At 35.4% G+C, this 72,089-nt stretch overlaps 5 protein-coding genes, 1 long non-coding RNA gene, 1 other non-coding gene and 1 pseudogene across 14 annotated transcripts; 4 read left to right on the top strand and 4 right to left on the bottom strand.

The window, feature by feature from the left end:
* The first annotated feature begins 918 nt into the window (after positions 1-918).
* Positions 919-5,515, top strand: LOC132308915 (protein NUCLEAR FUSION DEFECTIVE 6, mitochondrial). 6 transcript variants are annotated; one of them, XM_059807212.1, is made up of 4 exons: positions 920-1,174; positions 1,287-1,408; positions 3,941-3,990; positions 5,269-5,515. In XM_059807212.1, exons 1-3 carry the CDS (start codon positions 1,023-1,025, stop codon positions 3,946-3,948), a joined length of 282 nt encoding a protein of 93 aa, XP_059663195.1. In that variant the 5' UTR covers positions 920-1,022; the 3' UTR covers positions 3,949-3,990; positions 5,269-5,515. The 6 variants fall into 6 exon arrangements, with proteins under 6 accessions (XP_059663191.1, XP_059663193.1, XP_059663195.1 ...); XM_059807213.1 differs by lacking the exon at positions 5,269-5,515 and adding an exon at positions 4,847-5,243; XM_059807211.1 differs by lacking the exon at positions 5,269-5,515 and adding an exon at positions 4,355-4,621.
* Positions 5,516-6,554: 1,039 nt separating this feature from the next.
* On the bottom strand, positions 6,555-18,289 carry LOC132308914 (probable aminotransferase TAT2). The gene is made up of 7 exons (XM_059807206.1): positions 17,748-18,289; positions 16,439-16,778; positions 16,144-16,362; positions 15,917-15,976; positions 12,800-12,955; positions 12,629-12,722; positions 6,555-7,294 (listed from the first exon to the last, which is right to left on the bottom strand). The coding sequence occupies exons 1-7, from the start codon at positions 18,014-18,016 to the stop codon at positions 7,176-7,178; spliced, it is 1,257 nt and encodes a 418-aa protein (XP_059663189.1). The 5' UTR covers positions 18,017-18,289; the 3' UTR covers positions 6,555-7,175.
* A 6,093-nt stretch (positions 18,290-24,382) lies between these two features.
* On the top strand, positions 24,383-25,740 carry LOC132310053 (histone-lysine N-methyltransferase, H3 lysine-9 specific SUVH5-like; annotated as a pseudogene).
* Positions 25,741-31,735: 5,995 nt separating this feature from the next.
* Positions 31,736-32,772, top strand: LOC132308912 (ethylene-responsive transcription factor 4-like). The gene has a single exon (XM_059807205.1). The coding sequence runs from the start codon at positions 31,949-31,951 to the stop codon at positions 32,591-32,593; it is 645 nt and encodes a 214-aa protein (XP_059663188.1). The 5' UTR covers positions 31,736-31,948; the 3' UTR covers positions 32,594-32,772.
* Positions 32,773-38,727: 5,955 nt separating this feature from the next.
* Positions 38,728-40,335, bottom strand: LOC132310514 (zinc finger CCCH domain-containing protein 2). The gene has a single exon (XM_059808682.1). The coding sequence runs from the start codon at positions 40,173-40,175 to the stop codon at positions 39,030-39,032; it is 1,146 nt and encodes a 381-aa protein (XP_059664665.1). The 5' UTR covers positions 40,176-40,335; the 3' UTR covers positions 38,728-39,029.
* An 889-nt stretch (positions 40,336-41,224) lies between these two features.
* LOC132310051 (uncharacterized) lies at positions 41,225-41,911 on the bottom strand. Its single transcript, XM_059808293.1, has one exon. It carries the CDS (start codon positions 41,909-41,911, stop codon positions 41,225-41,227), a length of 687 nt encoding a protein of 228 aa, XP_059664276.1.
* Positions 41,912-46,703: 4,792 nt separating this feature from the next.
* LOC132308911 (uncharacterized) lies at positions 46,704-50,498 on the bottom strand. 3 transcript variants are annotated; one of them, XR_009482499.1, is made up of 6 exons: positions 50,289-50,498; positions 49,749-49,936; positions 47,640-47,686; positions 47,253-47,537; positions 47,063-47,130; positions 46,704-46,961 (listed from the first exon to the last, which is right to left on the bottom strand). It is a non-coding gene; the product is annotated as an uncharacterized LOC132308911 (long non-coding RNA). The 3 variants fall into 3 exon arrangements; XR_009482500.1 differs by lacking the exon at positions 47,640-47,686 and having other exon boundaries at positions 50,263-50,496; XR_009482498.1 differs by lacking the exon at positions 47,640-47,686 and having other exon boundaries at positions 50,289-50,495.
* Positions 50,499-62,505: 12,007 nt separating this feature from the next.
* LOC132310819 (small nucleolar RNA R71) lies at positions 62,506-62,612 on the top strand. The gene has a single exon (XR_009482713.1). It is a non-coding gene; the product is annotated as a small nucleolar RNA R71 (small nucleolar RNA).
* Positions 62,613-72,089: the final 9,477 nt, after the last annotated feature.

Below are 72,089 nucleotides of genomic sequence, written 5' to 3'. Positions count from 1 at the left end.
GCTGAACAACCTCCATCGGATTGGAGCTTTCACCTATCATTATTCCTGAACGGAGTAAAGGCATTAATCTCAAGTTCGTGAGTAGTTCCGAGCTTCGTGAGTGGGAATTTTTCAGATCTGGTTTCGAATTCTCCGAATTATGCTCACGGTTGACGAGATCTGAATTGTCCGAATTCTAAATCCGTCAGATCCTGCCACAATCGAACAACTCGTTGTTGCGTAGATCTGAAGCCACTTCTGCCAAAGCAACAGGAACTAAAATTCCTCCAGAGTAGGTCACAATCGCTCAGATCTGGATCCAACTCCCAAAGATCGAGTCTCGATCCCCCGGATTGGTCTGAATCCACGCGATATTAATCATTGATCAACCAATCTTCCACGCTTCCCACAGACGGCGCCAATTGAAGATACAAGAAATCCCTCTTCTCTTTCTCTCTCTAGAATTCTTGCATTTCAACCCAAAAAAAATATCTCCTCTATTCTTTCCATTACTTCTCCTATTTATAGATATTTACAAATGTCGATGGACTGCTGGATCTAGGCTCGTTCCTCCATGAGTTTTGGTCATCTTTGATGGGCTTATTCGCGTTCGGCCCATATGGCAGTGTCTCTCTATGGGCCTGGCCCATCTGTACGGACCGGATGTCGCGTTTGCAAGTCATATCTGGCCCATGTCATCTCGGGCCTCCTCAGAAACAAAAGATGGAAAACGAATAAATCATATCTTCGTAGATTTAGAGGGTTATAAAGAAATAAATTAATTGAGATTAAAATATAAATTATTACATTTTTTTCTTTTTAGTTTGTTAATTACTAGGAAATTATAATTTCGTGAAAACATGGTTTGTAAACGTGGAATGTGACAATGTGTCATGCTTAGAAAAGTTTGTGATATTTACATACCTTCACCCAAATAGGGTTTAAGTCCACCTCATAGTCAGCCCACCTAAAAACCCTGCACTTCACTGAGAACAGTACCCCTCTCTCCAAAACAAAAATTCTCACCCCTTTTCTGATCAGAAATGGCCGTCACTGCCGCATCATCCGTCGCCAGATCCGTTCTCCGATCAAATTCCCTCCGAAACGTGGCGGCCAGACTCGCCTCCCAAGCCAAAGCCGCTCGCTCACCGTTTCCTATGTCAGGCAGAAAACCTCTATCCCATCGAATTTTCAGGTAACTAATTTACATCTCACACTTACCTATAGTTATGTTTATATATGTGTGTGTTAGACATATATTGTTATCAATACTTGAGAATGTGAATATGGTATTATTATCTTTGAAGGTGTCCAGTTGAGTTGAGCGTTTGTGTGGAATCGATGCAACCATTCCACACTGCCACTGCTTCGTCATTGATGACTTCAATGCTCTCCATTTCTAGCTGCGGTTATGGCTGGGTTCCAGAAGGTATTTTTCGTTGGACCATTCCTAAAAAAATGTTTCTTGTAGAGTACTGTTTGATAAATTGTGGTGATTTACAGTTTTAATACGAGTTGATTCAGTTGGACGAATTACTTGGTTAATAATCTGTTTTGTTAATCTTTGTTAGTATAATATATATGTATATATATAATTAAAAAAAAAAAACCAATATTATATGGGTTTTGGTCTAATTTTCATTGTGATTGATGGATATAAAGCAGTGTTAGTAATGCTTTGATGGTGAATTATGTTGTCCATGTGAAATGGAATACATGCTATTGCATTTTCAAATGAATGGATGTGTCAAACATGAAATGTTCCTGATGAAAACTACATGTAACACCTTAAAATAAGGTTAATCTTTTCCCCCCCTTTTTTATTAAGTTAAATTTCAGTAAAAGCACAAAATGTATACACTTGGAAACATACTTAAAGTAAATAGTGAATGGTCAGAGTAATAAAGTAAATGGGGAGCTAAACAATGTATACTTAAACTAACAATATTGATATTTCTACTCCATCAGAAAACCTCTTATTAACTTTCAAATAATCCACCAAAGACATAACGTTAGTGAGCAAGAAGCCTGCCACATGATCATCAGATCATGTCTGTCTTCACAACCCTATAACCTCTCCTACTGGCGAGCACACATACTACTACTCTAAGCATCACCAGTAACCTCTGTATAGAGTAAGCGAAATTTCCCTTATTTCTTGAAGGTAACTAACTTCATCCTGGTTGTACATGCAGCAACTATTGACTACAATATGACGTCCTTTTATGGTTGTCAATGTTGATAATTTTTCCGAATAAACATCCAGCCAACAGAACACCACCTTAGTAGGACCATGTGTGCCCACATTGCCTTCCAAGGATCCAGCATGGCCTCCATGTAGCACATCATTAAGAAAACTTACCTCAACTATCCCTCCCTCAATCTATCCACCACAATGTATCCTTCTTTCTCTTGGCACTGCATGAGCATATAACCTACTCAAGAAAGCATCGATCTCCTCCAATTCCCTGTCCTACAGCGGTCTATAGAGATGAGCATCATGAGCATCATATTCTCCTCCATTTTATGTGAAATTGAGGCAATCTACCACCATAGCCAGCTTATCTGCAAAATAAGGGAGTCATCACACCATGGCATCCAAATTCCAACTGTTCATTTAAGTGACTAATTGCTGCCATGCCATACATTTTATGTGAAATTGAGGCAATCTACCACCATAGCTTGCCTATCTGCAAAACAAGGCAATTCCAACTGTTCCTGTTAGTGACTAATTGCTGCCATGGCATCCAAATTTTACGGTACCCCAGCACTGTTGCAAGAATCCATTGAACCAGGCTCTTTGTCCAACTTTTCAAAGCTTCTACCCCTTTTCAATGAATTGTTTCTGAACCTACTCTGTTGTCCTTATGTATTATGCTAAAATCCATCCAATTTATTCTACACAGTTACTGAGGGTTTCTAAGTTTTTGTAGAATTCACCAACCACTGCTGATGTCCTCTTCTTTGCTCCTCCCCATTCACCACAACTTTCAATGTGATTGCCTCATCTGTGGCTGTTTGCAAGCTTTGAATTTTGTGTTTTGTCTTCTTCCTTCAGTCAATGACGGCTAGACTTCTTCCTCCAACTATCCTGCATAAGAGCAATCCTCCCAAGCTGTGCTTTAGAATTTTCCCTTCTGACTGCTTCTGCTGCAGTCAAACCTAGCATCTCTTGTTTGGTACATAAAGCTTTGATCTCATCTCAGTCACTTTGTATCTTTCCTGCTACAAATTTCCAAATACCTTATTCCACTTTTTGAAGTTTGTCTTTTACATCCTCAAAGTTCAAGCTGAACGTGGATGCAAAGTTCATACTGGTGTGTGGTGACATTACTTTATGTGACGGATACCATTCTTTGGCTTGCCCGTTAACATTCAGGATGGCCCAAATCCCGTTTCAGCTTAATATTTTAATTTTAATCCCATTTCTGTGAATGTTCTCACATTTTTAGAGGTCACTAGAAGCCCTTTAAACAAGATTTAATGCCTTATCCCACTAATAACCCTTTTGTAACTGAAGAGTCCAAATGAAGGAAGAAAGGATTCTGGTAATTTTTAGATTACGTTAATTCATGAATCAGTGTTTAAAGTGAAGGTTCTTTCTCTGTAGCCCTGAGAAGGATTTGGTAATTGGTGAGGGTTATCTCGCCTTGTGGTTGACATTTGACCAATTACTGGTAAGCTAGCCTCCTATGTTTACTAAACCGAAATTTAGTACCTAATAGCTTTTTCTGCAAACAATTTTGGTCAGATGTAACAAGATGTAAATACTTTATCGATTCCACATTGGAGTATATTATGATAATCTTGATTCATTCAATCTCATCATCTTCTTTTCTTTTTAAACCCGACAGTTATGGTGAAATTTGTATTTCCTTTATGGATGTATAGTTTCTTTGTATTCAACTGAGTAGTTACTGGATAGGTTGCCTAACCAATGGGTTTTTTATTCTTGATTTAGGTATCTAGCAGTAGGACCCTCCTTGATGTCCTTTTCCTCTTGAATTTTTGGTGAGTTGGTATATGCTGGATGTTGTCTTAAGAGTCATTTTCAGTCACTTGAGGGTTCCTTATGCTCAATGGTAGCTTTTGTAATATCAGGATATCAAGTTGTTAGGAGAAATTCAAAGTATACATCATTTCTTCAAATTTCGGTTCTTCGATTTTTATTTTATTTTTTATTTATTATTATTATTATTGTTTTCTCATTGATGGAGATGTTAGGTCCCTTATATAATTTTAATAGTATTAATTATGCTCCTACCTTTCACCATTGCTATTATTTTCCGTCTTAAAGATAAGTCAGTTTTCCATACTCCTATTTTATCATGTTTTTTTTATAAAGGAGTGCGTACTTCTTTTTCCCTTTTTGTAGGCCTTGACAAGACTAGATGAAGATGGAGAAGCAAAGAGAATGACTTGGATTTGTTTATGTTTTTAAGCTTTCAAAAAATAAGTAGGTACTGGTTGCTTCTCCAGTTTTAGCCGTGTTGATCACGAGTAAGCATGAGTTTATCAGATTTAAATTGACAGCTTTAAATGGAGGATGAATTTTTATTTTATTTTTCTTTTTTGTTGTTGTACAATTTGTTAAAGGGGTTTCTTGATTAATTTCATGCGGTACTTCATGTGATGTGTGCAACGCTTCTCTAAATTTTTTTTTTCTCGTGTAAATTGGTTTTATTTGTCTTTTATATTATTGTCATAATCCTGGAATAATCTATCACATTTGTTTGGCTAAAAGAAACCGGAGATGGATCATTTGGATGTGGTTGTGCACAAACTATTGTAAAAGTACAACTTCAATTTATAAATACATATTTTAAAATGGTCACTGGTAAACTTACTATTATCTGTATTCAATCAGTTTGCAATGATGATGTGTGATATGTATTCGGACGATGGCAAAGTTCTATGTACAAACTTTCTACATTCTAAGCTGTGACAACTGTCAAGAGGTTTGAATGAGCTGCCGAAGAATCAAGTTGGATTTCATGAGATTCCAAATCTCCTATATTTAGTTGTTTTAGCTCTGGACTTCTAGATATTCCTTTATTTATCTGATGTTTGACCAAAATATATTTCTGATATTTTAGTGAATTTATTTTATTTTGTTGTTGTAGCTCAAGAATTTTAAATATATCTTTACTTATCTGATGCTTTTGATTTGTAACCCCATAGACATTTTCACGAAAATGTATTTCTGATATTTTTATAGTCACTTAATCCATTATTCTTTATTAAGTAAGATCAGCACAGCATGGTACTAATTTCTCATATATCGACCAGCTTGCATTGGTGATGTATGATGATGTCCAAAAGGTTTCAAGCAAAGTTCTCTTCCAAAATTCCCTGTATCCCGAGACACTGTTGATGGTGTAAAGGTTGGAGCGTTGAACAAGATGCCAATAGATGGCTGCATATTGGCATGCATCTTTTACGTTTTCTTATTTCAGTGTTTCAATTTTGGCTTTAGTCAAAAAGCCATGTAAGATTTAATCAAATGCAGCAATTGAAATGATTCATTTTGCGTTTTCTTTAGAATTTTTTTGGTGGAGCTTGATCTTTTATTTTTTTCATCATAGTGCATGTGGCGGCGAGAATTATGTTGGTGCTGCCCCGTCGGTTTGGGGGCGGTTTTGGGGAACCGATTATGTAAATGGGGACGGTGATGGGGCTGCTTTGAAAACCCGGTGCGTTTTGAGGCGGTTTCGGAGAATAGTTGCCCCACCTTGTCCCGAATATACTATAAATTTATTAAATTATCCTTATATATTATAATATATTACTAAAATAAGGATGACAAAAATCTCAATCCCAATGGGACCCACTTCGTTTGGGGCGGTTTTGAGGAATCGATTTTGTAAATGGGACAGGGATGGGGCCGTTTTGAAAAATTTGGTGGGTTTAGTGAAAAAATTAAATGGGGATGGGAATGGGGAATGAGATCCCCGCCCCAAACCGTCCTATTGCCTTCCCTAACTTTGTCCGGCTGCATGGAATTGGAGTCTTGGAATTGGTATCGAAATTGGAGAAAAGTTTGATTCAATTTTTTAGAGTTATTTTTTTTCAATTTTACCAATTTCGATTTTATAGCTTCAATTCCATATAGTCGAGCACTACTTAAGAAGTTTAGACACTCTCAATTTATGGTGAGACTTGGAAAAAGAAACAAAAAATATTATGATTTGTTTGAAACAACTTGATATTGAAAAGAATTGTTTCATACGAAATTATTTAGTACAAAATATTATGATTTGTTTGAATCAACGCGATATTGAAAAGAATTGTTTCATAAGAAATTATTTTAGTACAAAGCAATCCAACATTATTTCTATTATTTGAGTGGGCTACACGACTTATTTTTTGCCATTACGATACGTTTTCTAGGTGGTCTGTCCATCGCCGCACATTTGGATTGAAGTTTAGAAATAAAAGAAAGGACATATTTTCCTTTCCCTTCCTTTCCCTCCTACTTGCCCGAAGACAATAAAAAGATTTGTGTCTGCTGTCACTTACCCAAAGCAATCCTCTTTATTCCGAAGCTTGTTACTGTGTAAAATAAGACATGGAAGTAATAAAGTGCAAAAACATAAATAAATTAAAAATCATGAATACAAGCTTGGTTGATTTTCATACATTTATTAAACATCCAACTTCATGTAAACTGGTACTGATTGGCTACGTGAAATACTAAAATCACGAATTTGGATGTTGGTGCACTAGCAACTGCTGGAATCTTTAGGGCTATAATCACATGTCCATTTTAAGAGTAATTGTATAACCAGATGCCCATTTTAAGTCTCTTAAAGAGCTTGAAAACAGCCATCATGCCCTGTTTATACAAACCTAACAACATGGATCTTTGTGGAGAAGGGGCAAATTGTGTACAAGAACCACTGTTAAGAGAGCCATGGCTAAAATAGACTCAATGTTGAACTTGACATGTCTCGATATTTAAGGGAGAACAAGTTTTGTGGCTTGTGTTACAAATAAATCTTACAGAGTATCCCCATGAGATATGAGGAATTATTGAGAAACACTTATTATTTCATCTGAAGGGAGAATGAGATCCAACGCGAAGTTGTTGATGAGATCTGAGATCCAACGCGAAGTTGTGGATCACAACTACATTACCCCCTTTGTTATCCTACATACCTTTAACTTTGACACATCATCAAAGCAGGTAGTGAAACTTAGTTTTTCTTGGCATGCCTTTCGTAGAAAGCTTTTATTCTACCAAGACCTTCTTTAAGAGATGATGGCTCAATGGCAAAAGTTATGCGAAGCCAATTCCTTAGACCTACAGCAACTCCTGCAAAAATGGAATTATCAGATGACAATGATTAGTATAGTTAGCAAAACACCAACAGTGACAATCCGAAGTTTAGTTGCACACAGTTCTCTTAGAGGATTCATAATCAAAATTACAGCCATACATTCCTTAATCATGATGACACCAAGCATTTAAATTTTACTGTTGATATCAATTTTGAACGGGTAGACCTTGCTAAGGCTGCGTTTAGTAATGAGAAACGTTTCTTGTTTTCTGTTGTCAACTTCTAAAAAGGCAAATCGAAAACAAAAATCGCGTTCAATAAAATGTTTTTGTTTTTGTATAACAGAAAACGTTTTCAATTTTTGTGAAGAAAAGAGAGAACATCCAAATGATATTTTTTACGTTTTCGACAATATAGCAAAGAAACGTTTTCACTAATGTTAGTGCACAGGCAGTATTCATTTCAAATAAAATTCATACTATATACTACTAAGTTGCATATTCAATGTTAATAAAAATATATATTTTTAATATAGAATAAATTAAATATTGTATATTATTTTTTATTTGATAAAAATATATTTTAATATATAATATATTAAATAATAATGTAAATGATTTTTTGTGACAAAATAATTTTTGATATAGAATATATTGTTATCAAATTATTAAGCAGTAGATATTTTATATTAATATATATCATATCTATATTGTATTATATGTAAATATTAAATTATAATTAATTTACAATATTATAACACAATATATATTTTTTTACATATAAGATATATTATTTAATATTTTTTATTCATAATAAATTATCATATGCTAAATATATTATATATCACAAAATAAATGTATACATCATGCATATACATGTATTTATATACATAATTGGTGGGAATGTTTTTGTCTTGGTATATCTAATTTTGTACTTATAATGTATTGGGTATTTTTAAGATTTATAATTTTAAATTAGATTTTCTAAATTTTGGTTTTTTGATATTAATGGAAGCAAGTGTCGTGCCTGAGTGGTTGGGTTGCTTTTTGTGTCCGAGAGTTCGTGTTTAAGTCATCTACCCTCCCCTCTAATCATTAACTCCTAAAATTCTTGCCATGAAAAAAAAAAAATAGAAATGAAAAAAATAAAAAATTTAAAGAATATTATGTACATTTTGTAACAAATATGTTGTATTACTAAACACAATTATTGTTTTATGTTTTCAAATTTGTAGCAACAAGTGTTAATAAACATCATTTCTATTTTCTATTTTCACTCAAGAAAACAAAATCATGTTTCTACTTTCTTAAGACTGCAAAAACAAGAAACGAAAACGTTACTAAACACACCCTAAATAACAACAAAGAAATGAATCTCGTGACAATTGTTCCTCTCGTGAAATTATCCATGCTATTCTGCTAGTCATATTTTTTTGAAACTGAACAAAGTCACTTTCAATTTTTTGGCAAACAAGTGTATCATGTTAATTCCACAGCTGTTTCTATATGTAACCACCATTTCTTCTGAAAAGTTGTTCCAAACCATGGTTTTTTTTTTTTTTGTGTGGAAAATATGTTTAAGTGGTTAAAACAAGGCATATCAGTTCCACCTTTATCCTAGTCCTTGTTAGTAAATTAAGCAAAACTAATGACTGAATCACACAAGAATCGAAATGCTCTGAAATTTATAATTGTTGGGATAATCTGGAAGAATAACACATTTGGGGCCATAAGCCATAAGAACCTGTGCCAAATGGATGATGAAAAAACATGGAAAACTTAAGTTTTCTAGAAATAGTAAATGAAAAAGGAAAAGAAAAAACAACCAGGTTCTATCCATTTCCACATTCCACTATTATTATCAAAGTTAAGAGTTTGTCTATTCAACTATTTTACTTTGAGTTACTAGTAAGCCTCTGCAATTTATGGACTAACTATCAATTGGAACATAGTAGTGCAACAAAATGTAAAGAAAAGTTATGGACCCACTAGTGGTACTTTCAATCTTCAAACTAAGAAGAATTGTACCCTCAAATTTAGTGCAAGTTCACTTGTTCTTTAAAAGGGGTTTTTGAATGTTTTCAAGAGTCTAAATATGTTTTGAAAACCTTGGAACATGAGTTAAGTGGGCCTTGAAACAATACCATCATGAGGTGTGGTGTTGAGTTAATTTATCATGCCTGTTAGTATTTTAGAATATCTCACTCCACACTTGGAGTTTCAGGATGACTTTTATATGGTCAAAACCTAGATTCAGATAAAATTTCCAATAATATATTATTTGCTTATTTTCGAGTTCGTTTGGCACCTCAACGAACTCTGGAAAGTTGGATTTTCGAAGTCCAACCGGTTGGGAAAAGTCCAACTGATGGGACTTGTCCCGCTGCCTCCAAATTTGCACATTTTTTAATAAGACTTCAGCTCCTTTTTCAACCAAACTTCTTGAGACGTCCAATAGGATCTTAAAATACTTTTTCCTACTTCTATTTGGACTGTCCTATTTATAAAACTCCTCTTTTCTCCAGCTCAATACATAAGAGACGCTTTTGAGAGAGTTTTTGACAGAAAATTCAACATTTATTTTTCTTACTGCTTTTCTTTATTTGTGAACACACACTATTACACGAGTGTCATTAGGGTAATGTTCTTCATCTGATTAACGGCATAGAGAGTTTTCTGCAATTCATGTTGGTTGATCAAAGTTGCAAGATTCTTCCTTCATTTTTGCATTTGTGAGTGAAAAGGAACGGGAGTTCAATCACTTGAAGAAGCCAATCATTTCAACTTGATTGCGTTGACATGGATTGGTGTTGCGGATGGTTCTGAAGGCACTGGGATCAGAGGACACTCAACGTCGGGGGCAAATCAACGGTAGGTGATTCCGAAGGCACTGGAATCATAGACTCGTGTAGAGTAGTTCCAAATAGGGGTGCACAAAAAATCGTTGAAACCGGTTCTTTTACGACTTGGTTCCGGTTCCGATTCTAAAATAAAGAATCATTAGTTTACGGTTCCAGTTCCAATTCTAAGTCAACTAAGACCGAACCGAACCGTAGACTATATATATAATAATAATAATAATAATAATAATATATCACATGTAGCAAATATAAGACCACTCACTAGTGCACAATTATATTTTAAAAAATGATGAAAATAATTATCAAAAGCGAACTGATTCCGAACCGAACCGGTCGGTTTGAATCGGTCTAGTTCCAAGCCTCAACGGTTCCGGTTCATTTTTTTTAGGAACCCTTGGGATCAGTTCGGTTCCAATTTAGCTTGGAACTATACTCAGTGTACTAAACCGGACCATGTGCACCCCTAGTTCCAAAGGCACTGGAATTCGTTGAAATCTTTCGTATCACACTGGATTGTTTTCCACTTAAAAAAAAATCCTGGTGCCATCATCTCTTGCTCTACTTTACTTATTTACTGCTTTTGTATGTTTATTCTAATTCGGTAAAATTAAAATAATCTGAAAATCAATCAAAAGAGCAAGCTAGACCTATTCATTCCCCTGTAGGTCTTTCATCTGAGATCAAACCATTCACACCACTTCAGCACCGCACAACTCACATATTGCTAGAGAAACAAAATGCGGATCTCAAATTTTGAAATAGATCTCAAGAAAAGGTGCAGTAACAGAGAATGTATTGGATTCTTTTAAAACTTCCTCGCAGAAAGAGAAACAAACAAAAGAAATCATTGATAATTATTACAGCTCACGAAGGTGAAAAGCTGACGAAGGTGTCACATGTACATTAGAAGAAATATAAAAAGAAGAAGGAGAGAATTGTATAAAGGCTTGAATGATATGTATAATATGTAAAGGCTTCAATGAGATAAATCACCCATTCACGGCTCTAGTATTTATAGATAAAAAGAGAGCACATGCTCATTTTTTTTTTTTTTCCTAGTTGGTATTCACACACACTCGTCTCTTCTAAGACTTGAACCCCTGATCTCCTTTTGAGAAGTAAGAAGCTGATACCGCTAGGCCACTATTACAATAAAGGAAACTAAATCAAATCTAAATCAAATCACAACATATTCTAAAGCATATTCTATAGTATAATCAAATCTCTGCTAATATGGTAAGTCATTCCATAAATCGTGACTATCATATCTGCTAACACCCCCCCTCAAGTTGGTGCGTGGATATCTGAAACGCCTAACTTGGACAATGCATTCTCAAACACAATCTTGCTTACACCCTTTGTAAGAATGTCTACAAGCTGTTGAGAGCTTGTGACAAATGGAGTGCAAATCTGACTAGCGATGATTTTCTCTCAAATGAATTGTCGATCAACAAATCAAAAATGTCTCCTTAGACGATAAACAATTAACAATGTCTCCTCAGACCATAAAAAACCAATCATGTCTCCTCAGACCATAAACAACCAACAATGTCTTCTCAGACCATTTCCCTTCATACACATGTTTAAAACATGCAGATGGAAGAATCAACAATGTCTCCTCAGATCATTCCCCTTCATACATATGTTTAAGCAATGTAGATGAAAGGGTCAACAATGTCTCCTCATACCATAAAAAATAATAAATAAAAATAATAAATAGATAAATAAAAACCTACTATGTCTCCTCAGACCAAAAAAAAGAAACAATTATGTCTCCTCAGACTGTTTCTGAATGGGTGGTGCCAAACACACAACGCCCTCATTGAGGTCGGACCACCCTGCCTACCCAACACCTCCCGGATGGGCATTAGACCATTTCTGAATGGGTGGTGCCGAACTCGCAATGTCCTCATTGCAGTCGGACCACTTTAACTCTGATACCAACTGTAACGGGTGGGCGCTTACCCATTCACCCGAAAGCTTAAACTATTGGGTAGTGTTGCATACCTACCCATTTATACCCATTCATTTTCCTATCCAGATCTGATGTGGGACAAGCTCTCTCTTGTAACATTCGCCCCCAGCTAAATTTGCAACGCCCTCGTTGCGACTCGAGCCACCCTATCTAACCAGGGTGAAGACCCGGACGCCATCCGGGCTGCACGCTTGGCGTGACACTGGATCAAGGAATGGGTGTGGCTCCAAGAAGAAATATAAAAAGAAGAAGAAGGAGATAATTATATAAAAGGCTTGAATGTTATGTATAATATGTAAAGGCTTGAATGAGATACATTTCTCATTCACGACTCTAGTATTTATAGATAAAAAGAGAGCACATGCTCATATTACAAGAAAGGAAACTAAATCAAATCTAAATCAAATCACAGCATATTCTATAGCATAATCAAATCTCTGCTAATATGGTAAGTCAGTCCATAAATCATGGCTATCATATCTGCTAACAACATGATTAAATTAACTTTAGAAACTTAAACTGTTAGCTTCTTACCTGGTAGAATAATCACAGATTCCTCCTTAGCAAGCTTGACACAGAAGTCCAAATCATCATTGATGTCTTCCAGTGTTGACAGATTTAGTTTCACCTGAAATAAAAACATTACTTGTGATAACAGATAACATTTTGAATCACAAAACAACCTCAAACTTGCTACATCCTCACCATTACAAACATAGATCCTTCAGGTTTGCTTGGGCAAGTAATGCAAGGGATCTCCTTAATTGTATCATAACAAATGTCTGCAGCTTCTCTCAATATATTAACAATTTTCAAAAAGAAATCCTTCTGCGTTTTCTCAAGGATTTGAGGAACAGCACCCTGATGATTCAAAGAGTTTAATATCATCCAAAGTAAAAAGTTTACAAATAGTTTACTTATAAAGAAAAAAAATGTGATTAACAATTGTCTGAAGCAAAACAAAAGCACAATACATACATATTCTAAAATAAGTTTACTTATACAAATGAGGATCAAGCTAGAATTTGTTCTGCTGAGAGGCATCCAACTAATAGCAAAGTTGTGTTAACAAATCATCATTCATACCCGTTCGCAGAATATGAACAACAAATAAAACAATTAATAAACTAACCGTAGGCTACTTCACCTGTACTTGAATTTTCATAAGAAATAAACCAACCATTAGCATTTGGCAGTACAACCATTATTCTTTTTTTTTCCCCAGAAGGTTTGTACAACCATGATTTTTCTTTCACTGACCATTAGCATTTGCCAATATTATTCTGTTGTTAACATCTATCAAAAGCCAAAAGCCTCATATTATTTAAATTATAGCATGCAGCATTTGTTGCCCAAGAAATAGACTAATAGTTTTAGATGTCTATATAAAAATACTTTTTTTGAAATTATAGCATGCAAGAATTTGTTGCCCAAGAACTAGACTAATAGTTTTAGATGTCTATATAAAAAGACATTCTAAAAGGGAGAACTAGAATAAACCCAAGAACTAGGTAGAAAAAAATTTAATGTGAAATAAGATAACTGCATGTATTAAAAGAGTAGCAAAAAAATTGTTCTGGGAGACAAACAAACCAAGAGTCTAAAAAGTTTGGTAAAAAAACTACAAATAGAGAAACCATTAAAAAATAATAAAAAAATGCCAATAAGGAAGTTAAAAAAGTAGTAAGCAAAGCGAATATGATGACCTCTATTCTAAATTAGACACAAAAGATGGGGAGGAGAATATATAGCATACGATGACCTCTATTTAAATTAGACACAAAAGATGGGGAGAAGAATATTTATATATAAACTAGATAAACATATGATGATTTCTATTCTAAATTAATGCAAATTTAAGGGTTTTGGTCAAAGTTGATGAAATTAAAGAAAGATGAAAAAAATTAACTTGAGAAATTGTTCATGAAATCATCAAGAAAATTCAGGCTTAGAAGAATATAGTAACCTCAGGAATAATAAGTTTTTTTGTAGGGTAAAAGAGTGCGAGGTTTAAAAATGCATTAAAGAAGATGAAATCAAGAAGTTCTTGCCTTTTTTTTTTTTTTTTTTTGATAAGTAAAATCAAGAAGGGTTTTAGGGTCAAATGGGGTTCCTATTGACGTTTGGAAGTGTTTAGGAGAGAATGACTTGTCTTGGGTAACAAAATTGTTTAATAAAATAAACACTAAAAAAAGCCTAATGAGAGGCTCAAAAAAATTTGAATACCTATATATTAAAATGAAGGAGACATACAAAGTTGCAGTAACTATCGTGATATTAAATTAATAAGTAATTTTATAAAACTTGGGAGACTGGGAGAGTGATTGAACAAAGATTGAACAACGATTAAGATGAGAGATTGCAGTGTCAGAAAATCAATTTGAATTCATACTAGTGAGGTCAACGATTGAGGCTATTTATTCATTGAGAAAACTAATGGAAAAATCTGCATATGATTTTTATTGATTTAGAGAAAACCTATGATAGGGTACCTAGAAATCTAATATAAACGATTTTAGAAAAGAAAAGAGTCACAAAGGACCGCCAAAGGCTGTAGCCTCGTGGTACTTTCTCACCTTCCAAAGTAGAAGGTCGAGGTTCAAGTTTCCATAGGGGCAAGTGGGGGCGTGAGTGTGTTTATTGCCAAGGGAAAAAAAAAAAAAAAAGAATCAGAAAGGGATATATTGTCACAATAAAGGACATATAAGATGGATGTGTGACTATTGTTAGAGCAGCAGTGGGGAAACAATTGAATTTTCGAATTAATGTAGGCTTACATCAATGGTTAGCATTAAGCCCATACCATTTTACCTTTTTTATGGATGAGCTGACAAGACACATTTAAGATGAAATTTTATGTTGGTATGTTATTTGTTGATGATATTAGTTTGATTAATGAAACTACAGAAAGAGTCAGCACCAAATCGGAGGCTTGGAGGGAAGCTCTAGAATTAAAAGGGTTTAAGATAAGTACAAAATTAAACAAAACATACAGAGTGTAATTTAATAAATTTATAAATATAAATGAAGATTTAGTGAAGATTGATAAACAAGAGTTACAAAAAAAAAAATGAATATGTCCTTATTTAGGTTCATTTATTCATAATGAAGGAGAAATTGAAAATGATGTTAACCTTAAAATTAAGGCAGAATGGGTTAAATGGATTAGTGCATCTAGTATATTGTGTGATTGATATATCCGGTTAAAATTGAAAGAGAAGTTCTGTACAATAGTATTAGACCAGTTGTACTCTATGGGAGAGAAATTTGGGCAACTAGGAAACAACATATGCATAAAGTGAGCATGGTGAAAATGCGAATGCTGAGATGGCTATACGGTAAAATGAACGAACACAATCATGAGATGGTTGAAGTAACACAAATTGGAGATGGTTTGGACATGTGCAAAAAAAAGACCATTAAGAGTGCCAGTTAGGAAGAATAACATGGTCCACAAGGGCAATACTAAGAAAAAGATATGATAAAAAATAATAAATAAATAAATAAATTGTTTGTTTTTGTATTTACACATGAAAAATAGGCTTCTTATAGCCGAATTGGTTAGACATTGTTTGTGTTTCTTTGTTATTGGAGTAAATATTACTCTCATGTTATATTCTTATTAATACCTATTAACTAACTAGCATGAAATTGAAGAATTAGTTCTTACACCCTTTCAAGTGAATGGAACGACATCAATTCAGAATCAACTTTGTTGTAGTATTTTACAAAATCTAGCAGCAATTAAAAGGAAAGAAAAAACTAAGTATTGCAAAGTTTTTAAATATGTACTCAGAAAGAGCAACGTGAAGAATTAAGAACCTGAATGAAGGTTGCAGGGTCAGAGGATATGTTCAGAAAGCCCTTAATGCAATCAACAATCTGAAAAGAACAAAATAAAGATATGAATTGTTGTATAGAACATCATAGTGCACTTTTGATTATGATGTCCACTTTGACTAGTTAAAACCAGTCATTCTGAGTTGATTTATTGCAGAGGTAACCATCATCAGTATATAAATGTAGAGAGAGAGAGAGAGAGAGAGTACCCCATATTTCTGAAGGACGCCATTGGGATCATTTGTAACAAGCCAACCAAGTCGCCAACCAGGAACAATCCATCTCTTTGATATAGACCCAACTGTGACAACAGGTGCAATCGACCCAAACACTCCCATAGGTACGAATGGGTTACTTCCAAAGGTAAGATGGTCATAAACTTCATCAGTAATCACTAATATCCCAAGCTTTCTTGCAGTCTCAGCAACCTGAAAAGAACATACCATCAACACCTAAAGTTATAACCAAAACTAAGTAATTACAGAAGTACTACTATTCTCGGACCTTCTTCAAATGCTGGTACGTAAACACATTCCCACAAGGATTGCCAGGATTTATAATAACCATTGCGACAGTATTCTTATCTGCAAGAGCTTCAACTGCATCAAGATCAACCTCCCAACCTTTCTCTGGAAGAAGATCAAAGTGGCGGACTTCAAGATGGTTATATGAAGCACGAGCTTCATAGAATGGGAAGCCTGGTCTTGGAAATAGAATGTTGGCATTTGGTCGAGCAAGGACTGTTAATATAACTTCAATTGCTTGTGTACATCCAATTGTTAAAAAAATATCATCCGGTGAAAGCTGGTGTGGAAGATCTTGAGAAAGGTACTCTGCAATGGCCCTATCCAAAAAAAAAAAAAAAAAAATGTAAGAATGAAACTGAAAGGATGAATCTCATATTTTCCCATAAGCTGGCATGCTTTCTTTTTTTAAACAACAACAATAATAATCATCATCATTTCCTAACCACTTAATTGAAATGGAATATGTATTCAGTAGAATCTGTTATAAAAAAATTGTTGGATTCAGTTAAAAACAATGGCATTTAGAATATCAGTTTTCTCCTTCCAAAACAGAGTATAAAACAAATTACTTTGCAAAAGCATATTATGGTACTTTCCAGTTTACTAGCGGTGGAGGGACAGACTCCAACAGAATAGCTAGTAATTTCATGTTCTGTACTAGCTTTAATGAATTATAAGAGCAAGTTTAAGTCATTTTCATAGTACATACAAGAAAATTTGTATCTTTTATAAGTAATAATTGAAATATAAAAACTTACCAAAAAAAGAAATGTACAGTTTATAATTAGTTTCATCAGTCCCTCCTAACAGATATGGCCCTCCAACCAAAATGTGGACCCTATGTGTGAGTTAACCCATGGTGTGTGTTGAGAATACATTTATTAAAAAGGAAGGAATAAAGGCCTGGGAACAATTGACTGAATACTTTGGGAAAAATTGCAAATAAAAGGCAAAATTGCCTGTTCACTTTTTGGAAAAAATTGCCGATAAAAGGCTAAGTCTATATACTTCGGGAAAAATTGCCTTCACACGCATATATATAATTTTGTATATTAAATGCAAAACTTATTTAAACCCATATATAAATACGTTTGATAATCCTTTGACAGTAATAAATGAAAATATGAATGTGTTCAATACAAAATGAAAGTAAAAAATAAAACCAAATTATCAGCGTTTAGTATATAAATTTAGGCCTAGACGCATTACTATACTCTCGTAATTGTATAATTGCACCACACAATGCAAGTCTTAATGCGTTCGTTAATCCAGAAGAAGAAAATTACTTTCTTGCCGGAAGAACACCGACGGTTGGACCGTAACCGTTGAAATTGGCGGAGCGGAGGGCATCGACGACGGCGTCTTCGGCTATTTGAGTGGTCCGAAAGCACGGAAACGCCGATGGGTCCCCGTGACCGAGAGGAATTGTTGGTCTCTGGTCTGCCTGGTTGAGATTTGACATTATGGTGGTGAGAATACCTCTGATGGAGATAGCCGACGACGCCATCAGCTCTTCGTTCCTTCCGAAAGCCCATCTCACCGATCCGTTCTCCATCGATTCTCCTCCTTAATCGTTAGGGTTTACAGAGGAGAGAGAGAGAGAGAGAGAGAGAGTCAGAATCTAAGAATCTTCAACCTGTCAGTAAACAGCAACAGAAACTCTCTGGTCACGACCGACTGGTTAAGGGCATGGCATAGTCGTTGATGCAGTATGAATTTACTATTATGCCATTGATTACATATACAAGTTTTTGAACAAATCAAGCCGCCACCAGTAAGGACAAAAATATAGAAGACATTAGGTGTAGATGCCAAGTTATGTGCTTCACTAAAGCAGGGTTCGGAGACTATTATTTTGGGACGATGATTACGACATTCGTACAGCGTCATGAAATGATGTGGCATAATATACACCGTTTATTAAGTTTCAGATCGGAAAAACATGAACAATCATCATTTTACGTCAGAATTCATATTCAAATATAGATGAGAGAATATAAACAAATTTTTTTTTTTTTTTTTTCATATGAAGTATGAACACGATTGAGTTCGTATCATTTGAACACTGTTTAATTAAAGTAAATATAAGTGGCTTATGTCGCATCTCAGATAATTCGATCCATTTAAAAATCATTTGCGTCTATATATGACCTTAATCCAATTTTTTTATTGAAGAGCTGTATTTTTGAAACTTTGAGAATTTCAATTCAATTATAAAATTGAAATCAATTAAAATTATTTTTCTAATTAAATCAAATATGGGTCCAACCTATACAATTTCAAGCCCTAGGTTAAACTTACACTAAATCGTATAATGTGATTCATGTTTTTTTTGGCCTCAATGTGGATCACAAGATCGAGATTGAGACTATGATTTGGGGAGGATTGATTGGTATATTTATGTTGTTAAGTATTGAAAATTTAAATTTTTTGATGAAAGATTTAGTTGATTTTGAGATAATTAAACACTGAAAAATACAAAAATAAAAACATCCAACCGCGTTTACTTTCACAATCATCATTTTACGTCAGAATTCATATTCAAATATAAATTAGAGCATATGAACAAATCATCTTATGAAGTATGAACGCGATTGAGTTCATATCATTTGAACACTTCAAATAAAGTAAATATAAGTGGCTTAATTATGTCGCATCTCAGATAATTCGATCCATTTAAAAATCATTTGCATCTATATATGACTTTTAATCCAATTTTTTTTTTTTTTGAAGATCTATATCTTTGAAGCTTTGAGAATTCCAATTCAATTATAAAATTGAAATCAAATAAAATTAATTTTCTAATTAAATCAAATATGGGCCAACCTATACAATTTCAAGCCCTAAGTTAAAGTATAAACTTACACTAAATCGTATAATGTGATTCATGTTTTTTTTGGCCTCAATGTTGATCACAAAATCGAGATTGAGACTAAGATTTACCAAGGATTAATCGGTATATTTATGTTGTTAAGTACTGAAATTTTAATTTTCTTTATGAAAGATTTAGTTGATTTTGAGACAATTAAACACTGAAAAATATTAGGAGTGTTAAAATAATTTGTTAATCACCGATTCAAACTAATCCGATCTGCGTGGTTCGGTTCGGTTTGGTTTTTTGATCTCATAATTCGGTGATAGTTTTAAAAATTAACAATCTGCAATGAACTATTCGGTTAACGGATTGAACCTTGAAAAAACCAAACCGATCCAATCCGTGAATTATATTATATAATATATATAATTATATGTATATTGTAATATATTATTATTATTATTATTATTTATTCATTATTTGTTTTTAAAATTCAGCCCTAGGTTTTCTAACATAAGTAGGCCTAGATCAGATTCGAATCAGATCGATCAAATCCATATCTGATTTGTTAAGCAAATGGATTATCGGATTCGGATCACTAACGGGTTTTTGGACTGAATGTCTCAATTCATATCCTATTTAGCTCGGACTCAGATCGAATCAGATTCGAATTCGGATTGAAATCATATTTACTAACATATATAATTATTAAGCTAGATGAAGCGGAGAATTGCTAATATGCAGAATGCTACATATATAATATAATTATGCAATCAAATGAATATAATGATAAATAATTAATATATATAAATTTATTAATATATAACTAATATATATAAAACATTGATATATAGTATATTGTAAATTATTTACTCTTTGTTAATGAATAAAGAGTATGATATTATTAGTAAGTATATCAAGAGATTTATTAGTACGATGAGAACACCACTCTACTGTATATATAACATGGAGTATTTATATATATATAGATATATATATATGTAAAATTATTGATAAATAATTATTTATATATATAATTTTAATTGGATCGGATTGGATCGGATTATTAACGGATCGGATCAGCATAATCCATATCTGATTTGTTATGCTAACGAATTATCGGATTCGGATCGTAATCGGATTATCGGATTTTTGTTTCAATCCATATTCGACTAATCGGATCGGATCCGGATCAAGATCTTCTCCATTAATAGGTCTAAAAATAAGGTCTGTGCCGCCTCCTAATCTCTGTCTATCGTCTCTCTCTTCCTCAGTTCCTCATCTCCAAAGGACTGATATGAGTAAACCCCTTCATAATCTTTACCTGCAACACATATACATATATGCACATGATACTTACCTTGAGTTATCTTATACTCTCTGGATGTTACTAAACCATTTAATTGAAGTCCAAAAAGCTGGGTTGAGGCTACCCTCTCTGAGTTTGGTTGTTAGCGGTTGACTGAGACATATTATGTTGTTGTTGCTATTGCCGTTATTGTTGGTGCTGCTAAGTTTGGTTGGTGTCGAAGTGATGAAATGCTTGCCGGTGGGGTGAAAACGGGAGACGCAAACCTCTGCTGAAAGGATTTCCATTGGTGGCTGGGAGAATCCCCGGTTGCATTCTTAAGCCGTTACACTACAATATAATCATATTGGACTGTTTGAAAAGCCTAATCTGTGGGAACCGAACCGAACCAATCTGTTATTTTACGGATCAGTTTGGTTCGGATTGAGAGTCCCCACTGATCGGTTCGGTTTCAGATTTAACCAATTCGTGAGAACGGGACTGGTTTAAATTTTACCCAAAATCGAACTGATCCGTGATCCGTCCTAACTAAAAAACACAATATATGTATATATATTTTTACCAAAAACGTTTTCGATCACACAATATAATTTTCTGTTATGGTCTAGCCTACATCCCATTAACTAGAATGAATTAAAATAGAGATGAAAGTAATTTTTTTTTTTTAGTTAAAAGGGTAAGCTTGTATATATGAGAAGAAAGAATGTACATGATGCCCCACTTAAGGGAGAAGAAACATCAAAAGAAAAGAGATACTAGACATGGTGCAGCAAAACAAATTCCCTAACATAGAGATGAAAGTAGTTGCCACTCTCAGAACAACCATTACGTTTTCGATCACTCACTTGTAGATTCAAGGATGAAATTTGTAAATTTTAATAAATAGTAAAGCTAATTGCAAAATAGATTTAAAAAATAAAAAACAATTGTACAATTCATCTTTTGCAACCAACCTAAAATAAATTGTTTTTCATGTAAATGGAAAAAAAAATAGCAAAAATAAAAGAAAATGAAAAGTTTAAAATTCATGGAATATTTCCTCTCCACTTCCAAATTTTTTCCCTCTCTTTTCTAAAACATGAATCACTCACTATATAGCACCTATATATATTCACTTTAACTCTGATTAAGACCCTTAATACCTTGGTCCTTCCAGTATAATTTAAAACCAATCATAATCCCTGATTTATTGAGATTTATTTAAGGAATTGCTATAAATTTGCACTTTTTGTTTTATAGCTGTGAATAGCTGCAAAAAAATTGCTGGTTGTTAAAAAAAAAAAAGCCTTTTTTTTTTTTTTGGCTGGTTGTTAAAAAAGCCTTGTAGTGTTTAGGAATTTTATGCAAAAAAATTTGCTGGTTGAAAAAATATTGTTAAAAAATATCTTAATTCTAAAACACAATTTTCTTTTTAAAAAAAAACCAAATTATAGCTTATATCAAAAGTTATATAAGCCAGTTTAACTAAATAAAAGTTATATAAGCCAAAATCTCTGGCACCAAAAAAGCACTTTCCATCACCAAATTAATTAACCAAACGTACTTGTTGAATATTAATTCAAAGGCGCCAAATTGCAACACCAAACAGACGCAATATTCTTTTCTCATAGTTGCGATTATATAAGAAGTCCTTAAAAAGTTTCATAAAAAGTTTTCAGTTCCGTGAATCCATTGGTCAAACAATTTCCTTTCCCTACCTATTTCGCAGCTTAAAATCTATCCGTTGGTAGACTTTCCTTAGTGATAAAGTTTAAATTTGATTTGACTAGGATTCTTTCTTCTTTTATTTTTTTCTAATTCCAGAGTTAGTGGGTATATAAATCGGCATGGAGTGTAATAGTTTCATCATCATTTGGAGGCAAGAATAATTGTGAGGGTGATGTTGAAAAGTGTTCTTGGTTTTACAAGAACTCTCTTGAAAAGACTAGGTGGTTTTTCTGGAATTTTCTATTAGAAATTTTTTATTTCTTTTTTTTCATACATCCTCGAAGTTTATCATGAGGACACGACAACTCTCATACATTATTTTTTGCCATGAAGCATGCATTGTTAATGCTTTAAAATTTTAATTTTTACCGGGTTTCTAATTCTATAATATTATTCTTTGAAAGATTAAGTGCTGCAGTAGAGAAAAAAAAAAAAAAAATTTCTTGTTCAAGAAGGAAACCTGAAGTTCAATACAAAGCTAAAGAATCGTTCTCGCGCATCACATGGGTATGCTCTCCATCCTCTAAATTGCTGCAGTAGATGATTACTTCTCAATCTCTGCCGCCTAACCATTTGATGTCATGTATTTTTTATTTTTCTTCTTGGATCGACACTTGGCATGTGATTTCAATGTGATAATTATATTTATTATATAATCATAAACAAATTAAGCTATATTATGTTTTTCATTTCTACATTATTCTTTCAAAATGAAAAATGAAAGTAATACGAATGTTAAAATTCTTACCAATGTCGTGTTGGCGAAGTCAATTTCTTAGGTTGTGAATGTTTTGGCTCAAATTGGGAATTTTTTTTGGGGCTCAAATTGGGACTCTTTATAAAAGAGTCTTTCCTTTTTTCTTTTTTCTTTTTTCTTTTATTTTTTACCTTGACATGAAATATATTCACACAGACACTTTTTTTATAATGATTTGAACTTTTAATTTTCTACTTAGTTGAAAAATTGATAAAATGAATATTCAGTCTATCCCCAAATCATTCCTCATGAGTTTAAAGGAAAGAGGCATAGAATATGGTATTTAAATTCTATTTTTTCGAGGCAAGAGTTTTGGCTAAAGATTCTTGATCTTGCTAGTCACTCTCCTGTCTAAGAATCATTATCTTCGTTGTGGTCGTTGAAATCATAATAAATAATGTGTCCTCTAGCTAACAAGAGAATGCCTTTTGGTCTTTTTTGTGATTTATAATATCTTTCTTTGAAATAGTGTTACTTGATAATGTGATAAATTTTAATGGACTAAAAAAATTAAAATAGAATAGAAAAAAAAAATCCTGAGCAATTAAGAAAAAATGTGTGAATATGATTTTCTTTGTATATGTTCAAACTATCTTAATGGATATGCGTAACAGTATTATTTTCATTCCTCTATGATCAAATTATTATTTGCTTTTCATTATTTGTTTATAGAATATTACTACGTATATGCGTTTATATATTGTAGGTGTTTGTGTAATCTATAGATGATGCTTATGTGTGTGTACGTGGATGTTGTTGACATGCTTACTGAAATGTTGTTCGATCCACAATGGGTTTTGTTTATTTAGCTAGTTCTTGATAATCATGTCTTTCAAAAATGACTGGAAAACGAGTAGTTGAAGATGGTGGACCTGAGTCTTGTGGTCTTCCTCCGAAGCATCTGAAGGTTGATGTTCTTAGACGATCTCCAAGCGGGCAGGGTGCACAAGCCCCTTCTATTAGTGGAAGAAGAAGTGAAGAAGGAGTAGTTGAAGATGACGGACATGAGTCTTGTGGTCTTCCTCCGAAGCATCTGAAGGTTGATGCTCTTAGACGAAGGCACGGTGCACAAGCCCCTTCTATTAGTGAAAGAAGAAGTGAAGGTGTTGCTAGTAGTAGCAGGGTGACAACGACCACTCCAAACATGGAAAATCAGGCTGCTGCTGCTGCTGCTGCTGCTGCTGGTGCAGTGTCAAATGATGATGATCTTATTCCGTCTGACAGTCACCAATCAATTGTCAGTCGCAATAAAGTGATGGAGACACTGAAGTTATTCAATGAGTTATTTGAAAAGCTTTCGCAGGAACATGATTAACCAAAATCAAAAGGAAAAATGAAGGCTGGGGACCTGTTAAAAGCAGCGATGGCTCTCAAAAAGGAACAAAAATGGGTTAATGATACAAATATATTGGGAGCTGTGGGTGGGGCTGAGGTAGGTGACCAGTTTGGTTCTAGAGCTGAACTTCTTGTCATTGGGCTTCATCAGCATTTTTTAGCTGGGATAGCTTACATGAAGAAGGATAAAAAAACCTTTTGCCACAAGCATTGTCTCATCTGGTCGTTATGGCAATCATACAAAATCTTGTGATGTTTTGATATACTCAGGTGAAGGTGGAAATCAATTGGGTGTGAACAAGAAACCCGAAGATCAAAAACTTAAACGAGGCAACCTTGCCTTGAAAAACAGCATGGAAGCAGGAACTCCTGTCAGGGTTATCATTGCTCAAAATCAAAATTCAAGCAGCATTGGAAAAACATATGTCTATGAAGGGTTGTACCTGGTGACCAACTTTTGGGAAGAAAGAAAGAAGCCATATCGAAAATTGGCATATATGTTTGCAATGAAGAGGCTGACAGTAGAACCTAAACTCCCACTTTTTGAAGAATCCAGTGACATTTTTCTAGGGGTAGGGGTAGAGAAGAGAGCTATTCAAGTATTGAATGGCGTGGATGATGATGAACAACCCCTTTCTTTCAATTATATAAAAGAAATGAAATATCCAGAGTTGTCCAACCAGTCTAGTCCAATTGGTTGCAATTGCATCCACGGATGCTCGGATCTAAAGCCATGCTCTTGCACAGTAAAAAATGGTGGTGAGATTCCATTCAACGAGGAAGGGGCTATATTGATGCCAATCCCCATTGTTTACGAGTGTGGCCCATCTTGTAAATGCCCTCCTTCTTGCGGGAATAGAGTGGGCCAAAATGGGATTCGTTTTGAATTACAAGTTTTCAAGACCGAATCAAGGGGATGGGGTGTTAGATCACCAAATTCCATTTCTTCCGGAAGATTTATATGCGAGTATGTTGGGGAGTTGATTCGAGATAAGGAAGCTGATGAAAGAATTGGTAATGATGACTACTTATTTGATACAGGGGTTGGCTGGGGCAGGGGCAAGGGCGAGGACGAGGACGACGGCTATACTATTGATGCCGCACACACCGGAAACGTTGGAAGGTTCATCAATCACAGTTGTTCACCTAACCTTTATGTCCAAAATGTTCTTTATGATCATGAAGACGATAAAATGTGTCACTTAATGCTATTTGCTTCAAGGAACATTCCACCTTTACAAGAATTGACTTATGATTACAACTATAAGGAGGGCCAAGTTCGTGATGCTAATGGAAATGTCAAGATGAAGGATTTGTTATTGTGGTTCAAGAAAGTGCTCCAACAGGACGTATTGAGGAAGACGACTTTGTAGGAATAATCATGATCTAGACAAAACTAGCTTCTTTTTTCTTGCTCATTTCATCCCATTATGTATGTATGTATGTGCTTTTTTTTGTATTCAATGTTTTAAATTAGGCTTGCAATGTCTCATTTGAAATTTAGAAAGCAAATGATTGACACAAAATTTCTTTTTTTTTTTGAATCTTGTTGAATTTAGAAAGCATGTGTCTCATTGCTGAGTTGTTTTCCATAGATTCATAATGATCATCCATGAGTACTATGCATGATGACTGTTACTGTACAACTTAGAGCATGAAGAATAATATCTATTTACAGCTGCTTCTTTTTTTAACCATAGATTCATAATGACGGCATTGTTGGTATTCTGATCTATATACTCTACTCTTTTTCTTTTTCTTTTTTTCTTTTTTTCCTGATTTGGTATTCTCCGAACAGCCTTAAGGGTCAAAAAATTATCTCAGGGGTGCATTTTACAAAAAAATTTTATCTCAAGGGAGTATTTTACAATTTTTTTATATTTCAAGGTTTTTTTTTTTTTTTCTTTTTTCCTTCAAACTTTGTATTATTTACACTGTATTTTTGTTTCATGTTTTGTATTACAAATTGTGTATTGTAACAAAACAAAACAGCCAATGTGATTGCACTTGCCTGATTTTCATCCTTCAAGATTTTATATATAAAACTTGTATTTGTTTGTGTGTGTGACGATGGAGAGATGTCCGAAGGTTTTAGAATTGGGGCATTTTATTTTTCTTGTTAATTTCATATAATCTAACCACAAATTCAAGAATAAGGCTCATGGAGATAAATCTGGTTAACAGTGACACGAGTCACAAAGCCTAAGCCATTCAATGAGAGACACCTTAGCAAGATTAAACAAAAGAAATCGAAGTATAACGAAAAGTGAGATTGTTGAGGGTCAATAGTTGAATTATTAAAGCGAGTAATATTTAAATTAGTCCACGTTTCAAGAACAAATCGTAGGACTAATTGGGACACACGCATAAGACAAGTACTTAAAAGTGGAAGAGGGAGAGAAAAAAAAAAAAATTCAAACTTATAATTAGAGACAGAACGATTAAGTTACGACACGTCTGTCAAAGAAGACGCGTATCGTCTCTCTAAAAAAAAAGAAACGTGTAAGGTAGTTAGTTGTCAGACTACTCACTACCTGTCGGTCTAAGAGAAAGGGCGGTTCAACTGGATATACATTGAGAAGATAGGGCACTCAATAGTCGGTGAGTTTTTAGAATTGGTCATCCCAACCTTACTCCTTGGAGCGTGCACAACAAATCTTGAGATTGAAGTGATTTTTTGACCTTTAATTATAACAATGGAAATGTTTTATAATATTTCTTCCGGTTTCTCTACTATTACAATCAATAAAATAAAAGAAATTAATTGTTAAGCTAAATAGTTACTGTAAATAATTAGATTTATTTTTTTAATTAGTCAATTATACAATAAATAAAGAAATTGAGTCTTTTATTTATTTGTATTTGATATAAATAATTAATTAAAAATTATTCGATTAAATAATTTACTTTAAGTATTTGGTGTGAATAACAGTACTCTGAAATAAAATATCAAAAAAAACATTCTTCTGTGTTTTAATAGGTTTCTACCCTCTTATCCCATCTCTCCCTCTCTCTTGTTCACAACTGCAATTTTTTTTATTTTGTTTTCTCTTCTAACTCTATTTAAGAAGTTCGTTAGGAATTTGTATGCAAAATTAGTTGCATTGTGGACAATGTCTTTAGTTTAGGTATTTGGTATAATTATGTTGAAAAACAAGAAAGAACAATTTTTAGTAAAAAAAGGGGCAAGAGGGGCTTAATATAAGAAAGTTTGATTGGGGCTATTTTATCATTTTAATTTAATAAAAGAATGAATATTTCTATTTTTTTGGAGCCCTAATATCACAAATCCAAAATTAATAATCAGATTGAGACTAGTAATTTATTTATCTTTTATAAATGAACCTTGTAATTTCAAGTATAGAAAATAAGGAATGATGTTCTTATTTTTTACCGCAGGTTGTTAAAATACTATGTTGCGTAAAATATACATGGCCACTTTTGATATGTAATTTTTTTTATCTTCAGCAGTCTCTTAAACTACACTACCCACATCATTAATGTGTAAAATTATTGTGTATTTTAGATAACGTTTTTACACAATCACATCAACATATTTCCTTTTACATCAACATATTTCCTTTCTCCTCCCTCTTACTCATTCATTAACGAAACAACCCTATATTAAGTAGGTTTGTAAAAATTAAATTTTTATATAAATCTATTATGACACATCAGATTTACAAAAAATATATATATATACACAACTATTAGAGATATACTTTATTCTTATTGTTGATGTGGACCAATAACAATTTGATACATCATCTTTAATTATTAAATCAAACATGGTGGGTTATAAATTTGAGGGTTAAGTGCAAAAAAACCTCTTGCTGTATAAAAATGTGCATGAAATACCCCTATGAGAAGAAATATATATATATATATATATATATATATATATATATATATATATATATATATATAAATGTGCATGAAATACCCCTATGAGAAGAAATATATATATATATATATATATATATATATATATATATATATATATATAAAACTCTTTGTATTATTCATCCTTTGAGCAATTTGCCCCCTATAGAACAGATCGGTTGAAAAAGTGCTAACTATTTCTAAAAACCCAAAAGTGTCTTTTTTATGTGACAAGAATGTCTCTACCAATTTTGTATAGATTTAAACATAAAATGGGTTTGTTTGGGTGTGCTTCAAGACTCGTCCAAGTAAAACACTATATCAATTTTCTTTTCTTTTAAATATCTTTTTGTGATTGCCAGTATTATCTCTCTAAATTTTTTTTTTCTCTCTATAATATCTTTTTGTTCTAGATTTTTTCTCTCTATAATATCTTTTTGTGGCCGTCTATCTATCTCAATTTTTCTCTCTCTAAAATTTCTTTTTATTGTTGCCCATGTATATTATCTCTCTAAATTTTTTTTTCTCTATAATATCTCTTTGTTCTATATATTTTTTTTTCTCTATAATATCTCTTTGTGGCCATCTCTCTATCTCAATTTTTCTCTATCTAAAATATGGCCGCCCATATATATATATCACTAATTCTCTCTCTAAATTTTTTTTCTCTCTATAATACTCCCTATCTCTTTGTGGCTGTCTCTCTCCCCGTATTATCTCTCTCATTTTTTTTTTATCTCTCTCTCCCTCTCTCATTTTTTTTTTCTCTCTATAATATCTCTTTGTGGCCGACTCTCTATCTCAATTTTTTTCTTTCTCTAAAATCTCTTCTGTGGCCGCCATATATATATCTCTATAATTTTTTTTTCTGCCAATATTATCTTTCTAATTTTGTTTTTTCTCTCTAAAAATCATGTTGCTGCCACTATTATCTCTCTAATTTTATTTTTCTCTCTGCCAATCTCTCAATAATATATGAATTTTATTGTCTCAAAAATAATTATTTGGTCTTTTGTAGTAATTATTTGGTCTTTTTGACTAATTTTTGTACATATTTATATCATTATTTACTAGATATAGGCCATTTTTTTTTCTTTTTTTTTTTCACAAATTAGCTTGGTTTGATAAATTTTTGTATGACTATAATCGATAATATATATATATATATAAACATGACTGTAATTAAACTATTCTCATTAACAATTATGGGACTATTTTAAGCCATATATATATATATATATATGACGTTAATTAAACTATTCTCATTAACAATTACAGTGTAGCATTAAGATTCTAGCGAATAGGGGTGGAGCCAAGATATATATGGCTTAAAATAGTCTTAACAATTATATAAAGATTACGACTATTTTAAGCCATATATATATATATGACGTTAATTAAACTATTCTCATTAACAATTACAGTGTTGCATTAAGATTCTAGCGAACAGGGGTGGAGCCAAGATATATATGACTTAAAATAGTCTTATATTAATTGTAAGTTCGACCCCAACTATAGAATCTTGGCTCCACCCCTGTTCGCTAGAATCTTAATGCTACACTGTAATTGTTAATGAGAATAGTTTAATTAACGTCATGTTCTTTATGCTATAATTGATATTTATCACATTATTCATTATTTGATCTGGTGGCATGATATGAAAATAAATTTATTGTGCTCGTGAGCATATGATTGAATGGGTTATGGAACCACTGTGGGCTGACTATTAACACAATTTCACAAGTACCTATTGGCATAGTTGATTTGTTAAGATATGGTTGAGTTTCTAGATACATGGTTTTGTTCTAGGAATGGTTGATTTGCCTATTTTCTTATGCATATATTTGCTGAGCGCATATTTTTGCGTAATGAGTCAGAGGTTACATTTGTTATTGTGTTGGTTTCGTTTGAGGATAAAGGTTTCTCACTTCTATGTTGGAAGTAGAAAGGATTTGTTCCTGCAGGGATTAACCCACGTTGACATTTTAGGTCTCAAACAGTTTGAGCCGCAGGGTTGAAGACTCAACTCTCCATAACTTGTTGTCGTGGTCATTCATTGGGTTTTATTATTACTCTTTATAGACTTCTATGAATTATTAAAAATATTTTGTGGTTTTGAATTCCCGTGTTATAATAAATGAGATTTATGAATTTAAAGATTTATTTATTGATAATTATTCATTTGGCTATTATTTTTTTTTTCTCTTTATTATATATTGTATTATGTGCTTATTTATTAGAGACGGAAGGAGTTAAAGACTAGGGGGCACGTCCCCCACGGCGTATTTTCTCTTTCCCTTACTATATTTGTTTTTTTTTTTCTTTTTCTGTTAAATAGTTTCCTTAATCCTTATATTCTATATATATAATTCCCAAAAATATCACTATATATATATATATATATACACACACACTCATAAACATTAAGTTATATGCATCGACATTATACTATATATATATATATATATATATTATGGTGTACAATATTACAAAATGTGCCCCACCTGAATAAATTTTTTGATTCCATCCAAGTAGGTTGATATATACTAATTTTTGTATATAAGTCTGACCAACTTATATATAAAAATTAGAGATTGTGGAAACTACTTAATAAAAGAACTAAAAAGATTAGATGAATCTAAAGTGTCTTACAAGAAAAATGAAAAATCTAACACTACCATATCTCCTCCCCAAAGGGAAGCTTTAGGTTCAAGCCCAATGAACAGCATTTTGTGAGTAATTGCGTAGGTGTGTGTTTACTTTAATTTGTTAAAAAAATATATATATCTACTGTCTATAATAGTAACGAAAAAAGATATCTGATGTTAACACTTGGAGAAAAAATACATTTGACACCATGTTTCTTATGACATGAATTCAAGAAACAAATTGGCTTTGCTCGTTCATTTTCTCCCGTAGTATAAAAATTATCTCCTTCAAAATTTTCGTAACCTAAAAATGTATAAAATTGTCTCTAAATTAGAATTTATTATTATTTCTAATATTTTTTAATAAAATATAACATAAAAAAACTTTGACAATAGACAATTACAATAAAAAGTAAACAATGCTCCTTTAGAGTAAGGTACATTAAAAAAAAAAATTAAATAAATAAATTAGGAACGACTTTTACTAGGATAATTATGATTTTTTACCATTGGCTAGAAGGGATGTAATACAATTAATTGTGATTGATAGGGAACTACTTTGTCATTTATTTTTATTTTTTATTTAAAAAAAAAAAAAAAAATGAAGTACACGAGTAAGTCGAACATTTATATAATTCTCCATTTTGTTTCCACGATTGCTTTGTACGCTCTTTGAATGAGAATGGGATAACGATGGAGAGGATTGGTCCCAGTAACAGCCATTAAAGGCAAAAGCCGGCAAATCAACGTCTGGGCGGAAACTACCGCGTGCCACGTAACCCACACCTAAACAGTAGTAAGACGTCATTCGCGGAGGCGGCGCTCTTGCACCAGTCAAATCCCTTGTTGACTGCGTCCCTTCTCTCTCTCCTTCCTTCTCTCTCTCTAAAAGTATCACCCTACCCTTTTTGTGTATTCAAGTCTCACCTCTCTTCTATAAATTCCCTTCACCTCTATTTGCCCACTCACTCCAACCCAGTCGGTGGTCATAACACAAACATATTCTCCTATATTGATTATTGAGATCATCAAGAATGGCTATGAAGGAAAAGGTTAAAGCAAAGAGTAGTGGAGTTAAGGAGGTGCATTACAGAGGAGTGAGAAAGAGGCCATGGGGGCGATACGCCGCCGAGATCAGAGATCCCGGAAGGAAGAGCCGGGTCTGGTTGGGGACCTTCGACACGGCCGAAGAGGCGGCGAGAGCCTACGACGCCGCCGCCAGGGAATTCCGAGGCACCAAAGCCAAGACCAACTTCCCTCTGGCTTCGGAGGTAGTCGCAGCAGACAAGAGTCCGAGCCAGAGCAGCACGGTGGAGTCTTCGAGCGGAGATGGGATTTCTCACGCGCCGCCTGAACTGGACCTCACGCGCCGCCTTGGTGAAGGTGGCGGTGGCTGTGGCAATGGGTGTGTTTCTTTTTATCCGATCTATCACCACCTGCCGAGTCTAGCAGTTGTACCCCACGCGCAACCTGTGAGGTTCTACGAAGGGCTTGTACGGCTAGGGGCGGCGGAGCAGAAACAGGCGTTCCGGTTTGAAACGGCGGTTACTGATTTCAATGGCGGGGTACAGAGTGAGTCGGACTCGTCCTCTGAAGTTGATTGTAACCAATTTGCTAATAGTCGTACAAAAAGAGTTCTCCATCTTGATCTTAACCTGCCCCCACCTATGGAAGCTTAATGAAATTGATGAGAGAGAGAGGATTAACAGTTGATATGCACATATGTTGAAGGACCTTTATTTTTGCAACCAATAACTATAATTTCTTCTTGAGGTTGTTAAGCTGGAGAGGATCTTGTCCACTGTATTTTCTCAACTCATTAATGATTAGTATCTCAATTCAATTGATACAAATTAAACCTCTTCTTATTACTCTTATGATTTTTTATTTATCCTTATTTTGTTTATCACTTCTATGTAATCTGACTAATAAGGTAATTTAATCCTTTTCAGAAATATAAAGAGCAATTCTGGTATGAAAAAAAAAATATTCCTTTCTTTGTTTATTTATTTATTCACAGTGAATTTGAAAAAAACAATATTCAGACCTGATGTTCTGTTAGGTTTTAGAATAACGCTAGAAAGAGCGAATAAAGATTAAAATGGCCTAGCCAACAAATTGTAGGCTGAAACCTATGTTGGTTGCCACGTATCGAACGGCCCATATCGGATTAGTTGATTCAATCTACGGTCAGAGTTTTCATTTGATTCCTTATTAAAAATAAAATTTAAAAATTAATTGGGTTGATTGACGAAATTATTTATGTGAACTTGACCAAAATGATCATATAAAAATAAAAAGGAAAGAATGAAATAGGCCAGTAATAAAAAGAGAAATAATTTCTCCTCTCCTAGCTGCCACCCAGGTCCTAGTCGGCAGAACTTGTGGAGCAGATTTCGCTGTGAATTTATTGTCTCTTTTGAATATGTCTTTATTGGGCATGCATGGTTGTGTGATGACATCTGTTTGACATATATGCATAGTTGCCCACCTCTCATTTTAAAACTTTTAAAGGAATGTTCAATTAATACATTGTTTTTTTTAAAAATTATTAAATTATTCTTTAAATATTAAATATATATAACACCAAGTTATAAAATTTTTAAAAAGTTGGATAGAGATGAAATTTATTTTGTTTGACTTTTTAAAATGGACATTTAATTTGGGATACTTTAAAAGAAAAAAATAAACTACTAATATGAAACAAATGGAGTATGTATATATATATATACATACATACACACACACTATATGCATACAATGAAATTTGTGTAATTACAGTCTCATTCACAAAGGGGTTGAGGATAGAAAACCGAAAATAAGAAATAAGAGTGTTCACGTACACTGTTGTCTCCCATTCGGACTTCTGAATTATGTATTATCATCGGACTGATGATAATCAAATGAGTAAGTAATATTTAGCCTGTTAATTAACGAATGACTAGTGGTTCAATGTTATCACTTTTATCTTTCAAAGCGGACAGTGTTGATTCACATCTTCAAAGTATATATATTATACATCACCTGGATCTATTACATATGAATTGAACAGTATAAGAAGTACTATGGTTAGAGCTGTGGTATCTTTTAATGGCTACCTATTCATGGGTTGCAACAAAATCTGTTACACTAAATATTATTGTACAACTGATAAAATTATCGGTAAGACAACAGTAGAGAGGCTTGTGTAAATTCCTTATAATATGGTAGATTAATATTTAAGATAAATATTTAAATTCTGCATAGACTAGTGCTTTACTGCTTAGAAGATGTTGATTGAATGCCCCTTTTTCTTAGTCTAAAACAACGTTATCTGCCTCTCACAGTGTTTGCCCTATAGAGGAGTCAATCTGCATCCAACCGAATGATTGTGAGAATTTTAGGTATTGAACAGCTCCTTTTCTCTTTATTTCTTATATAGATGATCGAACTGTTAGCCTACGGTTTTGGTGAAAGAATCCCCTTTTTCTGAATGAGATTCCGTAAAGAAAGGTGCATGAGCCAACCCAAATTGGAATGAGGTGAGATGTGCCACTAGTGTTAATTTTAATAAATAATTTAGTCAATTTTTTTTTCTCTCATTTTTTTTTTTTTTTTTTTTTTTTTTTTTTTTTTTCAATTGCTTATATTACCTTTTGATTGCATATTGATAGCACGTGAGTTCCTCATGTGAAGCTCAATCCTCTACATCTACTAATTTTACATTTAACACTCTTTACCTTGAAAATATATCTATATATATATATATATTATATATATTATTACTTCTAATAATATAATATATATATATTCGGTAAATCAACTACTATATTAAAAAGAATGAGAAATACATGCAAGGGAAAACCCAAGCAATGGCCCAAAGGCGAAAAACAATGCAAAAAACATGGCCTATACTATATTTCATTAAATGACTATAATATCTATTCTTATTGAATTACACTTATTTTATTTTTTTTATTTTAATAAATTATGAAAAAAAAATTATATTGATTTGATGACACATTATCCATCAAATTTGCATAAATTTATTTTTAATTTTTGAAATTAATTGTTTGAAAAAAAAAATTATTAGAAATTTAATTAATTTTTTAGTTTTTCATGAATATATTACATAAAAAAATGTACTTTTATTTAAGTAATTTATTAATTTTTCATTAGTATATCGTATGAAAAAGAAGATAATTTTCTACGATAAAAAAAGTTTAAACTGATTATAATAAATTTTATTAGAAATAATAGTAAAATTTTAATAATAAGTTAATCATTTAAAAAAAATGGTAATTACAAATCTATTTACCTTTTTTTAATTTGGATAAATTGCACTGACACCTTCTGAGTTTTGGGTCAATGCCACTCAGCGGACGGTCAATGCACTCATTAACATTGACATCCCCTGAGGTTTCAAATGTCATATTTGCCCCTTATTATTTAATTCAATTATATTTACAAAATATCAGTAATGTTAATTTACGATAATACCCCCCCATTACCCAAACTAATAATACACTCGGTCACAACCTGCATTATCCGGTTATTCCTCTCAACACCAACACATCCCTTCAACACCATTACCTCACCGACACCGACACCTCACCTACATCAGCCCTTCAACACCACACCTTATCTCACCGACACCACCACCTTCAACATCACCTACATCAGCCATTCAACACCACCACTCTTCGGACCAGGGAGCGAAACGGCTGATGTAAGCGAGGTGGTGGTGTCGGTGAGGTGATGGTGTTGAATGGCTGATGTAGGTGAGGTGGTGGTGTTGAAAGTGGTGGTGTCGGTGAGGTGTGGTGTACGTTGAAGGGCTGATGTAGGTGAGGTGGTGGTGTTGATGGGCTGTGTTGGTGTTGAGAAGGATAACCAGATAATGCAGGTTGTGATTGAGTGTATAGTTGGTTTAGGTAAGGGGGTATTATCGTAAATTAACATTATTGATATTTTGTGAATATAATTGAATTAAATAATAAAGGGCAAATGTGGCATTTGAAACTTCAGGGTTGTCAATATAAACAAGTGCATTGACTGTCCGCTGAGTGGCATTAACCCAAACCTCAGCGGGTATCAGTGAAATTTACCCATAAATTAAATAATAAAAAATAATTATGATGGGTGTTTTGGTCATTTTGCACTTATGATATTTTATTATAATTAATGAATTAAATAATGGAGGGTAATATCGATATTTCACTGATTTTTTAAATGAAAAAGCTTAAAAAGATGTCATTGTCCAAAAAACGGTTAACCATCATCAATAAGGCAAACCTCAGAATGTATAAGTGAAAAAAATAAATAAATAAATAAGACAGACCATAGTGTAATCTTCATAAGAGGAGTGCTAGGCATAGTCGCGGGCGCGACTGCGACTGTGGAATATCACTCGCAACTTTAAATGTTGATGCGTATATTTTCTTTCCCGATAATAAATTACTATTTTTCTGTTAACTTCCCTTTTGGGACTCTCATTATGTATAATTACTATACTAGTCTTTTATCGTTAAAAAGAAACTGAGAAATCATTTGCGAAAATTCTCTCTTCATTCCATCTCACTCTAAAATTTTCTTTTTTACAAAAATCCATATCTAAATGTTTGAAGTTCAACTCTAAAATTTTCTTGTATTGAAGTATTGCTCTGATTTTTCAGATTAAAAAATATATTAAAAAAAATCAGGTAAAAAAGTACTATAATCTGGTTCTCTTTCTAAAATTTCTTTTTTTGAAGTTAAATGTTTGAAATTCAAATATGATTTTTTCAAATCTCTATTCTCTGTTTCGAAGTATTCGGAAATCCGACGAAAAAAAAGTATAATCTGGTTTTCTTGCATCCGTCCTTTTCTCTCTATAAAAAAAAACAAGCTTTCAACTTCGATTCTCTTCCGATCTGATTTTTTCAGATTCATAGTCTCTGTATTCTGGATGAAACCGTGAATGATTTTTGAGTTTCTTTCTAAGAGTGAGAGACTAGTATAGTAATTATACATAAAGAGAATCCCAAAAGGAAGTTAGAGATAAATAGTTTTTAATTATCGGAAAAGAAAATATACGTGTCAAGAGCTAAAGACTGTGTTTAGCACCCATCTCTCCCTAATGCATGTGTGATTAATTTTCCCATTATTATTAATTGACAAACTCATTATGAGCCTCATTTAAAGCAACTTGTCGTAAAAAGTACAGTAAGTACGTACTAATCCTAGCATTAACGTCCTTGCAACAAATTAAAATCATATGTACAAGGGGTCTGTATAGAAAAAAGTCATGCCTGAGGTGAGGTGAGGTGAATCACAGATATTGCAATATGGGCCTGTTCCCATGCATGATATCATGAATATATACATCATTCAACTTTGAAAACAAATATGGAAATTGCGAGTGAGTTGAGGGTTAGGGATGGATCAGTGAGTCATTACAAAGGCATGTGGGGGACCCCTAGGTTTACCCTAGCAAAGGTCACTCTAGCATGGGCTGCTCCCCCACCCCCACACCATTCCTCGTGGAATCTGTGACAATCATCCACCTAACCCAGCCCTACCAGCTAAAAAAGATAGAAAGATAGGATCATTCCAAACACACCCTTATGGTCCATGCCCTACCATCCTCGCTGTCCAACAGATAAAAGTACCGCTCCGAGGAAACACCAAACATTGCATACAAAATATATGCAACCGTTCAGAAATTGGTACATCATGCCATATTATTGTTATTACCGTGCTTAATTTTGCATCTCTGTACACTACCCATGCATGTCACTTTTTCATTGCACTACTCTTAATTTAGGACAACCGTGCATGTAGATCAAATCCAGTACAAATCACCCAAAGCCCTAGCTACCAATACAGTATAAACTATAAAGTAGAGCAGCCAACCCATGCTCAGAATGAGTCCATACACACCAGACCCATGCGATAAAAGTGTGTGTACTACATATATAATTGAGTGTGTGTTGACTTTTAATTTAGGGATGGGCTTTAATTAGCTAGTTTGGCTGCACCAAGGACAATCAAGCCGGTTCAGCAAGTTTAGATGAGTAGCGTCTAGAAGTAGTCTTAGAATCAATCAACAAGAATATGTTTGTCTCTACATCCTGTCCTCGATCTGTCCGGGTTGCTTTTACATTCATGCAGCTCCTTCTACTCATCTTCATCTGATCGCCGCGATGAGATCCCCACCCACCCAGCATGTTCGCCACGTGTCTGCCCAAAACTTAGACATACCAGCTCATATTATGTAATAATATATAATTTCAATTTTATAAAAACTCAGAAATATTGAAGAAGGGCTTCTATCACATGAAATCAATTTAAAATTAACCAAAATTTAACCCGTCTGTAGAACCAAATAAATAAATAAATAGATAAAAATATTATATCCACTCAGCCTTACAGTGAAGGGATTTAATTATTAATTAAAAAAAAAATCCTTTCTCACTTCAAAATAAAAAATAAAAATTCTTCCCCACCCGAACCGAAACACGTGAAGACAATAAAATTAGATAAGAACCATAAAACCTCGAGATGGAAAATAAAAATTAGATGAAAGAAAAAAAAAAAACGATTTTGATTTTTAAAGGCCATTTTTTTATTTTTTTTTTCCCTAATAAGATCTGATTTTTATTTTCTTCCTGATCATATCCCACTTCTAAAGCATTTTGATTTTAAAATTCTTGTTAACTCCCACTTTAAAAGAACACGTGTTGATCAACTGTACTGCATGAGATCTGCAACATCTTTATAAAATTATTCCAATAAAGCACAGCTCAAGAGGTCAGATAATTTTTTGTCAATTTCTACAAAAGAGAGAATCAAACATCATCTGTTCAATGTTATACATTTGAAATCAATACATCAAACAACTCTCAAAAACTCAAATCTCTCTCAAAACACAAGAAACAGAAACTGAACAAGGTTCATACATTGATTTATATATAAAGAACTCACACTTAGATCGAATTCAACAGACTTATTAAACGAAAAAGTACAATTTCAAAAGAAAAATGGATACAGAAGTCTCCTGACCATATACACATATATCCTTCTCATACTAGTCACCAATCTTTCATCATTATCGTCATCATCAATCATCACATCACACCATGCTCAATAACCTTCTTATTGAAGGAGGTCATTGACCCACCCAAAATCAGGACAAGCCGATCCATTGTCATCAATGAAGCTTTTGCGACTTGAAGAAGAAGAATCACCAATACTGAAAGAATCTCTAGACCCAGATGGATTTGGGTCCGAAGAAGAGCGAATAAGCTGCTGTTGATCATCACAATTCAGAGTCTGTCCATCGACCCATGACACAGTGCTATTGTTAGTAACTGCTTCATGATTCATATTCATGGCGTCCAAAGAGCTAATCAACTCGGTAAGACCATCTTTGTAACTCAGAACCCCATGATTAAACTGATTCAATTTCAACCCACATGAATCAATACCTGCCAGACGATCCGCGTACCTAGAAATCGGCGAATACCCCCTCGACGAGCGGGTTTTCGCCGGCGACATTGGCGGGGAGAGCGACGGCGACATCGGTGGTGACAAATGAGACATACCCATTAAAGTAGAGGTCGGAGAGGCAGTGACAGAGTGACAAAAGACACAACAATGATTAGAACTACGGTACTTCCTCTCCACCGCCGCCACCGGAGAATTCACCGGCGAAGAATTGTCATGACAATGCGAAGGCAAAATACGAAGCTGACGAGGCGTATGAGCAAAGAAACAAACCTTACGCTTGCAATTCTTGCCATCTTTACATGCCTCGGTTCGATATCGAGCCGGGTGTAACCAACACTCGAACACCCCGTGCGCGAACTCGCAGTTCTCGCCGCGGCTGCAACTGCCGCGGCGAAATTCTGAGCAGACGGTGCCCGAGTAGTGGTACCTTCTGGGGTCCCTCCGGCGAGCCTTCTCACCTGGGTGAGCGAACGGACAGTCGGTCCAGTCATGGCTCCGGCTTCGAGTGCATCGCCGAACTTTGAACTCGAACATCCGGAAGTGGTCCGACGAGTACGGGTCGGCGTCATCATCGTCACTGCCGTTGTAGGGCAAGAATTTGTGTAGGAGAGTCTCGTCGACCTTCGGCGAATCGAGAAACATCTCAACGGTTTCCGGCGACATCGCAGCGGCGGTGGCACGTCGGTCGAGGAGTTTTCGCGGCGGAATGTCAATTTCACGGAGGGTTTTCTTGTTGAGGAGGAGTTGGTGGGAGGGGTGGAACTTGTGCTGCTCAGCACAAACACTGCCCATAATAGCTAATATGTATGTGTGTGTGTATATATATATGTATAGAGAGAGAGAGTGTAAAACAGTATGCTTGAGAGTGCTGTTGAATGATAGGGGAGCAAGGAAAGGGTGAGTTAAATAGGGCGGTTTAGAGAGAGAGTATGCGTTTAGAGAGAGAAATAGGAGGGGGGAGAAGGATGACGAGGATGGTGTGGGTATGGGCACAGTTATGCGTGGCTTCACGGCATTAGGAACGGGCATGCAAAATCGCGTATGTGGCAACATCACAATACACCACTGAACTTTGCTCTGCTTATATAAAGTCAGGTCTAGGTTTTGTTTTTCTCTCTGAGGGGCTCAGAGGTAATGATATCCATACCATAGGTATGATGGTTTTTTCCATTAACCAAAAGCTATAGAAGAACACTGTGCTCTATGTGCACACGTATCTCTCCTTTAGCATTGTTTATGAACTCTGCATCATCAATTAGATAGTCATTTTATCTGTTCCTTTGATAGAGGTTGGGCTCTCTTGTCTTTTTCGTCTTTATGTGATGTTGGCAGCTTATGAACTCAAGTCAAGTAAGCATGGATGCTTTAGCAGAGTCGGTTGCTACTTTAATTTATAAATCAATGAAGGTCTTGGGTTGATTTAAGAACATAAAAGTGAGAGTTTAAGCTAGCTTCCTTTTGAAATAAATTTAGAAAAAAATAATTTACCCAAAAAAAAAAAAAAATTCTTCCAACTCAAAAGTCAAAACCAAACAAGAAAGTGAATCTGTGTCATATTCAAAGTTTGAATTTTGTTTTAGCTAAATAAAAATAAGGGCTCACTTTATTTGATAATTCAATATGATCATCATTTTTTTTTCCCGAAAATTAAAGCTATTTTTATTAATTAAATGATGGATTTACAAAGGACCATTGGCCCAAAGGAGAGAAAAACAAGCCCAAAGGGCAGGCCCAGCAATGAAAACATTGAAACCAAATGGAAACTGCCAATAACGGCAACTGCCATTAACAAGAAAAACTTCTGGTCAGTAGCAAGGAGAAGCAGCTATGCCACCGAGATCTTAATCTGGCGACCGCGGCGGAGGTCTGCAATAGGACGGAGAAATGTTCCTATACTTGAGAATGGCTCTAGATGAGGCACAGTCTGGGAGGCATCCCAATTTCAAAATCACAGAAACGGTGGAGCAGACCTTGGCACATACAACTCTCGGAGATGCCTTCTTTCCGCTGAAAATCCTGGCATTCCTCTCCTCCCAGGTATGGTACACAAAAGCTGAAAGCCCCAATTTCCTGTAAAGATTAACTAAGTTCTTAGCTTTCCATTTAATACTTGCCCACTGAACAAGAGCTTCCCAACTTCTTAAGGCTGTAGAAATGCTGCACTTGTATTTGATAAAACGCCACAATGGGGTGACAAAGGAGCAATTTAGGAAAATATGATCATAAGACTTTGTAGATGCACTGCATAGTGGGCAGATATTAATGTGCTTGGACATTGACTTGCTATCATAAGTTGGCAATTTGGACTTAACTGCTAACCAAAAAATGAACTTCATTCTAGGAATGGAGGGAGAATTCCAAACTAGATTATACCATGAAACAGTAGGAAGATCCCCCCTCAAATGAGAGACAGTGTGACTGAATGAGTAAGAACCATTGGGAGAGGCTATCCACTTCTTGGAGTCCCTTGTAGAAGGAGCTGGGGCAGGTAGGTTAGATAATTCAGGGATAGAATTAGTGAGGCTCATGGGAAAAGACCAATTATTGTTTTGAATGAAATTGTCGAGAGTAACTCCTTCTTAAAAACCACCTTCAGTCAGTATAGAGATTGGAAACCTTGTGCAGAGGGGGGCCCCTGGAGCCCAATTATCCCACCAGAAAGATGTGTCTGCCCCATTGCCAATTGAATGTTTAATGAGGGATCTAGCTGTGTGCCTTAACTGGAGCATCTTCCTCCAACTCCAAGAGCATAGTTGAGGATAATTAAGAGTCCATAGATTCCTGGATTTAAGAAGGTGTGAGTGACACCATTTAACCCACAACCTGTTTGAATTGTCAGTTTGGAGGTCCCAGATGAACCTAAGAATACCAGTCCTGTTAGCAGCTTCTAAATTAGGAATCCCTAGACCCCCTGCAAGTTTAGGGGAACACACCTTATCCCAAGCAACCTTTGAGCCTGTAGCTTTCAGCTCTGGACCAGACCTAAGAAATCTTCTGAAAATTTTGTTCAATTCATCTATGACCCCTTTAGGGAGGATGAAGATGTTGCACCAATAGTTTTGAGTAGAGACAAGGACTGATTTGATTAATTGCAATCTACCTGCATAGGAGAGTGGTCTTGATGTCCAACTAGAGACTCTGTGAGTGATTTTACTAACCAGTGGGCTGCAATGCTCAGCTTTGAGGTTGGTGGATATGAGAGGCACACCTAAGTATCTCACTAGTAGAGTAGCTACTTGGATGCCAAGAAGAGTGGAGATTTCATTCTGAGTGTGGTCATTGATACCTGAGAAGTACACTGCACTTTTAGATAGGTTGATCTGTAGGCCAGATATTGAACTGAAAAGATCCAGAGCTGACTTCAGGACTGAAATTGAGCAAATATCACCATGACAAAATAGAAGTAAGTCATCAGCATAGGATAAGTGAGTGATTCTTTGCTCCTTGCACCTCCAGTGATATTTAAAGGATGAGACCCTATTCACATAATTGGAGACAATGGAGGAAAATGCATCCATAACTATAACAAAGAGGAAAGGAGAGATGGGATCTCCTTGTCTAAGGCCCATTTTGCTTTTGAAATAACCTTGGAACTCACCATTCAAGGCAATGGTAAGGGATGGTAATGAGAGACAAGCTTTAATCAGTTCAATAAACTTTGGTGGGAAGTTGTGCAGTGTAAGGCAACTGATTATGAAGTCCCACTTGGTAAAATCAAAGGCCTTCTTAAGGTCCACTTTGAAAGCACATCTTACAGGAGTACCATGCTTATGGTAACCCCTAAGCAACTCGTGGGCTAGGAGAATAGGGTCTGTGATCTTCCTGCCATGGACAAATGCATATTGGGCTTGATCAATGAATGCAGGTAGAGTGGATTGCAGCCTAGTTGCAAGGAGTTTTGAGATACACTTGTAGATAGTATTCACACAGGAGATAGGCCTGTAGTCATAAAGAGAGGCTGGATTTTGACATTTAGGAACCAGGGCTATGTAAGTGTTGTTGACCTCAGCTAGGAGCTTCCCATTTCTAAATAACTCTGAAATTGTTTTAGTAATAGACCTTCCAACAATGTTCCAAGAACTTTTGAAAAATGAAGCATTGTAGCCATCTGGACCTGGGGCTCTGTCCTTGTTTAGATTCAGCATGCAGCATTGGATTTCCATATTGCTTGGAATGTCTTCAAGGAAAGGGTAAAAGCTTGGTGGGACAACCTTTGTGATGAAAGGAACTAGATCAGAGATGTAGTGTGTTGGTGCTGGGGATTGACCAAGCAAGGCTTGAAAGTGGTTGACCACTTGAATTTTAATGACTTTAGGATCCTGAATAACTTGTCCATCGTCAAGTGACAATGAGATAATCTTCTTTCTGTTGTTCCTTGAAGAAAATGACTTATGAAAGTAGGATGAGTTACAATCACCCAATTTAAGCCAGACCATTCTGGATTTCTGCCTCAATATATCTTCTTGGATTGATCCCAGTCTTAGAAATTCAGTGGTGAGGGCTCTTTCCAATTCTCTGAGAGTGGGATTACTAGGAGAGAGGTCAAGATCCAGTTGACAAGACTGTAAGTCAATTTGAATAACATGGATTTTGGAATCCAAATCAGATAGTTCTTTCCCACAAGTGAACCTTAGAACTGGTTTCAGTTGTTTGAGCTTCTGAACCACCTGAAATATTGCAGTTCCCCTTATGTGAGAGCTCCAGACCCTTTGAACTGATGGTAAGAAAAGCTTGTGTGAGGCCCAAGCATTAAAGAACCTGAATGGGATGTGCCTTTGGGGTTTATTGATGTCAAGTATGACCAGGATAAGACTATGGTTTAAGATGCCTGGGATGAGGAAGTTACATTTAGACACAGTGAAAGAGATGGTCCAGCTTTGGTTGATCAAGGCCCTATCCATCTTCTTGGCAATATAAGCATCTCCTATACTTTTATTTGACCAAGAATATAAGATCCCACAGAACTTGAGTTCCTCGAATCCAGCTTTTTGGAGGCAGTCCTTAAAATCAGACATTGCAGAGCTTCTTTTCATTGAGCCACCAAACTTTTCACCTATGTTGGGAATTACATTAAAATCCCCCAACACTAGCCAGGGATTGGAAGCAAAAAAAGTTGAGTGGTGAATAATATCATTCCAGAGATCATGTCTTTCAATTGCACAATTGGAAGCATGGATGAAAGAAGTGAAAAATGAGAGATTTAAACCAGTCAGAGATATTGAGCAATGTATTTCTTGTCTGCTACAATGTAAAACTGACAAGTCAAGAATTCTTGGGTTCCAAACTATCCAAATTCGACCTAAGTCTGAAAAAGGATAATTGTGAGAAATAGACCAGTGTGGAGCAATATTCTTGTGAATAGCTACCACATTAGAAAAAGCCACTTTGGTTTCTACTATTAAGACCAGATCCAATTTTCTATCAGAAATTAATTTTTTAATTTCTGATTGTTTAGAGGGTTAATTTAACCCTCTAATATTCTATGTTAAAAAAGAAATCATGAGAAGAGTGGAGTGAGGTGACCTCCAAGATGCCTTGGGTTTACTGAAGAACCCTCATGCATCAACCCTGAATTGATGTGCGCTTTCATTCTTGTCACTTTCCTGAAACTTCTTGCAGTTAATCTTCCATTTTGTGCTTTGTTGTTGCAGCTACCTGGATCACTTATTGAGGAAGAGATGGATTTGTTGGCCTGAGCAAACACTGAGGAGTGGATTGGAGTGATAGTAAAGGTATGAGCCACAGCAGTGGACTTGGAAGGATTGCATTCCCTGTGATCAGGTTTGAATTTCTTTTGATTTTTGTGCTGGGGAATTGTGTTTGGCGTACCAAAAGTTTTATGGGTGGAAGAAGGTTTGCAATAAGGAGTTGGCATAGATGATTTGTATTTATTATGAGGGGGGGATGGGGTAGCTATAGGAGAGGAGAAGTTGAGCTTCCTGCTACAAAAGGGAGAATGAGGTGTGGATGATGCTGTTGAGGATTCTGAATCAGTGATGGAATTGCTGTCTACTGTGTTATCTAAGGTGTTTGGGGAGGGAGTATGATGAGTTGAAGGGGAGTCAAGGTTATTGGGGTCAAGAGGTTGATGTTGCAATATGGAGAAATGGTTAGCAGTTGAGGGTTTGGCAATGAGTGGATATGGATTAATGGCATTTGAGGTGTTCTTGTTCTTTTTCTTTCTAACTGTGACCCATGCAGTAGTAGGTTGGACTGCAGGGCTGTGATCTTTGTGAGGAGAGCCTTCAGTTATTGGGAAAGTTGGGGGAGTAGTGCTATCATGAGTGATTGCAGTTGTTTTGCCATGAGTTGTGTTGATGAACTTGAGGGGACAATTGGCTTCTGAGTGGTTGAGGATATTGCACTTGTTACATATTTTAGGTAGCCATTGGTACTTGATTCTGATATCTGCAAAGGACATATCATCCATTTTGAGCTGAACATTGTGCTTGAGAGGTTTGCTCAAGTCAATGTTGATGCAGATTCTTGCATATTTCAACTTGGTTATCATTTCTGTGGCTTCATCAGCATATAATGGCTCACCTACAGCACTTGCAATGTGGTTAAGACCCTTTGCAGTCTAGTAGTTGTGAGGCTCATTGTAGAACTTAGTCCAAATAGGCAAACAACCCAACTGAACAGGCTGAGATTGGTTATTCTGGTTCTATTTCCTTAGTGAGAAGGGATGCCCAGCTATTGACCAAGGGCCATAAGAGAGAACTCTATCCACTTCTGAGGAGGAGTTGAATCTGAAGATGTAAGAGTTATTCTCACCAATGATGGTATGAGTTAGACCAAATGATTTCCATAGTTTGGTTGCAGTCACTACAACAAATAAGGGTTTCAACGGCGGTCTAAAACGCCGCTGTAAGGTTCCAAAAACGTCGGTAATACCTTTACCGGCGGTTTTACCAAACCGCCGGTATAGTCACCGCCGCTAGGTTTCACCGACAGTTTTTAAGTAAGCGCCGGGTTTGAAATCATTATCGGCAGATGCATGAAACCGCCGGTGAAAGTTTAAGCAGCAGCGGTTTTATCCGCCGGTGTATTATATGTAAACTGTCATTTTAACTGTATACTCCGGCACTTTGAAGTGCCAGTAATGTACAATTTTTTAACTTTTAGGGGCATTTGAAACCACCGGTGTATTCATATAGTCCGGCACTTTAAAACGCCAGTAATGTAAAAAAAAAATTAGTTTTGGGGGCGTTTTAAACCGCCGGTAATGTGTTATTTTTTTTATTTAATTTACATATTAGCAAATATTTTATTTTGTTCCATTTTCAATGACATCAAATATAATTTACCAATCACAACACATCCAGCAACTTAAATTTGATATATAACATAAAACAAAGTTGCATTAAAATTCAATAACATCCCATAACATATACGTTTTGTTTTAAAATGTCAAGTGCTAATAAAAGATTCAAAAGGAAACACCAAAATCTAATAAAGCTTCTAAAGGAAATCATTCAAAATAAAACATCAACATTTCATTGATAATTTGAGTGAGACTATGCGAGGGTCTTGAGAATTAATGGTTCAACTTCATTTATCGTCTTGCTTCAAATTGCCCTACATACATTTTAAATAAAAGCCATTAAACAAAGAATAATAATTAAGACAATTAAATGGATGGTTAAAATAACATGATAATTAAAATCTATAGTGCTCACCAAGGATGAAATTTCACGACCAAAAATAAAATTTAAAGATCACCAAGTGCAGTTGAGGAGCCAGGTACCTTCACAATAAAATATAATTTTATTATGCACCTTCATAATAGAATATAATTATAAATATATTAGGACTTATAATATTTATATAGTTAAATGTTTACAAGGCACAATAACAAAAATTATTTACCTGTACATTAGAATTTTGATGTTCAATATGATGCAAAATCATTGCCATTTTTGGATTCAAACCATCATATTTTTCATCATACTCAGCACGTATCTTTTCCACTGTCTCCTTCATTTCTACACGTGCAACCCATTCCACATCAAGTCATGCAAAACTTCTTGCCTTGTTTTCTTGATACAATTCCCACACTTGGTACACGGACAATATATGCGTCCACTCTGCCCAACTCGCTCAAATGCTGTATCTAGAAATTGTTCAACTCCATTCGAGTATGTAGTACTTATCCTATTTGTATAGTAAGAAAGATAAAGTCAAAATGAATTTATCGTAAATATATAAACTAAAATGAGAATATATTTAAACTAACAAGACTAAAATTTAAAGTACCTTGAGTCCGTAATCTAACTTCTATCCATTATGAAAGATTATGTAACCTAGTGAAACAAAGAACAGATGAATCTCAAAACTTTCTCAGTTAACTTCTTTGAATTACTGCATTTCATAGTTCTTTAATCATTAAACTACTTCTATCTACTTAGGTTTTTACCATATCACGAATGATATAGGTTTTTATCATATCATGAATGATATGTAAAAAATTTAGAAGAGAATGAATTTCAACTCTTAAATCAGATTTTTTTCTAATGGCTACAATTCTGCATGATATAGGTTTTTATATCTTTTTTATTTTTATATCTTTTGGATCTGACGGCAAGTGGACAGCCCATTACACCTAACCTTAGCATTATCTACACAAAGTTGCATTCTCATGTATGATAGGTACCAAGCAATTAATATAAAAATTGTACATGTATTTTTAAATAATAAATTGGAACATGTTCCACAAGATTTTTTCAAGGTCAAAGTAATTTGACAATTATATGATGCTGGGAAAACCAATAATTACATTACTTTGTTGAACACTAATAATTACAACTTTCAGAATCTATTTGAGCCAACAAAAGTCAAGCATTTCATATTCAAGATATTAATAAATGAAAAATGCATGAATGTGTGTACATTATAAGTCAAGAGATAAAACAATTATGCTATGTTCGGTAGACTGAAAAAAAAAATACAAAATTTTAATTAAAATTCTTGCAATTTCAAATGGATGGCACCGATTCAATGCTTCCAAATATAACATCAGTACATTGTTAAAAATAGAGGACATATCCTTTCAAAAAGGTCCAACAATACAATGAAAAAACCTATTCCCATAGGAAATACAGCAAAAAGCACCCATGCACCCACCAATAGAAAACTGTGGAAGCCTCATCAGACTAAAAACAAAGTGGTTGTAGTACTTTTCTAATGATAATAAAACAACTACTCACCAAAAGGCAAAGGCCAATTCTACAATTATAACAGAGATGGTTGAGATATAAAATTAGAGAGAACTGTAAACAAAAATAAACTTTTATGTTGATGTCAAAGAGAAGCACAAAAGGTTTCCAACAGTATATCTGGATAATATTGAAATTATAGAAGAAATGTCTCCCTTCTTCTAAAACACTGTTTCAATCAACAAGGTAGTCCATATTGAACAGACAAACTAGAAATGCACAAATAGGAGTCATATTTCAAATACTAACCAGATAAGGTAACAATATGTTCTTTGGATATAATGCATTGGTTTCGGTATAGATTTCAAAATGAACCAAAAAAACAAGTCTTAGATTTACCATATTCAAATTTAGGATTCCTAGACACAGAATATAAAAATACTTGTCTAACTCAAAAATAGAAATTAAATTAAAACATGTACTTTATGCATGCTAATATCTTAGCAAGTCTAACAAAAACACATTAAAAAAAAAAAAATGATAGCTAAACTTGTAATGATTGTGTTTAAAAGTGGCAGCTACAGGTGGCTTATTGCAAAATATAGATGATGATAGCAAGGACAAAGAAAATGAAGTAGAGTTACATGTTTATTTTCTACTCATCAAAGACATATTAGTATAAAAGTAGCCTCCAACACAAAATGTTGGTACAAATTGATTGAGAAGAATGTAGCAGAATCATATAGTGCCCAGTGTGGTTGCAGCAGAGGATAAATTTTATATAAAAGTGGATGGGGCCATTACCATATAAAAACCGGAGAACCCCAATAGTGCAGTCTAAATATTAAGGATGAGTACAATTGTGGTGCAAGTAAAAGGAGATTTAAATATCAAATTCAAAGAACATGTTACAAATTTTATAAACCTTCAAAATCGTATTTTCTAATAGGTTACAAGTTTGATGAACTTCCTAAATGGTATTTGCTATTGTGGAGGTCTGAAAAAAATAATTTTTTAATTAAAAACTATCCCCAATCAGAATGACTGCAGATATAGCATATATTAGTAGTCAAAGAAAAAAGGAATGAAATATAGAAATATAGATCTACGCGGCAAACCAAGGAGCAAAAAGGCAAGGAAGCTTTGTCTAATTTGGTGCGAATTTTTATCTCAAGAACAAGAAGGGGAAATTAGGGTTTAAAATACTTACAACTTACAAGAGCCCAACCCTTTAACCACCACTGTCCAAACCTCCGATGTACCACCAATCAACCACCAACGCACCACCCGCACCACCAATCGACCATAGTCACCGTGCTCTTCCCTGAGCCACACCACGCACACCACCAAGCCCTGATGTCGTGGGTGAGAGAGAAGAAAAGAATCGTGATATGAAACCTACACCCAAACCCAAAACGTGCTATTTGAGGAAAAAATAATAATAAATAAAATAATAACAATTAAAATATTAACGGCGACTGCCGGAAATAAATTCTATTTTCCGGCGTTTTTACAAAATTGCCCGAAATAAATCCTATTTTCCGGCTCTTTTAAAAAGACTACTGGAAATAATTCATATTTTTCGGCACTTTTTAATATACCGCCGGTATAAATACAAATAACGGCGGTTTAAAAGAAACCGCCAGAAATAATTAATTAATAAACCGCCAGAAATAATTAATTAATAGCGGCATACGTAAATAAACTGCCAGTAAAAATGATACTTGTTGTAGTGAGTACTCTGAATTACCTTGAATGGCAATCTCTTGTGGGTGGAGAAACCAACCAAGTGGAAAAAGGACCAGAAGTTTAAACCTTCATCAACAACTTCTTTAGGTGGTTCGATAAAATTGGAATTAGCAGATGAGGGGGGCATATAAACAAATTTCATTTTGTTAGTTCCATGTTCAACAACACTGGACCAAGATTTTGCTTTTTGATGCTTATTGGGGAGAGGTGACTTGTTGGCATGTGGGAAAGGTAAAGTAGTAGCATGTGTCACGATAGGTGCAGTTGCTATTTTGTCTGTAGTTGAGACTTGGTTGGTTGGCTTTAAATGTAGTGGTGGTTGACCTGCTATTTTGGGCTGCAAGTTAGGAGTTGGTACGTGTAATACCCTAATTTTAAAAGGATATTTTTGGTATTTTATTTTTTATTTAATTATCTTTTTATTTGATTAATTGTTTCCTTGTTTGTTGTGTTGCTTAAATTGCATGTATTTTATTTAATTTTTAATTATTTGCTTAATTGTAAATTATTTTAAATTAAATAGGGTTATTTTGTTTTAAATTGATTTAATTGATATTTGATTAAATGTGTAATTGTTATTTGTTTATTTGGTATTTAATTTTATACTTGTTTTATTTAATTATGGTTATTTTAATTGAGTTATTTGTAATTGATTTAATTAGTTAAATGCGAGAATTAGGATTAGGGTTTTAGGTTTCATGGTAGCCGACTTGGTATATGTAGGTTTCCTTCTTGTATTGCAACTAGAATTAGGGTTGTGTATTACAAACACCTATAAATACATGTACGAGTTCTACCTAGGGTTTTAAAAATAAAACCCATACACGTAGAGAACATACAGAGAGCAACAGTTGTGGTTTTGGGAGAAGCAGAGAGGATAACTTGAGGGAATTACAGAGAGGAAGGAAGCTAGGATTGTGGGTTTCAACTGAGACTAAACCTAGAGTAACGAAGGTGGAACTACAGTCGGAAATCTCGTCAGAAAATTCAAGAGACAGCAGTTTAGAGTTTCAAATCTGAAACTCAAAGGCAAGTCACTATTTTATTATTTCCCTTTAATTCGTGTTCTGTGCATGCCTAATGGACTCCAGGAATTAATTTAGCACTAAAACAGATTAAGTTGAAGTAATATTAATCTTGGAAGCATGTTGAATCGACTGTTAAATCATTGCATAATTCTGTTGTGTGTAGGATGTTACTCTGTTTAAAAATAAACTGTTTGCGTGAGTTTTAATTTTGCTTAACCTTATGTATTTGGAGTTGAATGCATGATTTTAATGGATTCTAGGACTGCAATTGAACTCCTAAATAGGCTATAAAAATTGTACAGAGTTTCTGCACTTCGTCGGAGGCGAAGAAGATGCACAGAATAGGGGATACGGCTCTCAACGGAGGAGAGACGGCTCCACAAGGGGGTGGAGCCGGCTGCACAAGGGTAGAGCCGACTCCAATAAAGGGTGGAGCTGGCTCCACCAAGGGGAGAGGCGGCTCCACTTTTGGTGGAGGCAGCTCCTCTTTTTTTTTTTTTTTTTTTCACGTTTATGACTTACAGATGGTCTGTAAGAGGGTTTCTGAGTTATTCTAGGGGCTGTGGATGGTTTATAAAACTGTTCCAGAGATATTAAAAGAATTGGGAAGCATGTTAGTATTAATATTGAAGCATGGGATAACCTACAATAATACACTGCATGTGGGAGGTTGAATTATACCTTGACATTGCTTACTGTTCTATAAGCACTTTGGTTTCTAGCATAATTCTAAACTGTATTCATGTTTCAACTGTTGTATAAGCATATATTATATGTTCTAGAAAAAAAATAGGTATGCTTAAATGGAAATTAATTGATGTTTAACTATACTATTTATTGCATCAAGTTATGGTACTGTTTTAGAGGAGTTAGATGCTGTATTTTACTCTAACATTTTAAAGGACTAGAATGTGACTTCTAGATCATATACTGGATATATAATTTCATCATACACTTATTAGATTTGTATGTGTGTTTATTCTGGAGTATAGTTGATTTACAATTATCATTATTTGGTCAATCGTGTAAATTGGAGGATTGTATGTATCGGTATGGGACGGTATGGTGCGACCGAGCGTGTGCACAAAATAATGCACAACACTTTAGGTTTGGAAATAATGTCAAGTGGGCACCATATTTTAAAATTTATAAAACCACTAAACACTTATACTATGGAGTATGAAGTGAGCAGGGATCGTCCCAAAAGATCTAAACAATTATAGGTTTTCCAGAATTGAATTCTACTTTAGTGCTTATGTGATTGCCAAAAGGGTTTTGTTTGTGATTAAAACTAATTTTAAACTAAATGATTGCAATAAAGAAATAGAGTTTAAGAGATTGGAAAGAGACTTAGGGTGTAGGATTCACCACTAAGCACATTCCCTAACTCACTCACTTTCAACTAATTGGGGAAATAATACTATGTAATCTATATGTGGCTAACAAGTGCAATGAAAAGTGTAAACCATTAATTTCAAGCATGAATCAACTACCTAATGACAATTAAACTAAGTGTAGTGCAATTCACCCATTCAAAGCATGATTTATCAATCCAAGTTACAAATTTAACACACATTAATCTAGAAGATAATGCAATTGTGACAAAAAGTATGGAATTCAAACATAAGTATGGATGGTCTACTTATCTAATAATTGAATTGCAATTAAATTAATTAAACTTAAATTAAACTAATTAAACATGAATTTAAAACTAATTAGACAACAAATTAACCTAAACACGTAGTACCATCCATCAAATAGAAGCATTTTTCATCAATTTGAAACACAATTACAACTAAGCAATACCATGCATAGCCATCACAAGAATCAATTAACAAAGAATTCATGTGTAAAATTTGTTTATCAATCAACCATACATAAGACAATATGAGATTAATACAGATAATCAATTGGAAGAATTTAATTCATAATATTCAAGACTATACACTAATTACATAAATTAATCCACAAAAAGTATGAAAAGAGAGAGAGAATAGGTTACATGCTTAGGGTTTATCCAACCCTAAGTAGAATAATCAGCCACTCATGGTTGATGGAGTCGAAGATAGGACAATCCCCATCATCTGCTTCATCTTCTCTGAACTTTTCTTCCAAACCCTAGCCTGTTCTTGCTTTTTCTCTTTTTTCGCGTGTTTTTCCAGAGAGAAAATACGATACTACGATACAGAAAAATAAAATAAAAAAATAAAACTTAATTTAATTTCTCTAATAATCTTTTCCTAAATAAAAACTAAAACTAACCATAATCTAATGGTTCACTGGGCCTTAAGTAACAATCTCATTAGAGCCCAACAGTTCCCAAAATGAGCCCAAAAATTAAATAAAAACTGTAATGTTGCTAAGTCCTGGGAGATCGATCCCCCACCCTGGGGATCGATCCCCTCAGAGTTGAAAATTTCCTTTAAGCCCTATTTAGCTTCATTTTAGCCCCGAGCTCATTAGTTTGCTTCTTCATCTTTGGGAACATCATCAAAAGCCTGAGATTGACCGTTTTTGAAGAATAAACACACTATACGAGCAATGGGTTGCGACCTCCTTTTTGCCATTTTTTGAGCTTTTTCTGAATATGTTTGCTTGACTCTAAAAAGGCTTTAATGGACCGTTCTTAGCTCAGTTTAACTTTATTGCCCTGAAATACACATAAACATAAATTAGGACTAAAACATGAAATTAAGATAGATACAAAGACTGAAATATCCTAACTTAGGTGCTGAAATGTGCAACATTTAAGCACTTGTCACGCCCCCAAACTTAGATATTGCTAGTCCCTAGTAATGAACTACAGCATGGAAATGAAATAAACATATATACAACTATGAACTAATAAAACAAATAAAGATAACACCACTTTCGTAGGGATCACGGTTGCATTTAGCATATGCAACAAGCCTTTTAAACCCCTAGGTTACCCCTAGTGGACGAGTGAAGTCTCGTGAGGGTTTACAGAAATGGTACCCACAAACATCAACAGCTTTTTCTTACTTGAGAAATAACGACACATATTAAACAAGTGTTGAAAGTAGACTACCTCAAGTATGCAAATTTCTGCCATTTCTAAGCTATTATCAACGTTTCAACATCATGTAAGCAAAAACGGTCCTCCACACATCAATCAATTAATCATGCAAATTGAATCAATTCTATCATCCTTTTAAGTGAACCGGCATCAAAATGTGTTGCTATCCTAGCAAATCAAAGTAATGGCATAGCCTTACCTTCAAACTAGCATGCAGATATAGTACCAGACATCAAGACATTGAATGAACCTTGTTATTTAATCAAACATTTTTTTTTTTTTTTTATTGATTTCATTTTTTTTTTTTATTTTTATTTTTATGTATGACCATGTGCAATGTCCAAGTTCCTTAAGCTCTCTAATCACCCCATGTAACAAGCGTTGAGCCAACGACTCCCAAACTAGATGGTTTTAGGGCGTTAAGTGTAAAGACACTCCAAAGGGCGTAATGACTCGGAATGGCTAGGCTACGAACTCAAACTAATCATACATCTTACATTCTTCCCTTGTCTTTCTTTTTAATCAGTTGACATGTTGAAAGAATGCAGTTTTTTTTTTTTTTTTTTTTTATTCCTCACTTTTGGTGAGTGCTTTTATTTTTATTTTTTTTTTTTGCAAGGTCATTTTATCAAGAATGAAAGCTTTCAAAGCATACTAGCTCAATTGGGATAAACCAAGACAATAATCAACTAAGCATGTACCCCACAAATTGAATGCTAGTGTGCACAAGTGCAAGTGTAGAAATCTAGAATCAACTCTCAATGCATTTTCAACCAACAAGATGATGTGTACCATAAGAGCAAACATGATATCAAAAATTAAAAATTTACCCCTAAATGGCATCCTAGAGCATACAAGAAGTATTAGACCCTAACAACTTGCTTTTCAAATGAACTATACTTCAAAAGTTTGAAATTATTGCCAAACACATCTCAAATCTCATCATACATTTAAAGCTCAACTTAAAATAGAATAAATCATGATGACCTTACCCCCAAACTTAAACTGTACATTGTCCTCAATGTGCAATGAGAATAATGCATATAGGTCAAAATAATATATAACACGATGCAAAGAAATATGAGATGAAACCCTCTATAAAATTGGAAAACATTCCTAACCAGTCAGAAGGGCATACTGGAAACACATATTTTTGAAATTTTTTTTTTTTTTTTTTTTTTTACAAGAATGGGATTGATCTCCCAGATGTTGTTTTTTTTTATTATTAATTTTTTATTTTTTATTTTAACACAAGGAAAAATATACTAAACTAGAAAGAAAAATATATACTAAATTAGAAAGAAAAATATATACTAAAATAAAATAAATATATAGATACATAATAATAAACAAATAATAATAAATGGAAAGAAAATTAAGTGTTTTTTTTTTTTTTTTTTTTTTTTGAAGAAACAAAGAAAAAAAAATATGTATAGACAACCTACAAAATAAAAATAAATAAATAAATGAGCTAAGTTTAACGTCTCTAGTAAGACGGAATGCTAATGAAATTTATTTATTTATTTTATTTAAAATAAATCAATTCAAATTTTTTTTTTTTTTTTTAATTATCAATGCAATTTCTTTTTTTTTTTTATTTTTAAACAACAATTCAAAAAAAAAAATTTTATTATTTAAATTTTTTTATGTATTATTTTTTAAATTAATTTATTATTAAATTATTTTTTTATATTTGTTATTATTATTATTTTTATTTATTTAATTTTTTTCTTTTCTTTTTTTTTTTTAAACATTACAAGCTCGCCGGAGAAGACAACCGGCAGAGCTGGGTAAACCGGCCAAGAATCGCCATCGCCGGCGAGACAACATTCCAGCCGGGACCTGAAGAAGAAGAACCAAATCAAATCGGCGAACCCAACTCATCTTTTAATCGTCCCAATTGAAACCCAAAGAAACTCAGCCGGAATCGCTGGGGAAAACGCCCACCCAGCCACGACAAGAGAAGAACCCAGCCGCGGTTCGCTGGAAAAATAGATCGCCGGTCCAAGCCGAGATCTGAAGAAGAAGAAAAACTAGCTGCGACGCCGCAAAGATCCAGCCTTTAAGCCGGAGAAGAACTGCGAACAGCCGCGACATCGGATGACGAAACAGATCGCCGGAAAGATGAACCCAGCTGCGAATCCGCTGCTGGGTCTCGCCGGTATATGAAATAGCCGTGACCCAGATCTGACGCCGGAAAAATAAAGGCCGAAACAGCCTTGATCGCTGGAGAACACCAGCCTAAATCGCTGGAAAAACTCAGCCTCGACGCCGGAGAAGAACTACGAACAGCCGCGAGAAGAGAAGAGCGAACCGTGAGGGTTGGACAATGAAATTGGGTTTAGAGATTTTTGGGGGAAGAAGCAGAATTTCAAGCAACAGATCGGTCTGCTTTGACGGGGGATTGATAATTTTAGGCAAAAAAATGTCCCCTTCACTGTTTAATGAGAAGGGAGAAATATAAGTAAAATGGGATCGATGCTTTGACGGGGGATTGATAATTTTAGGCAAAAAAATGTCCCCTTCACTGTTGAATGAGAAGGGAGAAATATAAGTAAAATGGGATCGATCCCTTTGGACGGGGATCAATCCACTTGGCCTATTTTTTTGTTCGTATCTCTTATCCATTTTGGGGATCGATCTTTCTTTTTTTCTTTTTTTTCAATTTTTTCTTTTTTATTTTTAAAATAAATAAATAAATAAATAAAACTAAACTAAACTAAAAAGAATATATACACTAAAATAAAAAATAGATAAATAATAAAAATAATAATAATAATAAATAAAATTGAAATAAAATCACTTATCAACCTATATTAATTAATACTTTTTTAAAAAAAAAAATTTATGTTTTTGAATAAATCAAAACTAACATGAAATATATACAAAAAAAAAATAATAAAAATAATAATAATAAAATAGAAATAAAATCAAACACCAACCTATATTACTCATTTACAAATTTTTTTTTTTTTCACTTTTTTTTTTTTAATTTAAAAAAGCATAAATATACAAAAGGAAAAATAAAAATAAAATAATAATAAAATGGAAATTAAAATGCAACGAAAGAGAAACTCGATACAACTAGTGTTTAACGTCGCTAAAAAGACGTGAGATGTTCTTAATCTTCAAAGTAAATGGGATCTACCAAGAGGGCAGATTCCACATTTCTTTGAAAATTTTGTCCATCAATGTATGGTTTAAGCCTTTGACCATTAACTTTGAAAGTCCCTTCATCTTTTAGATTTTTAAGTTCAACCGCCCCATGAGGTGAGACGGAGATAATTTGATAAGGGCCTTCCCATTTGGTTCGAAGCTTTCCAAGGAAAAATTTGAGCCTAGAGTTGAATAACCAAGTCTTTTGACCAACTTCAAATGACTTTTTCACAATATGTTTATCATGAAATGCTTGTGTCCTTGCCTTGTAAATTTTTGAACTATCATAGGCATCGTTTCTCAATTCCTCTGGCTCATTGAGTTGGAGTAAACGGTCCTTTCCAGCCTTATCAAGATCAAGGTTGAGCCTTTTTATTGCCCAAAGTGCTTTGTGTTCTAACTCAACCGGAAGATGACAAGGCTTCCCATAAACAAGTCTATATGGAGACATGCCTATTGGAGTCTTGTAAGCTGTCCGGTAAGCCCACAAAACATCGTTCAATTTTCTTGACCAATCTTTTCGGGTCAGATTGACAGTTTTCTCAAGAATATGCTTGATTTCCCTATTTGACACATCGACTTGCCCACTTGTTTGGGGATGGTAGGGAGTGGCCACTTTATGTGTGACGGAGTATTTCAAGAAAAGTTGTTTCAAGAATTGATTATAGAAATGTTTTCCTCCATCACTTATCATAGCCCTTGGCATACCAAAACGAGCAAAGATATTTGATTTAACGAATGCAATTACCACGGAGTGGTCATTCGTTTTGGTAGCACAAGCCTCAACCCACTTTGAAACATAATCAACGGCAACGAGGATGTATTGAAAGCCATAAGACATTGGGAATGGTCCCATAAAGTCTATGCCCCATACATCGAAGATTTCAACAACGAAGACTGAAGTTAAGGGCATCATGTCTCTCTTTGACATTGATCCCAACTTTTGGCACCGAACACACACCTTGCAAAAGTTATAGGCATCTCGGTGGATTGTGGGCCAGAAGAGCCCACTTTGAAGAACCTTCAAAGCGGTCTTTTTTCCACTGAAATGCCCACCACAAGCAAGTGTGTGACAAAACACAAGGACGCTCGGAACTTCACTTTCCGACACACATCTTCTTATGATTTGATCCGGGCAATAACGAAACAGAATGGGATCTTCCCAATAGTATTTTCGGATGGTAGCAAAGAATCGGTCCTTTTCTTGTTTTGACCAAGTAATGGGAAGTTTGCCGGTTACAAGATAATTAACAATGTCGGCGAACCAAGGCAACGTCCCATTTGAGATTTGAAAGAGTTGTTCATCCGGAAATGATTCATGAATTTCAAGATTTGGAGAAGATTCAACCATTAATCTAGACAGATGATCGGCAACGACATTGTCAGAGCCCTTTTTATCCTTGATTTCAAAGTCAAATTCTTGAAGAAGTAGAATCTATCTTATCAAGCGAGGTTTGGTTTCCTTTTTCATTAAAAGAGGCCTAAGAGCGGCATGATCGGAAAACACAATTACCTTGGATCCTAAGAGATATGACCGAAATTTATCAAGGGCATATACTACGGCAAGTAACTCTTTCTCGGTGGTAGAATAGTTCAATTGGGCACCTGAGAAAGTCTTACTCGCATAGTATATAGCATATGGTAGTTTACCTACCCTTTGCCCCAAAACAGCACCCATTGCGAAGTCGGAAGCATCACACATAATCTCAAATGGTAATGACCAATTTGGAGGTTGCATGATGGGAGCGGATGATAGAAGAGTACGAAGTTGATGAAAAGCATTTAGGCATGCTTCATCAAAGACAAATGGAGTCTCCTTGGCAAGAAGGTTGCACAAGGGTCTAGCAATTTTGCTAAAGTCTTTGATGAATCGGCGATAAAAACCGGCATGTCCTAGAAAGGAGCGGATTTCTCTCACCGTAGTAGGTGGAGACAATTCAGAAATTAGCTCAACTTTCGCTCTATCTACTTCTATTCCTCTTTTAGAGATGACATGTCCAAGCACGATTCCTTCTTGAACCATGAAATGGCTCTTTTCCCAACTTAACACAAGATTAGTCTCACGACATCTTTGAAGCACTTTTTCAAGATTTTGGAGACACGAATCAAATGAGGACCCAAAAACCGAGAAGTCATCCATGAAGACTTCTAAATACTTCTCCACCATGTCTGAAAAAATTGACATCATACACCTTTGGAAAGTGGCAGGAGCATTGCACAATCCGAAAGGCATCCGTCGATAAGCAAATGTACCGAAAGGACATGTGAATGTGGTCTTTTCTTGATCTAATGGATCTAGGGCCACTTGATTGTACCCCGAATAACCATCTAGGAAGCAATAGTATTGTTGCCCAGCCAATTTTTCCAAGATTTGGTCAATGAAAGGCAATGGAAAATGGTCCTTCCTAGTGGCAGAATTCAGCTTTCGGTAATCTATGCAAACACGCCATGAAGTGGCGGTGCGTTTCGAAATAAGATTACCCTTAGCATTTTCAACAACTGTGATTCCCGACTTTTTAGGAACCACTTGAGTTGGACTAACCCATTTGGAATCAGAGATAGGATAAATGATTCCTGCATCTAGAAGTTTCACAACCTCCTTCATGACAACTTCCTTCATATTTGGGTTCAATCTCCTTTGAGAATCCCTAAATGGCCTTTCATCCTCTTCCATGTGTATGCGATGCATACAAATAGAAGGGTCAATGCCTTTTAGGTCAGCCACACTCCATCCAATGGCTTTTTTATTAGCTTTAAGCACTTCCAAAAGATCATTCTCTTGGTCATTTTCAAGATTGGAAGCAATGATGACCGGAAGAGTCTCTTTTGGGCCTAAGAAGGCGTATTTCAGATTTGATGGAAGGGGCTTAAGCTCAAGAATAAGAGGAGAGATGAGAGATGGAACTGGTGGAGTACTAGAGAGTGAAGGAAGAGGTTCTTTCTTGCTTTTCCAAGGTGGGTAATCCAAAGTGGCCACAGAGTCCATTAAAGCATTCACCCCACTTATGGATCCTTCTGTGTCAAAACCACAACTTTCAAACATTTCGCAAAGGCATGCCTCAAGAGGGTCCTTAGATAAAATAGAGGGAAGAGTCTCCTCTATGGTTTCATCTAAGACATCTACTAGGAAACACTCGTCTTCATCTGTGGGATGTTGACTTGCATTGAATACATTAAGCTTAACCATCATGTTGCCAAAAGAGATGTCCATAATGCCGGATCTACAATTAATGGTAGCATTGGCAGTGGCAAGGAATGGCCTTCCTAGGATGACTGGAATGTGATTGGTGAGATTAGGGACTGGCTCAGTATCTAGTACCACAAAATCAACCGGGAAATAAAATTTATCAACCTTAATTAGAATGTCCTCAACAATTCCCCTTGGTTTTTTAATTGATCTATCGGCTAGTTGGATGACTACCGATGTTAGCTTCGAGTCCCCTAATCCTAATTGCAAGTAAACAGAGTATGGAATGAGATTGATACTTGCACTTAAATCAAGGAGAGCTCTACGAACCTCTTGGTTTCCAATAACACAAGAAATAGTCGGAACACCCGGATCCTTGAACTTAGGAGGAGTGTTAGAAAGAATGATGGAACTCACTTGTTCTGTTAAAAGCACTTTCTTAAGGTCCCTTCCCTTGCTCTTTCTCTTTTGTGTGCACAAGTCCTTCAAGAACTTTACATATGGTGGAATTTTCCTAATTGCATCTAGAAGAGGAAGATTGATTTTCCCTTGTTTAAACACTTCCATCATATCATGAATTTTTCCTTCTTGTCTCCCAAATGATGAAGTCTCTCTCAAAGCTTGAGGAAATGGAGCTTTTGGCTCATAAGGCTTCTCTAATTGGGGAGATGATGATGAAGATGATGGAATGTCCTTTTTGGAACCACTAGCATCCAAGGAAATTGGAATAGAATTTGGAATGGGATGGATGCAACCACTTGGTTGTGCCAATTCATTATCCTCCTTAGGTACCTCTACCTTATTATCCACTTTCCTACCACTCCTTAAGGTAGTAATTGCTTGAACTTGCTCATTTTCAGAAAATTCTGATGAAGGACTTGCTTGCGCCATAAATTGCCCTTTAGGATTGGTCTCAGTTTGACTAGGCAACTTACCTTTCTCTCTCACATTTAAAGATTTAGCTAATTGCCCAATTTGAGCTTCAAGCTTTGCAATTGATTAAGAGTGAGAATGAAACAGTTGATTATCTTTTTGAAGATTACCTAAAGCTTGCAAGACTTTGTCCTCAAAAGCGGAACTTTTAGGAGGCGCTTGATTTGGATTAGAGTAAGATTGAGAATTTGATGCTTGAGGTTGAGAATAGGATTGAGAACTTGATGCTTGAGGTTGAGAGTATTGATTCACATTCTGAGGATAGAATGAAGGACGGTAAACTTGAGAATTCTGATTTTGATTTTGGAGATGTGGGGAAACATACTTTGCTTGGTAACCTTGATTTTGAGGAGGGTTTGCACCGTCTCCTTAATTTCTCCATGCAAAGTTTGGATGATTTTTCCACCCCGGATTGTAAGTATTGGAATAAGGGTTGTTCCCTTGATGAATGAAAGCAGCATTTGCTTGTTCTTGAGACTCACTTGGTATAATTTGTCCAAGAGGGCAATTTGAAGTATGGTGAGTGTAACTAGAACAAGTCATGCACATTTCATTGGAATGGTGAGGATATGATTGAGTTGCCGGACCTTGATTCAAAAGGAATGTATCAAACCTTTGAGTAAGATTTTTGACCTCAGCGGCAATTTCCATGGAAGAGTCTATTTGATTTATAGCTTTCTTTCCTCCCATATGTACTAGGTGACTACCCCTAGAAGATGAAGATCTATGCATTGAGTTTTCACTCATTTTTTCGAAAAGTTGCCAAATTTCATCTTCATTTCTTTCAATGTAGCTTCCGCCACAAGAAGCATCAACAATGCCCTTATTGGCATCGGATAAACTTGAAAAGAAACATTGAACTAATTGCTACTTAGGAATGTCATGATGTGGACACTTCCGTAGCAAGTCATTCAAACGTTCCCATGTTTCATGAAGGGGTTCTCCTTCTTGTTGTTTAAATTCACGAATGGAAGTTCTCATGGCATCAGTTCGACTTGCGGGGTAATACTTCTTTAAGAACTCTTGTTGTAATTGTGCCTAAGAGGTAATTGTATTCGGCCGCAAGTTATTGAACCAATATTTAGCTTTATCCCGAAGAGTGAAAGGGAAAAGCTTCATTTTTAGGACTTCTTCCGGAACATCCGTGATTTTTACGGTGGAGCAGACTTCCAAAAACTCATCTAAATGTTTATAAGGCTCTTCATTGCTCAACCCATAGAAAAGGGGGCACATGTTAATGGTGGAAGCCTTAATCTCATAATGATGAGCACGGAAATTTGGCAATTGAATGCAAGTGGGTGCATTATATTGATTTGGAATGTAACGATCCCTAAGGACCATTGGAGGATTGAGAGGATTGAGAGGAGGATATGGCATTTGACCTTGTTGATGATATGCCATTTGACCTTGTTGAGGGTATGCCATTTGAACATATTGTTGTTGTTGCTCACCAATTGGGGGAACAACATTTGGCCTTGGCATCCCTAGATTAGGTTGTTGCACCGCATAATTAACTGGTTGTGGCGTTCCCAAGGGTGGTTGCACACCTTGAGGATCCACAATATGAACTTGTGGTGGGTGGTGCACACCATTATGATCTACATGACCAAAATCTACAATGGGATCTTCAATTGGATCTTCCATTAAAGGTGATGGAAGATCAAAATTTGAAAGATTAAGATGACTGTCCCTAGTACTACTTCTTAAACGCTGAAGAAAAATTTCGAGATTTTGATTTACAGGAGCAAGAGGACGATTAAGTGATCTACGACCATGCATGCACTAGAACAAGTCAACACACCAACATTTCAAAATTTCAACCTCCACATACGATGTTCCCAAACTCCTCAATAATATCAATGCACTTAAAACAAATAAATGCCTCCACACGGGCCGATACCTTCTACAAGAAGGTATGCTTGGACTTAAAAATAAAACAATTCAATTTAAGCCTCCACTTGGGCTGTCCACAGCATGCAAATTGGTATACAATTAAAGTATTAAAATTAAAGAGAACTTACAGATGGTCCTTAAGCAACTTCAAATTTTTTTAATTGCTTCTAAGTCCAGTGTTTGCTCCACTTTGCTTCAAGTACCTAATTGACAAATCAAATAAAAAAAAAATTAAAAATTAAAATGACTTAAAAGTAGATAATCAACAAAGAACTAATGTTTAATTCAATTCTTTAAAACCGTTAGATCCCCGGCAACGGCGCCAAAACTATGGTGCGACCGAGCGTGTGCACAAAATAATGCACAACACTTTAGGTTTAGAAATAATGTCAAGTGGGCACCATATTTTAAAATTTATAAAACCACTAAACGCTTATACTATGGAGTATGAAGTGAACAGGGATCATCCCAAGAGATCTAAACAATTATAGGTTTTCCAGAATTGAATTCTACTTTAGTGCTTATGTGATTGCCAAAAGGGTTTTGTTTGTGATTAAAACTAATTTTAAACTAAATGATTGCAATAAAGAAATAGAGTTTAAGAGATTGGAAAGAGACTTAGGGTGTAGGATTCACCACTAAGCACATTTCCTAACTCACTCACTTTCAACTAATTGGGGAAATAATACTATGTAATCTATATGTGGCTAACAAGTGCAATGAAAAGTGTAAACCATCAATTTCAAGCATGAATCAACTACCTAATGACAATTAAACTAAGTGTAGTGCAATTCACCCATTCAAAGCATGATTTATCAATCCAAGTTACAAATTTAACACACATTAATCTAGAAGATAACGCAATTGTGACTAAAAGTATGGAATTCAAACATAAGTATGGATGGTCTACTTATCTAATAATTGAATTGCAATTAAATTAATTAAACTAATAAACATGAATTTAAAACTAATTAGACAACAAATTAACCTAAACATGTAGTACCATCCATCAAATGGAAGCATTTTTCATCAATTTGAAACACAATTACAACTAAGCAATACCATGCATAGCCATCACAAGAATCAATTAACAAAGAATTCATGTGTAAAATTTGTTTATCAATCAACCACACATAAGACAATATGAGATTAATACAGATAATCAATTGGAAGAATTTAATTCATAATATTCAAGACTATACACTAATTACATAAATTAATCCCCAAAAAGTATGAAAAGAGAGAGAGAATAGGTTACATGCTTAGGGTTTATCCAACCCTAAGTAGAAGAATCAGCCACTCATGGTTGATGGAGTCGAAGACAGGACAATCCCCATCATCTGCTTCATCTTCTCTGAACTTTTCTTCCAAACCCTAGAATGTTCTTGCTTTTCCTCTTTTTTCGCGTGTTTTTCCAGAGAGAAAATACGATACTACGATACAGAAAAAAAAAATAAAAAAAAAATAAAACTTAATTTAATTTCTCTAATAATCTTTTCCTAAATAAAAACTAAAACTAACCCTAATCTAATGGTTCACTGGGCCTTAAGTAACAATCTCATTAAAGCCCAACAGTTCCCAAAATGAGCCCAAAAATTAAATAAAAACTGTAATGTTGCTAAGTCCTGGGGGATCGATCCCCCACCCTGGGGATCGATCCCCCCAGAGTTGAAAATTTCCTTTAAGCCCTATTTAGCTCCATTTTAGCCCCAAGCTCATTAGTTTGCTTCTTCATCTTTGGGAACATCATCCAAAACCTGAGATTGACCACTTTTGAAGAATAAACACACTATACGAGCAATGGGCTGCGACCTCCTTTTTGCCATTTTCTGACCTTTTTCTGAATATCTTTGCTTGACTCTAAAAAGGCTTTAATGGACCGTTCTTAGCTCAGTTTAACTTTATTGCCCTGAAATACACATAAACATAAATTAGGACTAAAACATGAAATTAAGATAGATACAAAGACTGAAATACCCTAACTTAGGTGCTGAAATGTGCAACATTTAAGCACTTATCACGGTGACATACTAGGTATGGACTGGATCAAACCCTAAGTCCTACTTAATTTGGATTAAGGTACGGATTAACCATATAGGTTAAGTCCATTACCTACTTCTGTCAGGTCAACAAATAATTGATTGACTTAAAATGGGTTCAGGACGGATGATTATACCTATACCAGACCACTACACAAATGGATGATATTTCGTATTAGAAGAAGTACGGACTTTATATATTTACTATATGGTACCATGGTATGAGCTTGAGTCTCGGGACCATGGTTAGGGCACGTATATCGCCTAGGATGGATAACTGGACATAGGTGTTGTTCCCTGGTAGGTCTAGGTACACATGACCACATTATGTGCGATTTGCATGGTATCTCTACTCAGGCTGAGACAGACCTACTGAACTAGCGAGCGTCCTATAATGTGTACTATATATATACATATGGACTACTCTAGATATTGTTAAGTCTTCCTAGGATGTATCTGCGTATCATATTATTGTTTGGATCATAGTAGAATAGGACTTGCATGTGGGCCTGACCCGCTCTCTTATTTTTCAGGTGTTCGTCAGTTCCAAGGTTAGAGCTTGGACGTGCAGAGTAGATACAGACATTCATTCCTCCGACTACGTAGGAATCTTTGCTATGTTTACCTTTAGCTTTTATTTCAGATGTTTCAGTTTCTTTTGGGATTTTAATAAAGGATCCACTAAATGGATTCCTGAGTTGTAACTTATGAAGTTTAGAATTAACAAATTTCAATAATTATATTTTAAGGATTTTCAATTAGCAATCTTTCAGCTTATTGTTTTTATTTCTTATTTCGTCTTGTATTCTGTATTCGGTTACATATTAATTGTTTGAAATTTCCCTCGGGTTTAGGCCTGGGCCTGATCAACCCATGTCTCGGATCCGAGGGGTATCACAGTTGGTATCAGAGCACTCCAGGTTCAAGTGTCTCTAGGATTCTATCGTATAAAACTTCTGCGAAGCATTCTTTATTGTTTAGAGCTTAAGTTTAGGATTCATGGTATTCTTTACGGTTCGGTTTAATCGTGCTGATGTCTGTCTTTCTGTGTTGACAGAATGGCTAACGCAAGAACCAGACGGAACAATCGGCAATGAAGGGAAGCGGCCCGTAGGAAGCGTCAGAAGGATGAAGGTCAGTACTATGAGGAGGTTCCGCAGGCTCAGGATCAAGAAGGAGATTTAGAGTATCCTCCTCACCCTAATGACCTTATTGCTCGGGCCATAGAAGTAAGGGTAACAGCTGCACTTCGGAATCAGCCTCAGGTACAGCCGGCACCACTACCAGCACCGGTTGTTCAGACTGATACTTGGGAGAAGGTCAGGAGTTCTTTCACAAAGGGGAGCCCACCTGAGTTCACAGGCTCCACCGATGCGAGAGCGGCTCACCAGTGGAAACAGGACATCGAGCGACATCTTCGCTTGGTTCAGTGCACAGAGGTTCAAAAGCAGATGCTTGCTACATTCAAGCTAATTGGGGATGCACTGCAGTGGTGGGAATCAGTTACCACCGCAGAGGAGAGGATGTCATTGACTTACGATTAGTTCAGTGCATGCTTTGATGAAAAGTATTTTTCTTATGCAGTTAGGGCAGCCATGAAGACTAAATTTCTTAATCTATAGCAGGGAAACATGACAGTGGCAAAGTATAAGCAGCAGTTCACACACTTGTCTCTTTTTGCACAGGAGGAGATGGATACAGAAGAGAAGAAGCGCAACAGTTTCGTCAAGGGGCTGATGTGGTCTATCAAGAGAGCTATTACAGGTAGTCCAACTTATACTACCTATGCTCAGGTGGTAGACGCCGCTCTACAGTAGTATCAGTTAACCGTGGACATCAGACAGGCCAAGGGTGAGAAACGGGGTAACAGAGACTCTGCTAACCAGTCAGCTGAGAAAGGGAATGGGAACAGATACCGACAGAACGACAAGGGTAGATTCCAAGGTCAGCAGCCTTGGAAGAAGCACGAGGGTGGTTCAAATGCTCCCAAGGATGTGGCACCTATTCAGCGTCAACAGAATAGGGGACCGCAGGCAGGACAGGGTCAGCCACAGGTTAACCGACAGAGGAGGCCATTTGGTACTTTCCAGGGTAGTTGTTATACTTGTGGAGAGTATGGTCACACTTCCAAGCAGTGTCCTACAACAAGACAGGGACAGAGACAAGAACAGGAACAGCATGTGCAGCAGCGGCAGAGGGTGCCAGTGCCTCTACCAGCTCCACAGGTTCCTCAGATTCAGGGACAGACTTATCCGGCATTACCGGCACCGCCGCAGCCTCAGGGACAGGCACCGCAGCAGTTACATTATGGCAGGGTGTACAACCATAAGCCACAGAATATGCAGGCACCTCAGGCTGTTGAGGGTAAGTTTCCTATACATGGTTTTCATGGACGTGTTTTATTTGATACGGGAGCTACACACTCATTTGTAGCTAGAACTTTTGTTGTTTTATCTGGGATGAGGATGAGGGTATGCACTAGACCTCAGGGTATTTCTACACCATTGGGCGATACAGCTATTATACATGAGAGTGATGGGCCTGTGACACTAGATATTGGCAGACTCAGATTTCTAGCCAACCAATTGGTCCTGGACATTCACACTTATGATGTGATACTTGGGATGGATTGGTTGTCTCACTACCATGCCCAAGTTAAGTGTTTTGATAGGTCTATTGTGTTTACTATACCTGATCAGGACATGTATGTCGTCGCTATGCCGCATACTAGTGGAGTCATTAGCACCTATTTGTTTTATGTGGAGGAGGAAACGGAGGAAGGGACTACTGTATCATTGGATAACATACCGATTGTACAGGATTTCCCGGATGTATTTCAGGAGATTCCAGGGTTGCCACCTTAGTCGCGATATCAACTTTGTTATTGACTTAGCTCCAGGCACTACGCCTATTGCTAGGGCACCTTATAAGATGGCACTAGTAGAGATGCGTGAGCTGAGGGATCAAATTCAGCAGCTACTCAGCCTGGGTTTCATTCGCAGGAGTACTTCACCCTGGGGAGCACCAGTGTTATTTATGAAGAAGAAGGATGGTTCGCTCCGCCTGTGTATAGATTATAGGGAGTTGAACAAGGTTACGATTCGTAACAAGTATCCTTTACCCAGGATTGATGATCTATTTAATCAGTTAAAGGGAGCCACATACTTCTCCAAGATTGATCTACGTTCTGGATATCATCAGTTAAGGGTTAGGGAGCAGGATGTTCCTAAGACAACATTTCTCACGAGATATGGTTCTTATGAGTTTCGTGTCATACCGTTTGGGACGACTAATGCACTTGCAATGTTCATGGATTTAATGAACAGAGTCTTTCGGGCTTATTTGGATCAGTTTGTTATTGTCTTTATTGATGATATCTTGATCTATTCTAGGTCTGAGGACGACCATGCTAGACATCTTCGCATAGTCTTGCAGACGCTTCGTGAGCACCAGTTATATGCCAAGTTCGAGAAGTGTGAATTTTGGCAGCGGGAGGTGAAATTTCTGGGTCACGTGGTGTTAGGAAAGGGGATAGCAATGGATCCGGCCAAGGTTTCAGCGGTGGTTGAGTGTGGACAGCCTACTTCATCTACCGAGATTCGGAGTTTTCTCGGTCTGGCAGGATATTACAGGAGGTTCATCCAGGGGTTCTCAAAGATAGCAGGACCACTCACTCATCTGACCAAGAAGGGTGTACAGTTCATATGGGATGAGCACTGTCAGAAAGCTTTTGATGAGCTGAAGATTAAGTTGACTTCTGCACCGGTTTTGTCTACTCCACAGAGCGGGATAGAGTATCTTGTCTACACGGATGCTTCGTTGCAGGGTCTTGGATGTGTTTTGATACAGGAGGAGCGACCGATTTCTTATAGATCTCGGAAGTTTAAGCCTCATGAGCTTAATTATCCAACACATGATTTGGAATTGGCAGTCGTAGTCTTTGCCTTACGCATTTGGAGGCATTATTTGTTGGGTGAGTCCTTCAGGTTATTTAGTGATCACAAGAGTCTACAGTACTTGTTCACTCACCGGGAGCTGAATATGAGACAACGCAGATGGTTGGAGTTTGTGAAAGACTATCACTTTTCCATACAATATCATCCAGGGAAAGCGAATATGGTGGCGGATGCACTCAGTCGCCGACTTGTCTGTAGTCTTTCTGCTCTATTCACTACTGAGTGGAATGTTTTGAAGAATGTAAATGAGTTGTCAAACGCTTTTATGGCTTGCATGGTGGTTACACCTTCCATCATTAGTAAAGTTTTACAAGTACAGCTCACCGATCAGCAGTGTGTCGACAAGGTCGCAGAAATAGCTTCCGAAGAGGTTCCATTCTACTATGTTGGGACTGATGGAGGTTTACGGTACAAGGGACGGTTAGTGGTACCTTCTGCTGATGATTTGAGGAAGGATGTGATGACTGAGACTCACCACTCTGAGTTCTCTGTTCATCCACGAGGCGATAAGATGTATCAAGATATGAAGCGGCAGTTTTGGTGGGCAGGTATGAAGAGGGACATTGCTCTTTTTGTCTTGCAATGTAGTACTTGTCAGATGGTCAAGATTGATCATCAGAGGCCGCTAGGAGCTTTACAGCCACTACCGATACTGGAGTGGAAATGGGAGAGTATATCTATGGATTTTGTGGAGGGATTGCCCACTTCTTTCAAGGGTCATAATTCCATTTGGGTCATTGTGGATAGATTGACCAAGTCAGTTCATTTCTTGCCTATTTGCACTGACTACACTTCGGAGCAGTTAGCGAGGCTTTACATTTCAAAAATTGTAAAGTTGCATGGCATTCCATTGTCTATTATAGCAGACAGGGATTCAAGCTTTGTGTCGAGATTCTGGAAGAGTTTTCAGCAGGCTTTGGGTACAGAGTTGCATCTTAGCACTGCTTATCATCCTCAAACTGATGGACAGACTGAGCGGGTGAATCAGATTATGGAGGATATGCTTCGGTCATATGTTCTTGATTTCAAGGGCCACTGGGAAGATTACTTACAGCTTGTGGAGTTTGCTTATAACAATAGTTTCTAGAAGACTATTGGGATGGCACCATTTGAGGCGTTATACGGCCGACCGTGTCGATCGTCTGTTTATTGGATAGCGGTTGGTGAGAGTAGATTCTTGGGTCCTGAGTTTATCAAGGATACTTTTGAGAAGATAGCTCTAATTCGAGATCGCATGCGTACTGCCCAGAGTAGGCAAAAGAGTTATGCTGATCGTTGCACTCGTGCTTTGGAGTTTAAGGTTGGAGATCAGGTTCTTCTCAAAGTCTCGCCTATGAAGGGTGTTATGTGCTTTGGGAAGAAAGGGAAGTTGTCTCCACGGTTTGTCGGTCCTTTCATGATTACGGATCGAGTTAGAGCTGTAGCTTATCGATTGGCACTTCCGGATCATTTGGATCGCGTGCACAACGTGTTCCATGTTGCGGAAATTTCTGCGAGATGAGGATCGGTATCAGCATATCGATGTTGGGGAGATTGAGTTGCAGCCGGATGCAACTTATTTAGAGCCACCGTGTCGTATTGTAGATCGACGAGATCAGATTCTTCGTAACAAGGTTATTCCTTTAGTACGTGTTCAGTGGAGTCATCACAATGAGGCTGAGTCCACTTGGGAACGGGAGGATGTTATTTGCTCGCAGTTTTCTAAAATATTGGAAAAAGGTAAGAGCGAATTCCGAGGACGGAATTCCTTTTGTTAGGGGGGAAGAATGTAATACCCCTAATTTTAAAAGGATATTTCTGGTATTTTATTTTTGATTTAATTATCTTTTTATTTGATTAATTGTTTCCTTGTTTGTTGTGTTGCTTAAATTGCATGTATTTTGTTTAATTTTTAATTATTTGCTTAATTGTAAATTGTTTTAAATTAAATAAAGTTATTTTGTTTTAAATTGATTTAATTGATATTTGATTAAATGTGTAATTGTTATTTGTTTATTTGGTATTTAATTTTATACTTGTTTTATTTAATTATGGTTATTTTAATTGAGTTATTTGTAATTGATTTAATTAGTTAAATGCGGGAGTTAGGATTAGGGTTTTAGGTTTTATGGTAGCCGACTTGGTATATGTAGGTTTCCTTCTTGTATTGCAACTAGAATTAGGGTTGTGTAGTACAAACACCTATAAATACATGTACGAGTTCTACCTAGGGTTTTAAAAATAAAACCCATACACGTAGAGAATATATAGAGAGCAATAGTTGTGGTTTTGGGAGAAGCAGAGAGGATAACTTAGGGAGTTACAGAGAGGAAGGAAACTAGGGTTGTGGGTTTCAACTGAGACTAAACCTAGAATGGCAAAGGTGGAACTACAGTCGGAAACCTCGTCAAAAAATTCAGGAAACGGCAGTTTAGAGTTTCAAATCTGAAACTCAAAGGCAAGTCACTATTTTATTATTTCCCTTTAATTCGTGTTCTGTGCATGCCTAATGGACTCCAGGAATTAATTTAGCACTAAAATAGATTAAGTTGAAGTAATATTAATCTTGGAAGCATGTTGAATCAACTGTTAAA

The sequence above is a fragment of the Cornus florida genome, unplaced genomic scaffold (genome assembly GCF_030987335.1).
Source record: "Cornus florida cultivar Cherokee Brave unplaced genomic scaffold, ASM3098733v1 CherokeeBrave_3.0.0_Hap2_Chr05, whole genome shotgun sequence".
NCBI lineage: Eukaryota > Viridiplantae > Streptophyta > Magnoliopsida > Cornales > Cornaceae > Cornus > Cornus florida.
The sequence above is the reverse complement of the archived record's forward strand: the minus strand, read 5'-3'. Positions and strand labels throughout refer to the sequence as shown.

Bases quoted from the DNA above. Each gene is read 5' to 3' on its own strand.
- LOC132308914 (XM_059807206.1), bottom strand. From the start codon at position 18,016: ATGGAGAACGGATCGGTGAGATGGGCTTTCGGAAGGAACGAAGAGCTG. The intron at 15,977-16,143 runs GTACTCTCTCTC...TGTTCTTTTCAG, and splicing joins GCGTCCTTCAGAAATATGGG to ATTGTTGATTGCATTAAGGG. The intron at 12,723-12,799 runs GTGAGGATGTAG...TTTTTATTTCAG, and splicing joins AAGGATCTATGTTTGTAATG to GTGAAACTAAATCTGTCAAC.
- LOC132310514 (XM_059808682.1), bottom strand. From the start codon at position 40,175: ATGGGCAGTGTTTGTGCTGAGCAGCACAAGTTCCACCCCTCCCACCAA.
- LOC132308915 (XM_059807208.1), top strand. From the start codon at position 1,023: ATGGCCGTCACTGCCGCATCATCCGTCGCCAGATCCGTTCTCCGATCA. The intron at 1,175-1,286 runs GTAACTAATTTA...TTATCTTTGAAG, and splicing joins CTATCCCATCGAATTTTCAG to GTGTCCAGTTGAGTTGAGCG. The intron at 1,409-5,268 runs GTATTTTTCGTT...TATATCGACCAG, and splicing joins TTATGGCTGGGTTCCAGAAG to CTTGCATTGGTGATGTATGA.
- LOC132308912 (XM_059807205.1), top strand. From the start codon at position 31,949: ATGGCTATGAAGGAAAAGGTTAAAGCAAAGAGTAGTGGAGTTAAGGAG.
- LOC132310051 (XM_059808293.1), bottom strand. From the start codon at position 41,911: ATGAGCCTCACTAATTCTATCCCTGAATTATCTAACCTACCTGCCCCA.